The sequence below is a fragment of the Humulus lupulus genome, chromosome 4 (genome assembly GCF_963169125.1).
Source record: "Humulus lupulus chromosome 4, drHumLupu1.1, whole genome shotgun sequence".
Lineage (NCBI taxonomy): Eukaryota > Viridiplantae > Streptophyta > Magnoliopsida > Rosales > Cannabaceae > Humulus > Humulus lupulus.
Genome location: NC_084796.1, coordinates 14,353,876 through 14,425,964, shown reverse-complemented (window position 1 = coordinate 14,425,964; position 72,089 = coordinate 14,353,876).

Below are 72,089 nucleotides of genomic sequence, written 5' to 3'. Positions count from 1 at the left end.
CCAGTATATGTCAGGGGTCTGCAAAAGTACTCTTGCCTTGGTACCGTGTCGTACCTCCACTGCTTGTCGGGAACGAGCGTCATAGGCGTGCTTGGGGAGTCCTTACTATGTACCATTCTAGTACTGCCACTACTTGTTTGGGGTGGACATTGTGTCCATAGTCCAACTCCTCTTGGTTTGTAAGTGCATTCCGTACCTCTTCTGACTTCATATCAAATCATTGTGAGGTCTTCCTTAACCTTCCTCAAATGCATGTTCAAGAGGTCCTTGACTCTGCATCTTGTGAGACCCACAGGGAAAGAGGTACCTCGTTGGTGGCGCATATCTCAAGGAGAGAGATAAGGCCTCTTCAACGAGGCCTACTGCGCATGCGATGAGACATGATGCCCATGTGTACACCTTTCTAGGCACGAGGTGCCTTCTTGGTGCGAGGCACCCACCAGGCATGAGACACCCTTCCAGGCGCAAGACCCTGCTGGCGCGAGGCGTGTAACGTCCCAAATTTCCTAATAAGGCTTAGGGCCATGATTAGGGGTCCCGGATGGAAAATCTTGGAATTATTTGATTATGTGATATTTTTGTGTATCATTATGTGAATATGTGAGTTATATTATAATATGACTAGATACGCATGTGTTAGGTGTATTAAACATGCATGTACACCCATTTCTATTTAATTGGGCAATTTTCATAATTTGGCCCGTTTTGGGTATATTTGGCATATATGTGGTATGTGTGTGGTGCTTCATTATTATTTGGTTATGCTAAGGTTACTCAGCACGAGACGAACCTAGAAGGCAAGCTAGTGGGAAAGTCACAACGAGATTCATACTAGACTCGGAGTGAGTCAATGGGTATTTAGTACATTACCGGGATATTGGGTAATGGGAATAAATATTTGATGATAAATTGGGAGTTAGTGAGACCAGAGGGAAATTCTGGGAATTTTGACTATTTTACCCCCGGGGGCGTTTTCGGGACCCTGAGCATTAGGATTTGCTTGAGGTTACTTAAGCTTGAAGTAACCTGTCAGAAACATAAAAATAACGTTCAGAACATTTCTTCTCTCTCTCCCGTTCCATTTTTGACACCATTAGCATTTTCGAAGGAAACTTGAGTCTTAGGACTCGGATTCAGGCAAGGATCGAGGCATAGCGTTGTAACGACCCAAAAATCACTAATAAGGCTTAAGGGCCTTGATTAGTGTGCCGGAAGGGCACGATTGGTTTATGTGTGAATTAAGTAGTTTAATGCATGATTTTGTGTTAAGCATGCTTGTATGATTATATGAATATATGAAATGCATGTGGGCCCCATTTGGTTGCTAGGGGCATATTTGTAATTTTAGCCCGTTGAGGGCATAAATGTGATATTTGTATATACTGTGATTAATACCACGTGTGAGTGGTGATATAATTGTGATGCACGACTCAGGACGGTCCTAGGGAGCTGTTTAGCTAGAAAGTCACAACGAGGTCAAATACCCGGCTCGAGAAGAGCTTAGGGGTATTTTGGGAATATTATAATGTGTTCGGGAATTATTGAGTAGCGGTTAGTAATTTAGTAATGGTTTAGAAATGTCGTGGATTTTTAGGAATACTTGAGGACTTAGCGGCATTTGGGTGAAATGACTAAATTGCCATTGGAGGCACTTAAGGATTTAAATAAGCTAAAGGGTATTTTGGACCTTTTGTATAGAAGGGGATTTTGATCAATAATGTAGCTGATTATAGGGGCATGTGGAAGGGAATTAGAAAAAAAAAAAACTCTCAGTTTTTTTTCTCTCTTCCTCTCCCAATCAATTTTCTCTCTCCCTCTCTAAGGTGTTGGTTTTGGAGGATCTTAAAGTAGAAACTCAGGAGCACAAAGGGCTTAGCTAGGATCAAGGGTAAGTTTTAATTCAAATCTTGATGAATTCTTGCTGGAAGTGTTGAATTAGTGAGCTGAGTTGTGTTTTATTTTTTGGGTCATTGGAGTGAAGACTTGGCAAGGTTCAACTTGGGATTAGTGGATTAAAGTTTAGAATTTGATTGGGAAGTAGCTCAAGGTCGAAATTCTACTTGAGGTAAGAGTTCCATGCATCTCTTAATTTTAATTTCTAGTGTGGTTTAAATATTCTGAAGGGTGGTTTAAGTTTTGGGAATTTTGAGTCACTAGGTGATTCTTGGGTTTGACTGTGTGTTTGGGTTTGTTGCTGTAATTTTTGAGTTGCCATACTGTTTATATGGGGTTTTAGGTTGAATTGCGACTTGGGTATACCTTGGCTATGGATTCGAAAGAGTTTTGGCTCGGGAAAAATGCTGGGAAAAAACCCAATTTTCTGGGTTCGCGTATGAGCGCCACAGCCCTGTTCTTCTGTGTCGCGACGCTAGTTTGAATCAGGAGGAGGGAACCACTCTGGGCGCCGCAGTACTAGGCTAATTTCAGGAAAGGGGAAATTGAGTTTTTAGGGTTTTGGCTCAGGGGCTTGAGGGACGCTTCCACTACCTTGTGAGGGGAAACAGGAGGTCCCGAGAGCACGGGATTGGTTCCGGGAGATGATTATGAATTGGTTAGTAATGAGAGCGCTATGTATGTGTTGTGACTAGGTTTTCAGCAAGGCTCGGGTTAGAGGAATGTGCTCAGGATTTCAGTGCTCAAGAAGCTCAGGACACAGGTAAGAGAACTGCACCTGGTTGTGAATTTATGATGGGACTAAGGGTTTCCTATTCTTGTATGCATTATGAAAGTTGGTATTATGCCATGAGAATATTAAACCAACGGCCTAAGAGTGCCAGAGGTTACATTGGCGCACAGGGCACGGCTCAGCCACTAGTAGCTGAGGACAACTTAATATTCACTGAGCTCGGTTTAAGCGGACCGAAGTCAGTGGGGGTAAACAGAGGGTGCGACCTAAGGGCGTCGACGCTGATTATTGTGTGATCTGGTTATCATTGTTAACTGTTGAATATGACGTGTTGAATAGCTGAGTGTTAGCTTATGGATTCATTGTTGTGTCCTTGAGTTATGTGATTATTATGGATTGCTAAGTGTATGAATATGCTTTAAGAGTTATATGATTATTATCAATGTTTGTGCTTGATGTTATGTTTTCTTGCTGGGCCTTGGCTCACGGGTGCTACGTGGTGCAGGTAAAGGCAAGGGTAAGCTTGATCAGCCCTAATTCGGAGAGCTCTGAAAGCAAAATGTACATGACTAGCTGCTCGGCCGCCACGGTTGAGGGAGAGATAGGAACAAGAGGACCATAAATGTCTGTTTTGCCCTTAGAGTGGTTAGTAGTTGTTTATACCATGAAATTTTGTAAACAGACTTTCAAACGTTGTTTCTTTTGCGATCCCTTGTACAAAATGTTTAATTATATGAAATGTATCTTTTATGACCAAAACCTTTTTAACCCTAGTTCATTACTGTTTTAGTGACATGTTTCCAACTAAAAGACTTGATTAGCCAGTCCTACACCTTTATAAATACACAGTGTAACGGTCTTGGCTACCCAGGGTGTTACATAGCGATTCTAGGGAAGATTAGAAGCTTTTTAGCTGGAGAATTTAGCTAGAAATGACATAATCAGAGGTAATTTAAGCTTTGAATTCTTGAGTTCTTACTCTGTTCTTGGTGTTCTTGAGTTTTACAAACTCAAGACTTGGATTATGAATTCCTATGGGCATTTTGGGTATTTGTAGTTGCTATAATGTTGCTAAGCCATTGGATAAACTGTTTGGAGGATTAAAATGTTGATTTGAGGGGCTAAGGACCCACTGGGGTCGGAATTGGAGCTTTGAATCTCGAAGAACATGAGTTGAGAACCTAGAATTCTGGTTTGGGCGATGTAGCTTGGTTTGTAGTGCAACAACATTGGGTGCTTTGTTTGGGGGATGATGTTCTGCCTGTAGCACCCAATAGGTAGCGCTATAGCGCTACACAGTCTTCAGAATGTGTTTTTTTTGTGTACTTTTTGGGGTTTTGACCCTAGGGCTCAGGGAATGATTCCACCACCCTGTTTGGTGGGATTGGAGGTCCCGAGAGCCTGGGATTGGTCCCGAGATTGTGTTTTGGGACGCGAACTCATTGAAACACTATTTATGGTTTTGACTAGGTTATCACTAGGGTCTTGGAAACAGGATCGTGCTCGAGGGTCGTCCATTGGTAACCTATGCTTGGACCAAAGGTAAGAAAACTGCACCCAATATGTGATGCATGTGATGCATAAGATACATGTGATTAGGGCATGGCATGAATGTTGAATATGGAATTGGTCAGAGCTTGAGTCTCTGTAATTGTGCATGATTATGATTATCCTTATGCTTATCGATTAAGCATGTTGAATGCCTTATATCTGGATGTTTGAAGGTGCATGGTTATAATTATGCTGGTAATTGTTGATGAGGCATGTTGAGTGCTCTATATATATACATTGATTGCATAGTAAATGCATAGCAGCTATGCTTATCTGTGTGTGGTACTAACTTATTAGTCAGATAACGACAATGGTGTCAGTATTGATTGTGAAGGTGTGACTTATTAGTCAAGTTCGGCAGTGGTACTGGGCACTGGTCGTATGGTATTGGCTTATGAGTCAAGAACAGTATTAGCGTGTTTAACACAAGTCGAAAAGATTTGATCTAATCGACTTAAGCATTATCAACATAAGTATGAAATGCTTGACCGACCCTAAGTTCAATGAAAACTAAAGCGCTTGTCTAGTCTAAAGGCTAGTTACATAGAGCCAGAGCTATAAGCTCAAGTGACTAATACGTCACATGGCTAGGAGGGTGTGGGACCTTAGAGATAGACTTATTAGTCATCTATATAGAGATAGACTTATTAGTCATCTATATAGAGATGGACTTATAAGTCATCTACACAGAGATAGACTTATCAGTCAACTATGTAGAGATGGACTTATCATTCATCTACACAGTGATAGACTTATCAGTCATCTATATAGAGATGGACTTATCAGTCATCTATTCAGAGAGAGACTTATTAGTCGTCTACCATAGAGAAACTTATTAGTCATCTACCTCAGAGCGAGAGACTTATTAGTCATCTACTCAGAGCGCAGGACTCCACAAACATTTATTTGTCTTTCTTGCATGCATGAGTAGGGTTATTACTGCTAGGCATGCCTATTGTGATTTGGTGACATGTTATTATTTGTTAATGAGCATATTGAGTTTTCTTGTTGAGCTTCGACTCACGGGTGCTATGTGGTGCAGGTAAAGGAAAAAGAAAGCTAGACCATCCTTGAGTTGGAGAGCTCAGGTGGCGATGTGTAAATATGCGGCTACTCGACCACCATGGCCGAGGGTTTAAAGAGGAACTAGGGTTAAACCCTATTTTGCCGCATAGGTCGGCTGGTTGTAAATATTTTATTGTAATTAACCTTTAAAATATATTTTGGGATCCCAATGTATACAGTAAATGTTTTAGTGAAACGTTGTATCTTTGACCAAAATTTTTAACCCTAAATCGTTAATCATACTTAGTTACACGATTATGGCCAAATGGCTTGGTTAGCGAGTTTATCACTGTTTAAAATGCACAACGTAACGGTCCCTGGGTAGTAGGGCGTTACAAACTTGGTATCTGAGAGAGCCAAGGTTAAGGGTTCTTGTGACAAGCTAGGCATGTACACTCATCACTAAAGACAAGATTCACTAAGTGTATGGTAACTATTTATGTGGTTATGTGCTTAACTTCTTAAATAAAATGTAAATGGTTTACCTGCATATTGTATTAGGGAGCATGAGATTCTGATAAAGCCTGGCTCTTGATTATTGATATGATTATATGATTACCTGCTCAGTGAATATATAAATGTGATATTTGCATGCTGGGATTGAGAGCATGGTGTGTATGTTTGAAGAGCAGGGATTATGAATTGATGAACAAATGCTCTAGGCGTGTTTTTAGCACTACAATGGTTTGTGAATGTAGTGTGGTATGATTATTCCTGTGGGGAAGGCTTTTGAATATGCTCTTCTTGTTTAATGGATCAGGTTATTGACTGCAGATTCGATCAGCAGGTATGTATCCAAGGCAAATAAAGAGGCCTGGTAGTGGTTATATCGAGGCTGGGAATTACAGCCAGGGATTGAGTTCTTCACCTACCCCTCACAATTTCCAGCAAGTGTTTACATATGTGCAATTAAGATTGCAGAGGCAAGAGGAAGAGATTAGGCATTTGAAACAGCAGCAGGTTCTGTCAGGGAACACCTTTTCCTTTGCTATGCCAGGAGTGGCACCAGTATTGGCTCAGCCTAGGGTTGAGAACAGATGGGAATTCCTTTGTGGAAGATTCTATGACTATTACCCTCCAGTCTTTGAGAGAGGCCTAGATCCATTCAGAATTGAGCAATATATGGGCACGATCAATTCCATCCTCGACAGTATGGGGGTGATAGGTCATGATAGGGTGATCTGTGCTACATTTGTATTGTGGGATGATGCTCAGACATGGTGGGAAGTGGTATACCAAACACGAGATACAGTTGTGATGAACTGGAAAGAATTTAGGCAACTGTTTAATGAAAGATATTACTGTGATGCAGTCAAGACTACTAAGATGAATGAGTTTCTGAACCTTGTTCAAGGAAACACAATAGTAACCGAGTATGTTAACATATTCAATGGGTTGGCCAAGTTTTCTTTTGATATGGTACCCATAGATGTAGCTCGGAAGGAAAGGTTTATCCAGAGATTGAATTCCATAATAGCTAATGGCATTAGAGTTGCCCCTGTGCATGAAATCTCTACCTACGATCAGGTGATAGGGAAGGCTCTTGCCGTTGAGAGCATAGGAAATCAGATTGAGAAGAAGAGTGCCGAAAAGCACAGAGCTCAGACAGTGGTACCTCCATTTATTGGTTCGAGAAAGAATAAGAACTGGAGGACTTATCCAAAATGTGCTCAATGTAAGAGGTGTCATCTGGAAGAATTTCTATATGTGGAATGGTTGGGAATTTCAAGAAGATTTGCCCAAGACAAAGGACAGATGAGAAAAAGGGGGTGGGCATCTCAACTCCAGCTCGAGTGTTCGCTCTGATGCAGTTAGAGTTGGAGACTGAGACTGAGGCTAAGGCTGGTTCCTTAGGGGTGGTAGGTCAGCTTTCTAGTTCTGATTCTTGTATTATGCTGACTGGTTTTGGTGTCATGTTGTTCTTTGTTTGTTGCACCTACAGATGCATAGATTTGTTATGCAAATTTCATGGTTATGTTGTGATGAGTTAGATTTATGGTGGAAAGGACTCATTAGTTGATTTGATAGAGTTGGTTATGGCTGACTTCGGTATGATCTTGGATATAGATTGGTTAACCAAATATGGGCCAATGATGGATTGCAAGGAAAGGATAATAACTCTTGAGCTTGAAAGTGAGAAACCCTTGTAATAGTTGGCACTGTGCATATGAGATCTGTATTTAGAGCTAGATATCTATTGCATGAGGATGCATATAACTCTTAGCTAGTGTGGTGGATATAACTTAGGTTGTGCTAGTGGGACCAAGATAGACTGGATTAGTTTGTGAGAATCTGAATGTGCTTCCAGGAGATTTGTCAGGATTACTTTCATATAAAGAGATAAAATGGTGATTAGATTGGTGCCAGAGAAGGAATTAGGTCTAGGGTACTGTATTGAACGGCTTCAGCAAAGCTGTAAGAACTAAAGACTCAGTTATTGGGTAAGATGATATTCTTTAAGGTGGATCTTTGATCTGGTTATTACTAGCTAAAGATCAGCAAAGTTGAGTTATGCTTTGGTGGATTTGATTAATGCCAAGTTGTTTTGATGAATTATATGGACTAAGTATTCAAGGATTATCTGAATTGGATTAGTGATCGTCTTAATCGACGGTGTTGTGGTATATTATTTGCGGAGATTTGCCAATGTCAAGGAACGCCTTAGGGGCAGGAGTTTCCTTGGACGGGCAGGATATTATATGTGCTTTGGGAAAGAGTTATGAGTCTTCTTACAGATTAGAACCAGTTAGTAGGTTCTTATGACACCTCAGTGATATGGAAAAGGTGATTGCCTAAGCAACATGTTAGTTAAAGGATATGACCAGAACTAGAGCAGAGTTACTGGTGGACCAGGTGGCCAGCTTTACACTTGAGGTTACTATTTCAGAGAGGATCAAAGGAAAAACAGTTAAGTGACCCATAGATGGGAAGAAGTGAGGGGAAAGTATTAGTTGTATTAGCTAAGTACTATACAGTGTCAGGTATGAGTTTATTGTGGTATAGAGATCGGACTTGGGATTCAATAGACACTAGGATTAAACGAGGGATTCTGGATGAATCTTATACTACCATTTTATTCTCTTCATCTAGGCATCATGAGGATGTAACAGAGTCTGAAAGCTTTTTAGTGATGGCCTGAGATGGAGAGAGACGTAACAGAATACGTGACAAAGTTCTTAACCTGTTAGTAGGTTAAAGTAGAGTATCAGAAACCAGTAGGGCCATTACAACCTTTGTGTATTCCATAGTGGAAGTAAGGAAACATCGCGATAGGTTTCGCGGTAGGGCTGCCCAAGATAATGGGCCAGTGTGATTTTGTTTGGGTCATTATGGACCAGTATTTAAATTGAGCTCACTTCTATCAGTAAGGATGAGTAATACAGTTGATCAGTATACAGACCTCTATGTAAGAGAGGTAGTACGCCTTCATGGAATTCGAAGTCTATCTTATTAGATAAGGTCCCTGTTTTTACTTCCAAGTCTTGAGGAAGGTTGCAAAAGGCGATGAATATACAGTTGGAGTTTAGTAAAGTTTATTATCCTCAGACTGATGGTAAATCAGAGAGAGTTATCCAGTTATTGGAGAGGCACCTTAGGAGATTCTATATGATAGAGAATGTATATCACCCATTCATTGGAATGAGGTAGGTGAGATGTTATTTGGATCCTGAGGTAGTTCAGGGGACCATTGAGGTTATTGAAAAGATTAGAGATTGGATGCTCGCTTCTCAGAGTAAATGGGAAAGTTATATTGATTTGAAATGTAGGAATATGGAATTCCAAGTGGAAGACTGTATCTTCCTTAGAATATCACCATGGAAAGGGGTGAGGAAATAAGGGCAAGTTGAGCTCTAGATCAGTAAGGACCGTTTAAATCCTGGATAGGATCAGTCAGGTTGCCTTTGGGCTGACCTTAGTTTTGGCACTGTCGGTTGTATACAATGTATTTTATATTTCCATGTTGAGTACATGGGTTAGAAGAGACTCGTGTGTTGAGTTATGAGAATCTGGAGATTGAGACTAAGTTATCATGTGTGGAATAGTTAGTCCAGATATGAGACAGAAAGAACAGGATTATGAGGAACAAAGTTGTACCTTTGATTAAGGTATTATACATAAACAGTGAGGTCGAGGTAGTGACCTCGGAACTGGAATTAATTATGCAGAATTTGTATTCCGGGTTGTCCAGATAAATTTTGAGGATGAAATATCTGTAAGAAGGGGATAGTTGTAACGTCCCAAATTTCCTAATAAGGCTTAGGGTCTTGATTAGGGGGCCTGGATGGAAAATCTTGGAATTATATGATTATGTCATATTTCTATGTATCATTATGTGAATATGTGATTTATATTATAATATGACTAGATGTGCATGTTTAGGTGTATTAAATATGCATGTGGACCCATTTCTATTTAATTGGGAAATTTTCATAATTTGGCCTGTTTTGGGTATATTTGGCATATATGTGGTATGTGTGTTGTGCTTCATTATTATTTGTTTATGCTAGGGTTACTCAACACGAGACGATCCTAGGAGGCAAGCTAGTGGGAAAGTCACAACGAGATTCATACTTGACTCGAAGTGAGTCAAGGGGTATTTAGTACATTACCGGGATATTGGGTAATGGGAATAAATACTTGATGATAAATTGGGAGTTAGTGAGACCAGGGGGAAATTCTGGGAATTTTGACTATTTTTGTAATGCCTTGGATAACCAAAGTCGTTACACTGTGTATTTTAAATAGTGCAAGACTTGCTAACCAAATCATATAGTTGAAACCGTGATCCTATAATAATAAACAGGTTAAGTTTAAAAGATTTTGGTCATAAATAGATAATCTTTACTAAAATAATTATTTAGTACATGGGATCCCAAAAACAGGGTTTAAAAGTTGTGTTTACAAAAATTCCAAAAGTTATAAACAACCATGGCCACTCTAATGGAAAAATATACAATTTTAGGTTCCATCCTTGAAAAAACCCTTGACCGTGGCGGCCAAGCAGCTGACAATGTACCCCTCGCCCCCAGAGCTCTCCAACTCATGGTCGAACCACCAAATCTTTGCCTTTACCTGCACCATGAAGCACCCGTGAGCCGAGGCCCAGCAAGAAAACATAATATCATAGCATGATCAATTTCAATAGCCAAATATTCCACAAAGCATAACCAAGTATTCAGCAGTTCGTAACATTCACCTATCCAGTGATAACAATCAACAAGTTAACAATTTGTCATCCAGATAATCAAAATATCATATTCATCAGATTAACAACGATAATCACATTCATAATCAACAGTTATTGTAACCATTACACAATATTCAGGGTTGGCACCCTCTGTTTAACCCACTGTCTTCAAATCACTTAGGTCGCCCCCAGTGTTATACCCACTGACTCCGGCCAGCTTAACCGAGCTCAGTGATAAATAAGTTGTCCTCAGCTACTAGTGGCTGAGCCGCACACAGTGCGCAAATATTGATTCTGGCTCTTTTAGGTTGCTTATCACATGTCCCCATGGCATAATACCATCTCATGACATTATAAAAATATAGGGAGCTCTTAGTCAACATATTCACATGGTTTATCACAATCATATAACAGTGCATACAAATATAGGGAACACTTAGTTCCAACCTATCCACATAAACTAGTGCAGTTTTCTTACCTTTGATCCCAATAGCTTGACTAGTGAAATCAACCTTCAAGCACGATCCCATCCGGGCCCTAGCGTACACCTAGTCACAGCCATAAATTAGAACTATCACTAAACTTCAATTCCAAAACCTAACCTCGGGACCAATCCCGAGCCCTCGGGAAGCCATAATTCCACCAAACAGGGTGGTGGAATCAAACCCCGAGCCCCCGGGCAAAAACCCTAAGAAATAACTCAAAAACCATCTTCTGGAAATAGGGTAGCGCTATAGCTGTAGAGTCCTAGAATGTTTACTTAGTTAGCTAACTAGTAGTAGTTGTAGTATTTTAGATTTCGTGGATTTTGGTTCAAACCGGGACTTAGTTGGAAATTCCTAGCAATAGTTATGGATTTTATAAGTTTAACCTATAGTTTAAGAATATTAATTATAACATAAGGTTTGATTAATATTGTTGGTCCTAAATATATTTCTTATTATAACCTAAGGTTTATATAGAGCCAATAAGAACATGACACTTGTCATAAGCATGATTATTAAGGAATTATTATTTTAATGATAAAATAAGGAAATATAAGACTTAGTCTTCACCAGAAACTGTTAGGGTCGTAGTTTGACTCAGTCAAAGTAGTTAACCAACCTTAATTAAGCTGAAAAAGTGCAATTACGTGTTTAAAATATTCACGTATGCCAATATATCACAGATAGGAGCTAATATATCGCTTGAAGATGAATACGGAAAACACGTTGACGTTGCACGATCGTACGAACGGAGGCTCGGGAATAGGCAAAGCCGATATATCACCACTAAGGGGCGATATATCGCCCTAATTAATTTTTTTTATTAATTTTGTTTTTAATTTTTAAAAACCAACTTTGACTCTTTAGACCTACCTCTGATAGTTTTGATCGAGTCTTCAACCTCTGATTGACGAATATTCAAATATCTTCAATTAAATTCATTATTTTTATTCAAAGCCAAAAAGAAGATTTTCATTCCTAGAACTCTATAAATAGGACTTAGAACCCAGCCCTTTCACTTACTCTTCAGCTGTGATCAGACTCCAAGGTGCTAGTGAGACCATAAGAGTGATAAACACTTGGGTTGGGAAAAAGCTTTCCCATTCTTAAGCTTTATAAAACACTTTGGGAAGTGAGATTAGTGCATTTCGGTATTGGAGTTAGACCAATCCATAAGGTCAACAAAGGTACCCTTATTCTTAAGTTCAATCCTGTTTGATTCCTTAGTTTCTTTAGTTTTCATTCAGGTTCTAACTTTTGTTATGGTTTTGTGGTTAGGTTTTTAAGTTCTTTGAACTTAAGGTGTCTTTCGGTAAGTTTTCTCTTGGTGGTTTAGTTCTATTCTTTTCATCTCTTTCTTTTAAGAAATACTCACTATTCTTATTATTGGTTTAGGAGTGTTCCAAGTCCCGCATTTGTTCACATATCTTGGTTTTGGTAAGGAAAATAGAATAGATCTTGTATGTTTGTATGATATGTTATGCTTATATGTTATGTTTATGTATAATATGTTATGATAAGTTTATGTTTTAATATGTTATGTTATGATTCACCCTACCTCAAATATCAGACAGGGGACCTAGATGGGTTATCATACACTACATGTGATCTAACCTACCTCAAATATTAGACAGGGGACGTAGATGGTTTATCACATGTCATAATGGCTATTAATAGTATAGTCCTATATGGTATACGTTTTTATAGTCATATGTTTATAGTATATGTTATGATATGTTTATAGTATATATTTATGATATAATTTTATGTATATGATTTATGTTGTTAGTAGTTTTTCCTTGCTGGGCATTAGGCTCACTCCTTTTCTTTTAGTGTGATGCAGGAAAATAGATGCAAAGGCGGAAGGATTCTTGGAAGCTTGGTGTGTGTATGGAGGTGAATAGAGTGGATGGGCAACATGTCGATTTGAGGACAACACTTTTTTGTTTTAGTCTCTTTAAATTACATTTTTATGTATTTTTCCCCATTTAGCTTTGTAAAAAAATTTATTTAAGGTTATGTTTTATTTTAAAAACAATGAGCTCATTTATGTATTACAAATATTATTTTAAAGTTTTCAATAAAGTTATGAATTTTCTCATGTATGTTCTCTTCAAAGTTGTAGTTATGTCTAGTAGGTTTAATAACCTAAGTCTCATAGATAGTGTGGTCGTTACAATAGCGCCACTTTTCCTAGCGCTATAGCGCCCTAAGGCTAGCGCTACAGCGCTAGTCACAGCACACCCATTACTCTAGTTATCCTCTTCAATTTTCCTCGAGCCAAAACTCCTCCAAACCTCAACTACACACCAAATTGAGCCTACCATCACCTACATCTCACCCCACACAACCCAACAACACAAGACTTAATCACATGCATCATCAAACCAAGAAACACAAGCATTGAACTCAAGAACTCAACCAGAAACTTAGAAACTCAGAACTTCAAAGCCAGAATTTGTTACCTTCATTGGAGAATTTTGACCTTAGGTTATCTCTAGTATCCTTCCAACCTCAAGCCCTTCAACTCCTCAAGCTTATTTCCCTTAATTCCATCTAAAACTCAAGCTTAGAAATCACCTCAATAAAACCCAGAAAAACTCATCAGAAATCTTGAAACTTACCTCAGTTAAGCTTAATTTCAGTAGAACCTCCTAGCTTCACCAAGGATTCAAGTACTAAGCCTTGGCTTAATCCTCCCCTGAACCACAGCTCCAAAAGCCCCCAATAAATGGTGCAAAGAGAAGGAACCGAGTGAGAGAAAAAGAATTTAACTTAGGAGTTCTGTTTTTTTTTCTTTCTTTCCTTTTGTCTCTTTCCCTTTTTCTTTCAGTTTATACTACTTTCAAAACAATCCACTAGGTATATAAAGGCCGATTAATACGTATCTCTGTTTTAAATCAGATGACCATATTGCCCTCCCATTAAAATCTAAACCTTCAAACATTCTAAGGGAATTTTCGTTATTGCTCCCAATTCCTGCTAATTCCTCGAGTGTCTCTAATAATTATTGCTTAAACCTCGACACCTAAATAATCACCAATTATTTTCCTCAATATCAAATAGTCTCCAATATATATCCTAAATTGCCAGAAATACCCCCACGCTCACCCCGAGCCGGGTATAAATTCCCACTGTGACTTTTTCGCTAAACCGCTACTAGGATCGCCTCGAGCCACAAGCTGCAACTATATCCACATAATAATGTGGTCTCAACAATTTATCACAATTATTTACATTTATGCCCTCAACGGGCCAAAATTACAAACATGCCCTTAAGAACAAAACAAGGCCAACATGCATATTCAATATTCATAAACATGCATATAATCATATCTATATACTCATTTAATCATGCATGCCATACAATCATGCATTTAATCATTCATTCACATAAATACCAATTATGCCCTCCCGACACACTAATCAAGGCCCTTACACCCTAATAGAAATTTTTGGGTCGTTACAATTTTACCCCCGGGGGCATTTTCGGGACCCCGAGCATTAGGATTTTCTTGAGGTTAGTTAAGCTTGAAGTAACCTGTCAGAAACATAAAAAGAATGTTCAGAACATTTCTTATATCTCTCCCGTTCCATTTTTGACACCATTAGCATTTTCGAAGGAAACTTGAGTTTTAGGACTTGGATTCAGGCGAGGATCGAGGCATAGCGATTCTAGGGAAGATTAGAAGCTTTTTAGTCGAAGGATTTAGCAAGAAATGACATAATCAGAGGTAATTTAAGCTTTGAATTCCTGAGTTCTTACTATGTTCTTGGTGTTCTTGAGTTTTACAAACTCAAGACTTAGATTATGAGTTCATATGGGGATTTTGGGTGTTTGTAGTTGTTTTAATGTTGCCAAGCTATTGGGTAAACTGTTTGGAGGATTAAAATGTTGTTTTGAAGGGCTAGTGACCCATTGGGGTCAGATTTAGAGCTTTGAAGCTCGAAGAACACGAGTTGAGAACCCATAATTCTTGTTTGGGCGCTGTAGCGCTAGGTTAGTAGCGCTACAGTGCTGGGTGCTCTGTTTGGGGGATGATGTTCTGCCTATAGCATTATAGCGCCCAATAGGTAGCGCTGTAGTGCTACACAGTCTTCAGAATGTGATTTTTTTTTTTGTACTTTTCGGGGTTTTGACCTTAGGGCTCGGGGATGATTCCAATACCCTGTTTGGTGGGATTGGAGGTCCCGAGAGCCCGGGATTGGTCCCGGGATTGTGTTTTGGAACTCAAACTTATTATAACACCATATATGGTTGTGAGTAGGTTATCACTAGGGGCTTGGAAACAGGATCATGCTCGAGGGTCGTTCATTGGTAACCTGTGCTTAGACCAAAGGTAAGAAAACTGCACCCAATATGTGATGCATGTGAAGAATAAGATACATGTGATTAGGGCATGTCATGAATGTTAAATATGGAATTGATCAAAGCTTGAGTCTCTGTAACTGTGCATGATTATGATTATGCTTGTGGTTATCGATTCAGCATGTTGAATGCCTTATATCTAGATGTTTGAAGGTGCATGGTTATAATTATACTGGTAATTGTTGATGAGGCATGTTGAGTGCTCTATATGTGGACATTGATTGCATAGTAAATGCATAGCAGCTTTTCTTATCTGTGTCTGGTACTGACTTATTAGTCAGAGAATGACAATGGTGTCAGTATTGATTGTGAAGTTGTGACTTATTAGTCAAGTTCGGCAGTGGTACTGGGCACTGGTCGTATGGTATTGGCTTATGAGTAAAGAACGGTATTAGCGTGTTTAACGCAAGCCGAAAAGATTAGATCTAATCGACTTAAGCATTATCAACATAAGTATGAAATGCTTGACCGACCCTAAGTTCGATGAAACCTAAAGCGCTTGTCTAGTCTAAAGGCTAGTTACATAGAACCAAGGATATAAGCTCAGGTGACTGATACGTCACATGGCTAAGAGGGCGTGGGACCTCAGAGATAGACTTATCAATCATCTACACAGAGATAGACTTATTAGTCGTCTATATAGAGATGGAATTATTAGTCATCTATACAGAGATGGACTTATCAGTCATCTACACAGAGATAGACTTATGAGTCATCTATGCAGAGATGGACTTATCATTCATCTACACAGAGAAAGAATTATCAGTCATCTACAGAGAGATAGACTTATTAGTCATCTATGTAGAGATGGACTTATCATTCATCTACATAGAGATTGACTTATCAGTCATCTATATAGAGATGGACTTATCAGTCATCTATTCAGAGAGAGACTTATTAGTCGTCTACCTCATAGAGACTTATTAGTCATCTACCTCAGAGCAAGAGACTTATTTGCCAAATGGCTCGGTTAATGAGTTTATCATTGTTTAAAATGCACAACATTACGGTCCCTGGGTAGTAGGGTGTTACAAGGCGCCTTCTGGCGCAAGGCCCTCTTATAGGCGTGAGGCCCTTTGGCTGGATGTGGGGCGCCACCAAGACTCAAGGTGCTACCCAAGGCGTGAGATGGGGGTCTCACTAGGTGTGAGACACGGGCATGTTCAAGACCACCTTTGGAGTGTGTCACCTTGGGACTATAGGCTATGCGCTTTTGGCAATTTTCCTATATTCATACTTGGTGTGGAACTTTTGCATCAACAGCCTCTCGGTTGCACATAATAGCCTTTTTCCCCCAACATGTACTTGATGCTTTCAGTGACCCTTTGCCATTTATTTCAATAAGGGATCAGACCTTTTTTCCTTGACGGATTTTTGGTATCCACACTTTCCTCCCAGTCTATGAGGAGGTCTTTAGGCGTCCTTGTAGACTTATTATGATGCTACACTTACTATGCTCTGGTGGCACTGCTGTGTGATCTCTTGTAAACCAAGTTGTCGACGGTGAGAACTCATCAATAAAGTTCGTGATGCTAGTGACAATATTGGAATACTCTGGGCCGTCAAGGTCTCATGAGTTGAAAGACAACTAATCGATATTAATGGCATGGTGTTATTGTCTCGTGAGATCTCATGGGATGACTACGCATAGATGAATCGTATGGCACTCGAGAACACGCTTTGGATGGCATGATCAAGTGTTGGATGAAAAGAACTAAGCATGGACATGCGAAGCCACAAACAAAGTCATTCAGGAGCATCGGGTCGAGGGTGACCTTCCTTCGTGCCTCTGAGTCTTCAACCTTCACCTGTCAACACTTGAAGGCATTTGCTTGTCACCTTTTTCATGAATGCAATACTTGCATTATGCTTGGAGGCATATAAGGCAGCAAAAGATGTCATTTAGCACTATTGGTTGATGAAGACCTTGTTAGAGAATATATATTATACTCAATGGCAATATGGAAAAACCAAAATACAACTCTATGCAAAAAATACAATAGACAAGATAATATTGATTAAAGAAATATTACAACTCATCAATTGCTCAAAATACAAGTAAATAGAAAGATGTAGAAGAAGATGATTACAAACTCAAAACATTGATAATACAAGTAAATAAGAACAAGAAGAACAAAAGAATGAAAATATCAATGAAAGACACAAACTCTCACACAACCATAGTGTAGAGTAGTGGGGATCACTAACTTGAACAAGGTTCAAAACCTTTGTCCAAAAGCTTATTTCCCCCTATTCTCTAAGCACTAAGGGATCTTTCTATGAAATAGCTCTCTAAAATTATCAAGCCTCTATGGTGTATTTTCTAGCAAAGTGCTTTGTGGATGGAAAATTGTGTTTCTTACAAGTGAGCATTAGGCTCCTATTTATAGAGTTCGAGATACCCTTTGAATTTCATATTCCACCAACCCCCATGGTTGTTACCAATGTTTAATGGGATGTTTATGAAATTAAAAAGGAGTTTGAGGAGTTACTTGGGGTATTAGAACCGTTTAAAGTGGAGAAAAGGGTTGAAAATTGGCTGAACACTTCTCTAGCTGCAGCCACTAGCATGCATGGCCGCGGTCGTGGCTCGCTGTCCCCCAGGCCATGGCCACCAATGCTCCTGGCTGCGGCCATTGGCCATTTTCAGCTCAAAATTGTCATTTTCCAAAACGTCCCAAATCATTTCCCACATGATTTTGTAACCTCCAAACATCTAATGGGAGTTAAAAACATGTCTCCAACAGCCATATTTTATAATGGCTCTGTGAAATCCAATCTTAAATGTGTAGAACAGGGTCATATTTGAAAGTTACAAATTTGTAACTGATTTTGTAACTCCAAAATATGTCACATTTGGGTACACACATGCGTCCAATTTTGTGACTCTCAATAATATGTTACAAGGTGTGAAAAATCACATTTTGTCACATTATTCTATCTAACATTATATTATATGAAATAATATAACATTCCCCCACTAGATTAATGTAGAGTCCAAGAACTTTACTTAGCTAATTGTTTAGTAGTATTATAGTATGTTTAGTATTATCTTTGTAACTGTGGATTTTTGGTTCAGACCGGAAATTATTTGGACACTCATAGTAGTACTTATAGATTTTCTAAGTTTAACCTATAGTTTAAGAATATTAAGTATAACCTAAGGTTTGATTATATGACTGATAATTAAGGATTATATTTATTATACTATAAGGTTTAGATATCAACCAATAGGATTTTAAGCACATGTTATGAATGGGTAATTAAGGATTAAGTATTTTTTAGGATTAAATTAAATAAGGGTAAAGTTTGAATGTTATAGGGTCAGTCAGCAGCTTTGAATACGCTGAAGGCTTAGTCAAGGCTGTTTACTCCATTCAAACTTAGTTAAAAATGTGTAATTTCGTGTTTAATTATTCAGCGTGTGCCGATATATCACAGCTATAGGGGGCGATATATCGCAGCACGTAGATACGGAAAACACGAGACGATGCACGGTCGCCTCGGGCATACTGGCCCAGGCGATATATCGCCTCCTCCAGCATAAATTCAAACACTTTTGAATTCTTTTCCTTTCAGCCATTCAAACTCCTCCATAAGTCCAGCATCTTTTGAACGAGTCTTCAGCCTCTGCTGAACGATTATTCAAATGATTTTCACCTAAAAAGCCATTATTTTTATTCAAGTAAAATCAAGATACTTTCATTCCCAAACTCTATAAATAGAACCTAGTACCCAGCCATTATTCACCTTTTGCTCTAAGTTCAGAAGCTGCTAGTGTTAAGTGAGTGTGAGAGTGCAAACACCTGGTTTGGGAAAATCATAAGCTTAAACATCATAAGCTTATCAAACACTTTGGGAAGTGAGGTTCTATAGTATTTCAGTTGAGGAGTAGATTGGTCTTTCAAGTCTTTGAGGTAACCAAAACTCTAGTTCATTTCTGTATTATGTTATTTTCTTTCTCATAGTCTTCTACTCAATCTCTAACCTTAATCTTCATTTTGGTTAGGGAATCTAAGTTCTTGAGCACTTAAGTTTCGGTAAGCATGTTTCTCAAATGGTTTAGTCTTTCCATCCCTTTCATTTCATCTCCTTTCTTCTTTAGACTCACTCTTTCTTATGGTTTTAGGAGTGTTCCAAAAAGTCCCAACTCAGTCCACACATCCCAGTAACTTTGGTAAGGAAAATAGGCTAGAATCAATATGTTATATGCTTATGTTATCTTATGTTTTATGTTATTAAATGTGTTATGAATATGTATGTTTGTAGGCTTGGGCTTATGCCCTATTTGGCTAACAAGACCCCAAAAAGATTATGGGCATATGCCTACTTAGCTAGTAGGACCCCACTAATCTCATGGGCATAAGCTTGTTTAGTCTATGGGACCCCAAGTAATAATGGCCATTATAATAAGTGTATGTATTATGTGTTATGATATGTCTTTACGTTTATTATGAAGTTTATGTTTATGACTATGTGTTAGATTTTCCTTGCTGGGCATTAGGCTCATTCCTTTCTGTTTTATGTGCAGGAAAATAAGCTTTAGAGGCGGTAAGATTCGTGACGCTTAGAGGATGTGTATCGATGGTGAATGGAGTCAAGGGGCCGAGCGTTATTCGATTCGAGGATGTAGTCTTGTTTATGTTTTTTTATGGTTTTAAATGTATTTTCCGCATTTTCTATGTAACTCTTTTTACTTTAAGTTATTTTTGTTTTAAAGACAATGGGTACCCATATCCTACTTATTTTTATGAAAGTAACATTTGTTTCTACAAGTTTATAATAAATTATGGTATTTTCGCAAATGTATGTTTTAGTAAGAATTTGTATGTATAGTTCGATAATGGTCCAAGAGTCTAGATTATTGGGTAATTACAATTAAATAATCACTTTTTGTAACACTTATTTAATCAATCAAACTTTATATTAAAATATAATAATCCCCCACTTGATTAAATAATCACTCTCTATAGAAACCTTTGCATTGGTGCATAAAGTAAAATGTCTATCGACTTGAATTTTACCTTAGTGTAATTATCACAAATTTTGTTGAAATTTTGGTTGCCGAAGCATTGAACCATTATCCCTTGATAACAAACTAGTAATAACACACATACATTTGCTATGATCACTTGAGACCTCAATGTCTCGATTTTGCACCGTTAATAGCCATGTGCACATTCTATTCATAGACTTTTCTTGAGGATGACTCCCAATTCTCATGAGGGGCGACACCACCCCTAGGTCTATATAGGTAGAACTCTTACAATATTTTGTGAGCCTAAAATACTTGTCTTTTCATGACCGAGTTCTATTAAAAAAATCTTTCGGTTTTAACTCTCATTTTGGTAACATACTAGTACTCATATCTCAGATGGGACAAAATTTGAGTACTACTACTATTCACTTGATTGACTTGTTATTACCTATTGAACCTAATACTAGTTTGGTTGCTAGTATGAAGGTAGGGTACCATCAATCGTGAATCTCTTGAGGGAGTCTAAGTCCCACCCCTAGAGATGTAGAAATGATTCCATTTGAGTCATTTCTTACTCTTATATGCATACTTAAACACTCTCATTATTTTATTCAAACTTTGTTGCTAGTCATAGTTTAATTAAAATAGTTACCCCTTTAATTAAAATAATGATTTTGACCATAGTCAACACCACCACTATTTTATAGTTCAATATCCAAGATAAACGTTTGAATATTAATTCTAGAAACCTCTTTGTTTCTATAATTCTCCTTTGCGTTTTAAATTGATTCCTTCTTGAATCAAAATATTACAAACAATAACTTTAGACACCAAGCATGTCTATATTTATCCATTTCATACACATATAGCCAAAATGATTTTGAATGTGAAATTCCAAATCACTTATTTGATATAATAACCAAATTAATCAATTATTATCAACAAAATAAATTGATTAACTTTAGAGCATCACCCCCACATTTCTCACATAGTGATAATCACTTTAAAATAGAAATCTCTTCAATTCTATTAAGTTTTTTATCCTCTAAGATAAATCTAGACTTATAATTCTCAAAGTTCATCATGTGTCCTCTAAGCCACATGATAAACTCCCACTAGATTAAGATAAAAACCTCAATGTTTATCTTGATTTATTTACTTGCTAAAGCAAGACACACTTCTTTGAAAGCAACTTTCACTAAGTTTCTTTCTTTTTATATATTTCACAAAATAAAATATGTGAACACAAATGTCATGTGAAAATTTCTCAAACAAATAATCACTCATTTTTACTTTTAGTTGTCTAAATAATCTCAAAACCACTTAAACAACTCTTGTGTATTTTCTAAGAGTCTTTTAGATTTATTTGAAAATACCAATTTGACATCCATTGATTTTCTCATCAAAATCAATTTTATGATGTCAATTTTTAAACGCTTTAAATAAAAAATAAATAAACACTCATTGATTTATTTAAACACTTTAATTTCTTATGTCTTAGTTTAAAATTATCTCCTCATTGAGATTAATTTAAACATATCACCATCTTTAACCAAAATGAATAAAGTTCTCTTTAATCTATTCACTATTGGGGTAAAGATTCAAAATTGCTTCTCCAATTTTGAAATGTCTTCTCATTGAATATTTAAGAATTATTGTCACTAAATAATTCTCAAATATATTTCATTTGACCACACTCTAGACTAAGTCTATTGAGTCAATATGTCATCCCACAATTTTTGAATCCACCTTGATCCATTTTTCTTGCAATGGCAAGACACTTCTAATAAAAGATGTAACCCCCTTAGGTTCATCTTTTCTTATCTCATAAAATTAGATGCTCATCTTTTAAGTGAGAAAATTTTAAATTCTCAAATAATTCTTTTATTCAAAAATCACATACCAACAATAATATAGGATAAAACCTATTAACATCTCACAAATATTTGAATGATTATATTTCAATATAATTTCACATTTCTATTGATTCACAAAATCAATATATTTATACATGTCATATAAAACTCATAAAATTTGCATTCTAATAATTTATCATTATCACATAATAAGACAATTCTATAACATGATAGCATATTACCCAATAATCTAGTAGATTATTTACACAATATGTTAAATAATCACACATAGCAAAAACTCAAGATGTTGAATTATCTTCTAATCTAACCACTATATTTGAAAAAAAAAAAAAAAACAAACGAGATTAGAAAACAATGAACCTCATTTATAAAATTTTCTTCTTCTCATTTCTATCACTATATGAAAACCATTAGATCTTCTAAGAAAACCAAAGAAGAACATTACCTTATCTTAACATCTTTTCAAAGTTGGATCCTCACAAGATCTCTATGGTTTCTCCTTCCATTGAAAAAGAATATAAGCTTTTGATTGTTAGAGAATATATATTATGAACAATGGAAATATGGAAAAATCAAAATACAACTCTATGCAAAATATACACTAGACAAGATAATATTGATTAAAGAAATATTACAACTCAATTGCTCAAAATACAAGTAAATAGAAGGATGTAGAAGAAGAGGATTACAAACTCAAAACAATAATAATACAAGTAAATAAGAACAAGAAAAACAAAAGAAAGAAAATATCAATGAAAGACACAAACTCTCACACAACCAAAGTGTAGAGTAGTGGGGATCACTAACTTGAACAAGGTTCAAAACCTTTGTCCAAAAGCTTATTCCCCCTATTCTCTAAGCACTAAGGGATCTCTCTATGAAATAGCTCTCTGGATTTATCAAGCCTCTATGGTGTATTTTCCAGCCAAGTGCTTTGTGGATGGAAAATTATGTTTCTTATAAGAGAGCATTAGGCTCCTATTTATAGAGTTTGAGATACTCTTTGAATTTCATATTCCACCAACCCCCATGGCTGTTACCAATTTGTAATTTGATGTTTATGGAATTAAAAAGGATTTTTAGGAGTTACTTGGGGTGTTAGAACCGTTTAAAGTGGAAAAAAGGGTTGAAAATTGGTTGAACACTTCTCTGACCGCGACCACTAGCATGCCTGGCCGCGACCATGGCTCGCTGTCCCCCAGGCCGCGGCCGTGGCTCGCTGTCCCCTATGCTGCGGCTACCAATGCTCTTGGCCGCGACCACATGCCATTTTTTGCTCCAAATTTTCATTTTCTAAAACGTTCCAAAACGTCCCAAATCATTTCCCACATGATTTTGTAACCTCCAAACATCTAATGGGAGTTAAAAACATGTCTCCAACAGCCATATTTTATAATGACTTTGTTAAATCCAATCTCAAATTTGTAACATACAATCTACACATTACTAGGTATTATTTGGGAGTTACAAATTTGTAACTGATTTTGTAACTCCAAAATATATCACGTTTGGGTACACACATGTGTCCAATTTTATGACTCTCAATAATATGTTACACTGTGTGACAAATCACATTTTGTCACATTAATTAATCTAACATTATATTATATGAAATAATATAACATTCTCCCACTAGATTAAATAATCACTTTTTGTAACACTTATTTAATAAATCCAACATTATATTAAAATATAATATTCCCCCACTTTATTAAATAATCACTCTCTATTGAAACATTTGCATTGGTGCATAAAGTAAAATGTATTTCGACTTGAATTTTACCTTAGTGTAATTATCACAAAGTTTTTTGAAATTTTGGTTGCCGAAGCATTGAACCATTATCCCTTGATAACAAACCGGTGATAACACACACACCTTTGCTATGTTCACTTGATACGTCAATGTCTCACTTTTGCACCGTTAATGACCATGTGCACATTCCATCCATAGACTTTTCTTGAGAATGACTCCCAATTCTCATGAGGGGCTACACCACCCCTAGGTCTATATAGGTAGAACTCTTACAGTATTTTGTTACCCTAAAATACTTAACTTTTCAAGGCCGGGTTCTATTAAAAAAACCTTTCAGTTTTAACCCTCATTTTGGTAACATACTAGTACTCATATCTCAGATGGGACAAAATTTGAGTACTACTACTATTCACTTAATTGACTTGTTATTACCTATTGAACCTAATACTAGTTTGGTTATTAGTATTAAGATAGGTTACCATCAATCGTGAATCTCTTGAGCGAGTCTTAGTCCCACCCATTGAGATGTAGAAATGATTCCATTTGAGTCGTTTCTTACTCATGTATGCATACTTAAACACTCTCATTATTTTATTCAAACTTTGTTGCTACCCCTTTAAAATAGTGATTTTGACCATAGTCAACACCACCACTATTTTATAGTTCAATATCTAAGATAAACGTTTGAATATTAATTCTAGAAACCTCTTTGTTTCTATAATTCTTCTGTATGTTTTAAATTGATTCCTTCTTGAATGAAAATATTACAAACAATAACTTTAGGCAGATTCGTTGTCTCTGGACAGATCCGTCGCACCTCCATTCATCAGCGGCAGAGGATTCCTCTTGGACGCCTTTAGCTTGCTTCCGTCTAGGTGAACCTTCGCTTCTTGGTGGTCTTGTAGGCATTTTGAACACCTTGGCATGCTTTCTTACTGAAATTTATGGAGCAACTACTCTTTGTTAGTTGTTCTTCCCACAGACGGCACCAAACTGTTGACAGTGAGAACTCGTCAGCTATGTTAGGTCAGAAAACTTAAAGTTTAGTAAGAGAATAACTAAGTAAGAATTTTGAATAGATTTGAGGAAAGATAAATGCAGATCAACAATGGAGTAAAAACTTGTATATTGCTTAATAGCTTGAGTATACAATGAATTTTCCAACCCCTTTCAATGATATGTCAGGGGTCTGCAAAAGTACTCCTGCCTTGGTACCGTGTCGTACCTCCACTACTTGTTGGGTACGAATGTCATAGGCGTGCTTTGGGTGTCCTTACTATGTACCATTCTAGTACTGCCACTACTTATCTATCGTGGGCATTGTGTCCGTACTCTAACTCCTCTTAGTTTGTAAGTGAATTACGTACATCTTCTGACTTCATATCGAATCGTTGTGAGGTCTTCCCTAACCTTCCTCAAACTCTTGTTCAAGATGTCATTGAATCTGCATCTCGTGAGACCCACAGGGAAAGAGGTACCCCATTGGTGGCACTTATCTCAGGGAGAGAGACAAGGCCTTTTCAACGAGGCTTATTGCACATGCGATGAAACATGATGCCCATGTGTACACCCTTCGAGGCACCTTCTTGGTGCAAGGCACCCACCAGGCGCGAGACACCCTTCCAGACGCGAGGCACCTTCCTAGTGTGAGGCACTTTCCAGGCACGAAGCATCCTCCTGGCGCGAGGCCCTCCTGGCATGAAGCCCTCCTAGCGCAAGACCCTCCTGACGCGAGACCCTCTTATAGGCGGAAGGCCCTTAGGCCGACTTTGAGGCGCCACCGAGACTCAAGGTTGTACCCAAGGTGTGAGATGAGGAACAAAATCTGGAGTAAGAATGCGGTTAGGAGAGACACTTGGAGGACGGGACCTCCTTTTATAGATTCTGGTAGGGTCAAAGGTCCTAGTGACTAGAAAACGAAAGCTCCAAATACATTTTCAGCTTCGGGCCCCGATAGGAGGCCACGGGGAGTACAGATAGGCAGCCAGGGTGACAGTGAGGTCTGGAGGACTTACCCAGAGTGCGATAGATGTAAGAGGTGCCACATGGGAGAATTTCGGGCAAAGGCCTGCTTTGTATGCGAGATAGTGGGGAATTTAAAGAAAGATTGCCTGAAAACAAAGAAAGAGGAGCCCAGGAAGGCAGACAGCCTGATGCCAGCTCGGGTGTTTGCTTTGACACAGGCAGAGCTCGAGGCTAGTCCCTTGGTAGTGACAGGTCAGCTTTCTAGTGCTAGAACCCTTTATACTATTTTAATTGATTCTAGTGCTACACACTCATTTATTTCTAGTAGGGTGATTGATAGACTGTGTAGGCCTTATGATTATTACACTATGGGTTTGGGACATTATTACCTACTGGGGAGTTAGTAGTCTCTAGGAGATGGGTTAGATCATTACCAGTGACAGTGGATGGCAGAGAGCTGTCAGTAGATTTGATTGAGTTAGCTATGGGTGATTTTGATATTATTTTGGGTATGGACTGACTGGTTAGATATGGGGCAACCATAGATTGCAAAAAAAAGATGGTAACCTTTGAGCCTGAAGGTGAGGACCCCTTTGTATTTGTTGGTAGTGTGCATGGACCTCGTGTACCTATAATATCGACATTAAGAACTAGAGACCTATTGCGAGGTGGTTGCATACGATTCCTAGCTAGCGTGGTGGATACCACTCAGGTCGTTTCAGTGAGACCAGAAGAGACTAGACTATTCTGTGAGTTTTTGGAAGTATTTCTAGAGGATTTACCAGGGTTGCCCCCACATGGAGAAATAGAATTTGTTATAGAGTTGGCACCAGGGATAGGGACGGTGTCAAGAGCATCGTATAGGATGGCTCTGGCAGAGTTGAAAGAGCTGAAAGTGCAATTGCAAGAGTCGTTAGACTTGGGTTTTATTAGACCCAGTTTCTCGCCATGGCACGCACCTGTTTTATTTGTAAAGAAGAAGGATGGTTCTCTGAGGATGTGTATCGATAATAGAGAATTGAGCAAGTTGACTATTAAGAACAAGTATCCTTTGTCAAGGATAGACGACCTGTTTGATCAGCTATAGGGTAAGATAGTGTTCTCAAAGATTGATCTTCGATCTGTTTATCACCAGCTAAGGATGAAAGAGGAAGACATACCGAAGACAGCTTTCCAGACCAGATATGGGCATTATGAGCTTTTGGTTATGTCATTTGGTTTGACTAATGCCCCAGAGGCTTTAATGGATTTGATGAACCGTGTGTTCAAATATTATTTGGATTGGTTTGTGATCGTCTTTATTGATGATATTCTAGTGTATTCTCAGTCGGAGGCAACACACGAGCAACACCTCTGATTGGTCTTACAGAGGCTGAGAGAGCACAGACTGTATGTGAAGTTTAAGAAGTGTGAGTTTTGGTTGCCTCAGGTGACTTTCTCATTCATATTGTCAGCAAGGACGGGATTAAGGTTGACCCGACTAAGATTGATGCAATCAGAGATTGGTCCAGATCGAGGAATGATCCAGAGATCAGAAGCTTTCTCAGATTGCTTCTCCACTAACAGAGTTGATGCGTAAGAATCAAAAGTTTGTATGGTTAGATAGGTGCGAGAGAAGCTTCCAGGAATTGAAGCGACGTTTGATTACAGCTCCAGTATTGAGTCTCCCATCGTATCAGGAGAAATTTGTGGTGTATTGTGATGCGTCTAGGCAAGGGTTAGACTGTGTTCTTATGCAAGCTAGAAGGGTGATTGCCTATGCATCACGCCAGTTGAAGGATTATGAATAGTGGTACCCTACGCATGATCTAGAGCTAGCGGTAGTGGTCTATGCATTAAAGGTAAGGTGGCACTACCTTTATGGAAAGAAGTGTGAGTTATACACTGACCATAGGAGCCTGAATTATTTCTTTACCTAGAAGGATCTGAACATGAGACAGAGGCATTGGGTGGAGTTAGTGAAGGGTTACGATTGTGAGATCCCGTATCACCCTGGGAAAGCCAACGTGGTAGCAGATGCCTTCAGTCGGAGAGGTCCATGACAGATGTTCAGCTCGAGGCAGATATCCAGGGAATTGGTAGAGGATTTGACTAGAGCATGTATAGAGTTAGTGGTGGGCCAGTTGGCCAACACAACACTGCAATCTACTATTTTGGAGAGAATAAAGGAAAGTTAGCTAAAACATCCATAGTTGATGAGGTTTAGAGGGGACGTCCTAGCTGAAGTGGCTAAGGATTCTACATTGTCTGACATGATTTTGCTAAGATACAAAGGTCAAATCTATGTTTCGGTGGGTGTTGTTATCAGACAGGAGATTCTGGATTAATCTCATACTGCCCCTTATTCTTTGCATCTAGGCACCACGAAGATGTATTAAGATCTGAAGACTTTATACTTGTAATGCCCTAAAATCCCTAATGCGGTTTAATGGCTGGATTAGTAGGCCGGGAGGGCCATAACTGTTTAATTATGCCATTAAATGATTATATGCATGTGTTATGTGAATTATATTATAATATGATGTTATATGCATGCATGTGGATCCACATTTGATTATTAGGGTGTTTTGGTAATTTGACCCGTTGAGAGCATATTTGTGTATTTTGGTGCATAATGTGAGTTATGGATGAGATCCCATTATTATGGAGATATATTCGAGCTATTCGAGATGAGACGGTCTTATTTTATGAGTTTGCTGTTTTGTCAGAACGGGGTCTTTTATTGGGATATTGAGTAATGAGAATGTTTATTTGATGATAAATTGGGAATTATTGAGAACAGGAGGAAATTATGGGAGTTTTGACTATAATGTCCCCAGGGGTGTTTTCGGGACGCCGAGCACTAGGTTTTATTTGAGGTTAATTAAGCTTTAAGTAGCTTTTCAGATAGAACCGTACGTTAGAAAAACACTTTCTCTCTTCCCGTTAGTTCATTTTACCGTTCGAGGCATTTTCGAAGAAATCTTGAGTACTAGGAGTCGGAATCAAGCGAGGATCGAGGCATAGCGATCCTAGGAAAGATTAGAAGCTTCTTGACCGAAGGATTTGACGAGAAACAATCCATTCAAAGGTAATCTATGTTTTAAGATTTGAGTTTTTAGAGTTTCTATGCTTCAAATTGGATTTTGTGAATTGTTGAGATTTTGGTTTGTTTGAGCATCGGGATTTGATGGTTTTGGATCATTGGGAAGTTTGGGAACTTTGATTTTTTGGATTTGGAAGTGTTTAGGTGTGTTTTGGAGTGTTTGGGATGATGGAAACCGAGTTTATGGCTGGTTCTAGGTTGGGGGCCACGGCCCTAGCTCGAAGTAGCAGGTGGAGTATTTTGGCCTTGCTGGGCACCACAGCGCTAGGTGTGGGGTGCCGCGGCCCTTGCTCCTGGTGTGGCTGGGGGCCGCGGCTCAAGGTGCTAGGGTCGTAGCTCTTGGGTAGTTTTGAGCCGTTTGAGTGTTTTGACCTCGGGAACTTGGTTTTAGGCCCCAGGATTGTTCCTACTACCCGGATTAGTGGGAATTGATGTCCCGGAGGCTAGATCTTGGTTTGGGAACCCTTGTTGTTCATTTTATTGATTGTGTCCCATATTTGGTTATGACTAGGTGACCGCTAAAGGACTAAAAGTCAGATCATTCTCAAGGGTCGTTCTTTTATTCATTCTCGCTCGAATCAGAGGTAAGAAAACTGCACCCCATATGTGACATGTATGATTGTTGTTAAGGCATGTTGGTTGATAAATGTGGACATTGATTGCATATCAAATGCTTAGCAGAGCTTGCTTACTTGTGTATGGCACTGATTAGTCAGGGACGACACTGTTCTCATATTACTGACCTGAGAGTCAGAAACGGCATTGTAACGACCCAACTATTCTAAACTTGGACCATTAGAAACTACTATACTAATCTTAAGAAAACGTACATATGAAAACACCATCACTTTATTTTAAACTGTAAAGTAAAGGTTTTAACACATAAAAATCTCACTTAGGATATGGGATCCCATTGTTTTGAAAATAAAACAAAACATAGCTTAAATAAATTGGTTACATAATTAAGTGCGGAAAAATAATACATAGAAATTAGAACTAAAAGACTTTAAAACTCCATCCTCGAATTGAACTCTCAATCCATCATTTCCATCCTGCCTCAATACACATCCCCAAGCGTCCAAGAACCTTTTCCGCCGCCAAACTATTTTCCTGCACACATAAACATAAAGGAGTGAGCCTAATGCCCAGCAAGGAAAATCTACTACAAGCATGAAACATAATATTACACAAACTATAAGCTATAAACATATATCTATAAAGACATACATCATATAAGACTATACTATTAATGGCCATTAAAACATGTGATAAACCATCTACTTCCCCTTTCCAATATCTAAGGTAGGTTAGATCACATGATAGATTTATGATAACCCATCTACGTCCCCTGTCTAATATTTGAGGTAGGGTAAATCATAACCATGAACATAAGAAAACATAACATAACATATTATAGCATAACTTATCATAACATATCAACATAACATATAAGCATATAAGACTATCCTATTTTCCTTACCAATATACCGAGATGATGAGAACAAAGTCGGGATTTTGGAACACTCCTAAATACCATAATAAAGAGGTGAGTATACTAAGGAATAGAGATGAAAAGAATAACTACACCATCGAAATGATACTTACCAACAAGAATCTTACGTTCAAGATCTTAGATGCCTAACCAAGAATAGAGAATACGAGTTAGGATTTGTGTAGAAAAACTATAAGATCTTAAGGAAACAATACATAAATGAACTAGAATTTGAAATACCTTGAATGCTTCTATGACCGAACTACACCTTGAACCGAAATATACTATAAACCTTACTTCCCAAGTGTTTATTAAGCTTATAATGATTAAGCTTATAACCCCAACCCAAGTGTTTAACACTCTAAAGTACTCCTAGCAGCTTGTAGGCTCTGAACTCAACTTGATGAATGATGAAATGGCTGGGTACTAGGTCCTATTTATAGAGTTCAAGAATGAAAAGATCTTCATTTAACTTGAATAAAATAATGGCTTTTTAATTGAAAAACATTTGAATAATTGTTCAGCAAAGGCTGAAGACTCGGTCAAAAAGATGCTGGACTTATCAAGAGGTTAAGGATTGAAATGAGCTCGGTTTCAAAATCATTCAAATTTTATGCCCATGGGCCGATATATTTCCCACAATAGGCGATATATCGTCTGGCTTCATATGCCCGAGGCTCGTCGAGGTTGTCGTGTGAAGCTATGTGTTTTTCTTATCCCCGTATGGAAATATATCGCCCCCTAGAGCTGCGATATATCGGCATACGCTGAAATATTATACACGTAATTACACTTTTTCAGCCTAATTTGAATTGAGTAAACAACCTTGACTAAGTCCTTTAATGATTTCAAAGCTGTTGGCAGAGTCTAGGATGTTCAAATATTACTCTTAATAAACTTATTCCTCAAAAATTCTTAATTTCTTCATTAAACATACTTATGACAAGTGTTAATATCTTATTGGGTTTATCTAAACCTTATAGTATAATAAATATCCTCTTCATAATCAGTCATATTAATTAAACCTTAGGTTATAATTAATATTCTTAAATTATAGGTTAAACTTATAAAATCTACAAGTGTTACTACGAGTGTCCAACTAAGTCCCGGCTTGAACCAAAATCCACAGTCATAAACATACAACAACTATTACTAGATATTACTATTACTATCTAACTAGCTAAGTAAAGTTCTTGGATTCTACAGGCATAAACGTCCTGCACGCAGGGCCGATGAAAAGATTAGATCTAATCGATATCAGTGTTGAATGACTCTAGGGCATTAATGCTGGACCGACCCTAAGGTCGATGAAACTTACAAGCGCTTGACTAGTCTAAGCTAGTTACTCAGAGTCAGGGCCTAAGGCCTAGGTGACTGCTTGTCACATGGCTAAGGAGCGGAATCCCACGGTTATGACTCTATGGTCATGCGATAGGTTATATTGGTGACCAGTTCATCGAGCACCTATCTTGATAAGCTAGTGAAAGGATCACTTATTTGTAAAGCCTCGGTGACCCTATCATCACATGGCTAAAGGGAACGGAACCCACCTTAGTGACTTTTCGACTGTCACTCATCTATTTTGGACTGAAAGTCCTGAATGATTATTATGATCATTGTTGATACTATATTCATGGTATATTGTGTTTTCTTGCTGGGCCTTGCCTCATGGGTGCTATGTGGTGCAGGTAAAGGGAAAGAGAAGTTCACCCAGCCTTGAGTGGAGAGCTTAGGTGGTGCTGTGTACATATGCGGTTGCTTGACCACCATGGCCAAGGAGTTCTCAGAGGAACTAGGGGGTTTACCCTATTTTTGCCGCTTAGGTCAGCGGGTTTGTAAATTTGAAATAGTAATGACCATTTTGAATTGTAAATAACTTGTAAAAGTTTTTGATGGGCCCATGAACATTTTTATGTATTAAATAAAATATATCCTTTCCTTTTTATTGGTTTTCCACCTTAGCATGTTAATAACACTTAGAAGCACGTTTTTAACCAAAGGACTCGGGTAGAGAGTTAAATTTCTGGTTCACCGTAACTGTTCTAGGGTAACCAGGGCGTTACAATACTGGTGGCCTGGGATGAAGAAAGATGTGAGCGAGTATGTGGCTAAGTGCCTAACGTACCAGCTGGTAAAGGCTGAGCACCAGAGACCAGCAGGGCTATTACAGCCTTTGGGTATCCTGGAATGGAAGTGGGAGGACATTACCATGGATTTTGTGGTTGGATTGCCCAGGACACTGGGTTAGCATGACTCAGTGTGGGTTATAGTGGATTGGTACACTAAATCATCTCACTTTTTACCAGTGAGGACAACCTATACGATTGATCAATATGTAGATCTCTATGTGAGAGAGATAGTACGCCTTCATGGGGCTCTGAAGTCTATAGTGTCGGATCGGGACCCAACATTTACTTCTAAGTTCTGGGGAAGTTTGTAGAAAGTTATGGGCACACAGTTAAAATTTAGTATGACTTATCATCCTCAGACAGACGGTCAATTCAAGAGGATGATTCAGATACTGGAAGACATGCTTCGGGCATGCGTTCTGGACTTTGAAGGGTCCTGGAGTAAGTATTTGCCTCTGATAGAATTTTCCTACAATAACATCTATCAGTTGACTATTGGAGTGGCTCCTTATGAGATGTTGTATGGTAGGAAGTGTAGATCATCCATTCACTGGGAAGAGGTGGGTGAAAGAAAATACTTGGGTCCTAAAGCAGTTCAGAGGACTAATGAGGCTATTGAGAAGATTAGAGCTTGGATTCTCACGTCACAAAGTAGACAGAAAAGTTATTCGGATCTGAAGTGCAGGAACGTGGAGTTCCTAGTGGGAGAGTATATCTTCCTTAGAATTTCACCATGGAAAGGGGTGAAGAGATTTGGGAAGAAGTGAAAGTTGAGCCATAGGTTTGTAGGACATTTTGAGATCCTAGAAAGGATTGGCCAGGTGGCCTATAGATTGGCCTTGCCTTCGGCGTTATCGGGAGTGCATAATGTGTTTTATATTTTGATGTTTCGGAAGTACGTATCAGACGAGACTCGTGTGTTGAGTTATGAAGATCTGGAGCTGCAGACATAGTTGTCTTATGAGGAACAACCAGTCCAAATATTAGACAGGAAGGACAAGGTCCTGAGAAACAAAACCATAAATTTGGTTAAGATATTATAGAGGAATAACATGGTTGAGGAGGCGACCTGAGAATTAGAGTCATACATGCGGGATCAATATCTCGAGCTGTTTAGGTAAAATTTTGAGGACGAAATTCCTATAAGGAGGGGATAGTTGTGACGTCCCAAATTTTCTGAAAAGGCTTAGTGCCTTGATTAGGGGGTCAGGAGGGAATTATTTGGTTAATATGTGTTTATAAGTGTATGATTATGTGATTATGTGAATCGCATGAGTGATATAATTATATGACTATTATTGCATGTTTAACTGTATTAAATATGCTTGTAGGCCTGTTTCTTATCATAAGGGCATTTTCGTAATTTTGATCCATTAAGGGTATATTTGTTTATATTTGTGATATGTGATTGAAACCACATTGTTATGTAGATATGTTTGGGTTACTTGGCACGAGGCGATCCTAGTGAGCAAGTTAACGGTTTAGTCACAACGGGGTTAAATACCCAGCTCAAGGTGAGCCTAGGGGTATTTTAGTAATTTAGTACATTATTGGGGTTTATCTATTAATGGGAATATATATTTGGAGATATCAGTGTTAATTGGGAATATTGGTGTTATTTGAGGATTAGTGAGAACTCGGGGAAAATGGCGGTTTTTCCCTTGGGGGCATTAAAGGGATATGACTTTGGGCAGAGACATTTTGGTCTTTTCACGCCCCTAGACTGACTTAGTCTACTAGAGACCTTTAGAACTAAGGAAAGAAACACAACTCTCAGCTCACTTTCCCTCTCTCATTTTCTCTCTTTCCTTGAAGCACTTCGGGAAGTTCTTGATTTTTAAGTTAAATTGTTGGGAATTGAAGGAATCTGGAGCTAGAATCCAGTTAAGGGGCAGCCTAGGATCATTTATAGCAAATGAGGTAACGTTCTTAACCTCTTGTTCTCTAAGTTTTAGGGGATTCTTTGGTGTTCTTGAGTTGTGAAACTCAAGATTCAAACTTTGTTCGAATTTTGATAAAGTTTGTGGGTTTAATTTGACGTTTTTGGGACTTAATTTTGAGCTTGGTTATTGTTTGGGATGAATTCTATGCGTTTTGGTTCGAAGAAAAATGTTGGAAAATGCAGTTTTTCTGGGTTCGTGGGGTCGCGCCGCGACCCGTGTGAACCCAAAGGGACAAGGAGGTCCCTGGAACTACTTTAGCGCCACGACGCTAGGTAGGTTGAGCCGCAGCGCGTGCCCAGTGAGGAGAACTTTGGAGCTCTCTGACTTGTGGCGCGCCGCAGCCCTATGGGTCTCGAACTGCGACTCTAATTGGGGAAATAGCCAAAACAAGTCTTGAGTTGCGGGAACTCAACCCTAAGGGCTCGGAAATGATCCTACTACTTGGTTTAGTTGAATTCAAGGTCCCGGAGGTTAGGACTTGGTCCGGAAGCCTTTATTTACTCGATATTGATGGATATCCTTGATTATGGTTGTGACTAGGTTATTGCTAGGGCTTGGAACTTGATTGTGCTCGAGGGTCGTTCTTGTTTGCCCAGCGCAAGACCAAAGGTAAGAAAATTGCACCCATTACGTGATATATGTTATTAGGACTTAGCCTGTGGTTAGGACTTAGTCTGTAGCTAGGGTTTAAGCCCGATCATTGAACTGGGTTATAACTCTGATTGAGATGTTTTATTAAACATGTATGATTTCATTGAGCATGTCTGTGATTGTTTGACTAAGCATGCTTGAATGCTCTGTATATGGATAAATGTTATACTAATTATGCTTGTCTGCTTTATCTGATTGAAAGGCTCGACTTATAAGTCGAGGGTGAAAATAGCATGCTGAACGCAGGCCGATAAGGCTTAACTTATGAGTCAAGGGCAGCAATAGCGCTCTGAGTGCTGGCCGATATGGTTAGGCCTAACCAAGAGCGTGATATACGCTTGAACGACCCTATGGTTGCTTGAAAAATACAGCGCCAAGTACGCTAGGCTAGCCCTATGGCTAATTATTTGGTAATTAGGGCTATGGTCCTCAGTGTGACTCTATGCTCACTTATTCAAGGCTACGAACTCGGGTGTGACTCTACGGTTACTTAGTTGGATAGAATGCATGCATGAGTAGAGTTATTACTGCTAGGCATGCTAGATAAGATTTTATAATATGTAATTAACTGCTTATGAGCAAGTTTAAGTTTTCTTGTTGGGCCTTGGCTCACGGGTGCTATGTGGTGCAGGTAGGAAAGTTGGACCAACCATGAGTTGGAGAGCTTCGGTGGCGGAGTGTACATATGCAGCTTTCTCAACCGCCACGACCGAGGATTCTCAGGGGAACTAGGGTTAAACCCTAATTTTTCTGCTTGGACCGACCAATTATACTTTTTGAATTGTAATAACTATTTATGTTATATTATTTTATAATATAATGTTTTAGCTTAAATAAATGTGACAAAGATTGTCACATATTGTAACATATAATAGAGAGTTACAATATTTAGATATATGTGAATATCCAAATATGTAACATATTTGGTGTTAGAAATTCAATTACAAATTTGTAACTTCCAAATATTGCCCATTATTGTGTAGATTTGTTGTAACACAATATTGAGATGAATTTCTTAAAGCCATATGTGAAATGGTTGTTAGAGTTATGATTTTAACCCCAATAATATGTTTTGGGGGTTACAAAATCAATTGGGAGTGATTTGCAACCATTTGGAAAAACAGCACAATTTGGTGTATTGAAATTGGACAGTGGTCGCGGCCAGGAGCACTGGTGGCCACGACTTGGGGGATAGAGAGCCACGGCCACGACCAACAATGATCGTGGTCGCAGCCACAGATGCTAACTGACCAAATTTCAGTTTTTTCCAACTCTTTTGAACGGCTTCAAAAACACAAATAATTCCCAAATCTCATTTTTAATTCCATAAACATCCAATTAATCATTGGTAATAGCCATGAGGGTTGGTGGAATTTGAAATTCAAAGGGTGTCTCTAAACTCTTTAAATAAGAGCCTATTGCTCACTTGTAAGACACAACTTTTCTATCCATTAGAGCACTTGGCTAGAAAACACCTAGAGGCTTGATTATTCCAGAAAGCAATTTACAAATCTGTGAGAGATCCCTTAGTGCTTGAGTTAGGGGGAAATAAGCTTTGGACAAAGGTTTCAAACCTTGTTCAAGTTGGTGATCCCCAACACTCTTCACTTTGGTAGTGTGAGTGAGAGTTGTTTGTTCTTCGTTTCTTGTTCTTACATTTTCTACTATTTCTTTTCATCTTCTTATTTTTCTTTTCCATTTACTTATATTTTTTATTAGAGTTGTATTCCTTTCTTTCCTTTTATTACAAACACTTTTACTTTATTTGTTTCTTTTGTTTAGAGTTGTATTTCTCCATTCTCTTCTTCTAATTCTTCTCTTAACAATGATTTAATTAATCTTGTTTATTTGCATTATTTTGTCTAGAGTTGTAATATTTCTTACCATTTCCATTGAAATAACATATATTTTCCAAACATTCAAAAGCTTAACCCTTTGTTTGTTTCAATGGAATGTGAGACTATCAAGATCATGAATCAAGACCTAGTGAGGTTGGATATGTTTGATGGGTACAATTTCACTACATGGCAAGACAAGGTGAGATTTCTCTTGACCACTCTCAAGATCGCCTACATCCTAGAGTCCACCCTAGAACCTCTCCTAACACCATTCGACAAGGACACTCCCGAGGTAGTGGAGAAAAGAAGGAAGAGGGAGGAGGACAATCTCTTTTGTAGGGGTCATATCTTCAACGCCTTTTTCGATAGGACGACCCTCCTCCGATAATAGGGGGATATATAGCCACCATTTCAGGAGGAACTCATCTAGCAAGCACAAGCAAAGGGGCCCAAAAGAGGTACATTAATGAACTGAAATCCCATAACAGAGTGGAGTTCATTCCGGAACAGCGATTATCAAAACAACAACGATTGGAAAAACAACCAATCATTTTTACAGAAGAGTATGCTAGCCACGTTCAATTCCCACATAACGATCCCTTGGTCATAACCAGAGGTTCTGGGGGACACTAGTAGATAATGGGAGTTTTGTGAATCTACTTTTTAGGTCCACCTTGGAAAAAATGGGGTTGTCTGTAATAGAATTGAAGGTGACCTCAATGACTCTGTACGAATTTTCTGGTGAAAGGTCATCAGCCATCGGGACGATCGAATTAGTGGTAACATTGGGAGATGGTTCATGAACTGTCTCCAAGCTACTTGAGTTCATGGTAATCGATTGTCCGACTGCATACAATGCGATTTTGGGCCGACCTGCGTTGATGGAATTTGAAGCCATAACCTCTATCTACCACCTAGCAATAAAATTCCCCTCAGCTGCAGGAATATGTACCATCAGAGGTGCTCAGCTCGCTACCAGAGAATTCTATATCATTTCTAAGAAGGGAAAATCACAACCCAGGCAGCAAGCTATGGTCATAAATGACGGAGGCGAGGATCCCGGGAAGTAGAAGTTACTTGCGCAAGCAAAATTCAAATGCTGACGCCTTGGCACGACTTGCCACCATAAAAGAAGCTGAGACATTGAATGTAGTGCCAGTGGAGTTCTTGGAGATCCGAGTGTAACAGAAATGATAGAAGTCGAAATGATCGACACAAGACCGACCTGGATGACTCCCATAATGGAATACCTCACAACAGGATGGCTACCTGACGGTAAAAAGGATGCAAGAAAAATACTTTATCAAGCTCCGCGGTATGTGATAGTGGATGGGACGTTATACTGACGTGGTCATTCGTTGCCTTTCCTACGATGTGTTCTGCCCGAGGAAGCTAAAACCATTTTGAAAGAAGTGCAAGAAGACTTTTGTGGAGATCATGCTGGGGGCAAAACCTAGCACTGAAAATACTGAGGCAAGGCTATTTTTGGTCCACTCTAACAAAAGACTCAATCTCGTATGTTCAGAAGTACGACAAATGCCAGCATTTTGCTATAGTTGCCCGAGCTGCTCCAGTTGAGCAAAAGATGACCTCATCCCCATGGCCATTCGCACTATGTGGAATCGACCTAATAGGGTCCCTACCTATGGGAAAGGGAAAAGTTTTTTACGCAGTGGTGGTGATCGACTATTTCACGAAGTGGGTAAAAATCGAACCTCTGGAAACCATCACTTCAAAGAGAGTCCTGGTCTTCGTGGTGAAGATTATTATATGTCGATTTGGGCTTCCTAAAATGATCATGTAAAACAATGGGACACAGTTCGACAGTGATCTCTTCACTGACTTCTGTGAAAAATACGGCATTATTAAGAGTTTCTCCTTAGTAGCATATCCGCAAGCCAATGGGCAGGTTGAGGCTGTGAACAAAACCCTAAAGGTGAGCCTTAAGAAGAGGTTAGACGAAGCCAAAGAAATATGGCCTGAATAACTCCCGCAAGTACTTTGGGCCTACTGAACTTCTCACAGAACCTACACGGGACATACTCCTTTTTCCTTAACTTTTGGAATCGAGGTCGTCCTTCTAGTCAAAGCCATGGTAGCCACTCACAGGAAAAGGACATTAAACTAAGAGCAGAATGATGGACTACTTAACACATCCCTGAATCTTATTGAAGAAAAACAAGAAGAGTTGCAGTTACAGCTCGCCCATTATCAACAAAAAATCACTCGCTATTTTAATTCTAAAGTTAAGACGCATAGATTTGGATTGGGCGATCTGGTTCTCCGAAGGGTGTTTCTAGCAAATAAGGATCCCAAGGATGGTGTTTTAGGCCCGAATTGGGAGAGACCATATCAGGTCGTTGAGGTTTTGCGTGAAGGAATTTTCAAGATAGCTCGGTTGAATGGGGAAGTAGTCCCACGGACTTGGAACGCCCTACATTTGAAAAAATATTATCAGTAGCACCACCATCAATGTAATGCTTACTTATAAAAGCCATTTTATTAAATAATAGGTGGATTTTTAAATAATTTTTAAGATTGTATGAGTTCATGCTCTAGTGTTTGTAAAAGCAACCAAGATGTTTCTACATTCTGGTTACTTGAGGGGCATATATATAACCCGAGGCTGGCAAAATCAAGCTTGCTTGATAAGATTACAAACTTAGAGCTTGGAAAAATTGATTATTCAACGGCTTTTTAAGAGCTCGAGTTTTCAATAAACTTAGCACGAACTAAGTGAAAATCATTTAAAATCCTAGATGTAACCAGGTCCGAAATTTAGAAGCTTGGAAATATTGATTATTCAATGGCTTTTTAAATGTTCAAATTTTCAATAAACCTAGCGCAAACTAAATTTAAAATCATTTAAAATTCTAGACGTAACCAGGTCCAAAACTTAGAAGTTTAGAAAAATTGATTATTCAACAGCTTCTTAAAGCTCAAGTATCAATCAACCTAACGCAAACTAAGTTTAAAACATTAAAAACCCTAGATATGACCAGGTTTAAGGCCCAATTCTTAACAAATAGTGTACAAATAACCAAACAAAACTTGGATATAACCAAGCTCGATAAATTATATCCCGATCTAAAAATTGATTCCTAAAATCTTGAATGTAAAAGTCTAAGGATTCTGTAATGACCCAACTAATTCTAAGACTTTGGACCATTAAAACTGTTGGAAAAACTTATTGCAGGATCTTTATTTATTTTCATGCAATTTACATATTATCAAACAAACATGCAAATTCTTAGAACATGCTCTTATGAAATTGATACAAATACAGAGTAAAGTAAAAACTTACATTATGCAGCGGAACTGGAACAACTCCATCATTCAATCTCTCTAACCCTTGATTCCTTTCTGTAGCGGAGTATTATCAAGAGATTGAATAAGATCAGCAACAAAGTCTTCCTCACCAAGCCTTTGATTAACCTAGAACTAGTGTGGGCTGGTTCTCAACACATGAGATAGAGATCTTGAAGAGAAGAAGAAGAGAGAGTGACCAAGAAAGGTTAGACTGTCTAGGTTTTCACTTACCAATCAACTGAAACTCACTTGCTTATGAAAACCCTAGATATCATATTCCTTATATAGGCAACTTAATGAGATTTATTTAAATTTAAATTAATTAAAAATAATAAACAAAAATAAAAGCCTTGGGCTGCCATAAATGGACTTGGGCTCAATCTCTTTGTTTTGAATTTAAATCCAAACTGGGCCTAAATTCAAAACCTTTTTTTTAATTAATTAATTAAATCCTTATTCAAATTAACTAATTATAATTTGAAATTTGATTTAATATTATTTATTTATATTGATACCAATTTATCAATATTAATAAATTTACCCAAAAATTCTCTTTTATTCTCTAAATCTCATATCTCTATGAATTTTCCAAAATTGACCTAGTCAACTTTAAAAATCCTAATTGATAATTAAATCAATTAATTGAGACATTCTAGATGATTTACTCAAAGGTGATGCGGGGACCATGGATCCATGAAATCAAGCTCCAACAAGTTACCATGAATTTATTTACGAATAATTTCACTACCTTATTAATTCCTCGTGACTCCACTATAGACTCGGCATTGAACTCTTGAATTCATAGAACGTATTTTCAAAACCATAAATACGTTATTCATTGTTATAACTATTACAATCAGTCAATCCTCTATCGATGACTTACTAACGAGCTGGGTGCAAATTACCGTTTTACCCCTCATCAGTATTTTATCCTTAACTCCCACTAAGTTCCTTATAAATGATATTTCCGTGAACTTAATCACAGAAATGAGATCTCAATCATTTAACCTTTTGAACAAAGCAATTAAGGAAATCATCTTTTCACTTCTCATAAAGAAGTTATAGATTTCGTATCTATGAATAATACTCCCACTCAATTACACTAATAAATCTCCAAGATGTAAGTATGGGCTAGAACATAGGGTAAGCTGGTAACGAATAAGTCAAAAGATTTAAATAATATAATTAGCAGAATATTATCACTCAGAATTAAGATCGACTTAATATATGGTCAACGTTGTGACATTGATTAGATTTGATAACAACGATACTTATTTATCAATCAATAATCAATATCGGTCCTAGTCCGATGTAACTAAATACATTCGATCTTATCTACTTGGTCGAAGCCTTGGACAAGACATCACACCCTGAATGTGTAAGTAGATCATATCGTAGATTGCCTAATCAATGAAAATCCAATGCACTGATCTAATCTTAGGACTCGTTCTTTTGAACATATAATTACAACTATAATCTACTGTGACCTAGTCACTATAATTGTAACTATCCATATGTTCAGGATTTTATAAATGTTTGTATTATTTCAATAATCATGTAATAAAACAAGCAAGCAACACAGTTGTCAAACTAAATGATTTCTACTACTTTTATTGATAATATGAAATCATGCTACATGTCCGACATGGTTTTATAAGGGCATAAAACCCAACAAAAACTACTATACATAGACATTATTCTTAAGAAAACAGACATATGAAACATTCATAACTTTATTAAAAACAATAAAGTAAATGTTAAAATATATATAAATGCAGGTATCGGATCCCATTGTTTGAAAAATAAAACATAACTTTAACTTAAATAAATTTGTTACAAAATCAAGTGCGGAAAATATATAGAAAACATAATTAAAAGACTGAAAATAAATTCATCCTCGAATCGTTCACGCAGTCCACCGAATCCATTCTTCCTTAATACACAACCCCAAGCTACCAAGAATCTTTCCACCGCCATAACTATTTTCCTGCATACATAAAAATAAAGGAATGAGCCTAATGCCTAGCAAGGAAAATCTACTAAAAGTATAAAACATAAACATATAACTATAAAGACGTATACCATATAGAACTACAATATTAATGGCCATTATGACATGTGATAAACCATCTACGTCCCCTGTCTAATATCTGAGGTAGGTTAGATCACATGATAGTATATGATAACCCATCTAGGTCCTCTGTCTAATATCTGAGGTAGGGTAAATCATAACTCTAAACATAAAAATGATAAACACTAGGGCTTGCTAACTAAGCAACTGTGAGCCCTAGATAAAAACATAACATAATGTATAATAGCATAAACATATTATACATAAACATAACACATAAGCATATAGAAACTATCCTATTTTCCTTACCAATACCAGGATGTAAGAACAAGGACGGGATTTCGAAACACTCCTAAAACCAACAAGAAAAAGGTGAGTATTTCTAAAAGAAAAGAGATGAAAAGAAATGAACTAAACCACCGAGAAGATACTTACCGACAAGAAATCTTAAGTTCAAAGAACTTAAATACCTAACCAAGAATGGAAAATAGTGAGTTAGGATTTGAGTAGAGAAAACTATAAGAAGTTAATGAAACATACAGAAATGAACTAGGAATAGGAATACCTTTGAATGCACTATAACCGAACTACACCTCGATATCAAAAAACACATTATTAACCTTACTTCCCAAGTGTTTAATAAGCTTAAGATGATAAAGCTTATAACCCAAACCCAAGTGTTTAACACTCTAAATTAAACGTAGTAGCTTGAAGGCTCTGAACTCAGCTTGAAGAATGAAAGAAATGGCTGGGTACTAGGTCCTATTTATAGAGTTCAAAAATGAAAAGATCTTCTTTTAGCTTAAATAAAAATAATGAATATTTAATTGAAAACATTTGAATATTCGTTTAGCAGAGGCTTAAGACTCGGTCAAAAGATTCAGAGGCTTGCTAAGAGGTTAAGGATTAAAATGAGCTCGGTTTCAAAAATGTTTGAAAATCTTGCCCTAGAGCCGATATATCACCCATGGTAGGCGATATATCGCCTGGGCTTATATTCCCGAGGCTTGACAAAGCGTTCGTGCGAAGTTACGTGTTTTTCGTATTCCCCATGTGGCGATATATCTCCCCTAGAGCTGCGATATATCGGCATACGCTGAAATATTATACACGTAATTGCATTTTTTCAGCCTAATTTGAATTGAGTAAACAACTTTGACTGAGTCATATAACGATTTTAAAGTTGCTAGCAGATTCTGGGGTTTTCAAATATTCCTCTTATAAAACTATTCCTCAAAAATACTTAATTTCTCAATAAACATGCACATGACAAGTGTCATGATCTTATTAGTTCTTATCTAAACCTTATAGTATAATAAATATTATCTTCATAATCAGCTATATTAATCAAACCTTATCTTATAATTAATATTCTTAAACTATAGGTTAAACTAATAAAATCTATAAGTGTTGTTACGAGTGTTCAACTAAGTCCCAGCTGGAACCAAAATCCACAGTAATAAACATATTATAACTATTACTAGTTATTACTACTACTACTACTACTACTACTACTACTACTACTACTACTACTACTACTACTACTACTATCTAACTAGCTAAGTAAAATTCTTGGACTCTGCAGATTCATAAACATGAGAGATTAAAAAGGAAGGATAAATGGATCAAAAAGATGTATATTGAAATAAAGCAAGAAAATTATCCCAAGGAGAAAAACCTCGAACTTAGCCTGAAGGCAATTGTTTAATAAAAAAATTGTTAAACAAATACAAAAGAGGTATCATTGAGCTCCATCAGCTCGCCCCAAAGATGTGACCTCCTCGTCATCCCCCTTAGCTGCTCCGGAAGCCTCCCAAGTCTCTGACGGTTCTTGCAAGAGTCGAGCCTGCAATTTTGCAAGGTACGGATCCCACAGCCCGGGTCCCATGAAAGAGAAGTTCCCATCTGGATTGAAGGCCCAGTAATGATACAGCATCTCTTCCATGGCCAACGATGAGGCCACCTTTTCTTCTTTGAAAGTGGCCTCAGCCTCGAGAAGTTTTGCTTTGGCTTCATCAACCTCAGCCTGAAGTTGTGCAGTTTGAGATTGGGAGGCATACAATGCAGTCTTTGCAGCTTGTTTTCTTTCTTTGGACAAGGCGAGAGCAGCCTTGGCATCAAGCTCATTCTTTGGAGCAGCCGCCAAGGCAGCTTTGGCGGCCTACTCGCCTTCTTGAGCTGCAGTCATGGCGATTTGGGCATCGTTCAGTTTAGCCTGGAGCTCATCATTTCTAGCCCTATCATGGGCTACCTTGGGATATTGGGCCAGGGCAGACTGCAAAATAACAAAACAATTCAGAGATATACCTTTGGTCACAATAAAAATAAAATTTTCACCCAGGAAAGATAACTTACAGTGAGGTTCATCCCCATAGCTGACTCCATGACATTCTCTGGGCTACGCTCCTCGATGGTCTTCAGATCCCTCGAGCTGGCCTTATAGGCGTGCCCCACCATATGGCTCACAGTCTCATAGACGATACACTAAAAGGCTATAGGGATCTTCTCCAGGTCTTGAGGATCTACTGGTATTCGGACGGTGGAAGCTAGGATGGTGGGAGCAGGGCGCTCAGCTTGTATCACTTGAGCCTGGGGAGGCACAAATTAAGGTGGAGGAGGAGGAGGGGGAACCTTAGCAGCAATAGAAGTCACCAGAACTGGTTCCCGAGTTGAGCTCGTATATTTCCCCTTAGTAGGGGATTTTGAGGTGTTTCCTGCTGCAGGGGATCTTCTTCATAATCCTAGGCCTCTTCACAACGTGGCCCGAGCTGGCCTTCCTAGCTTGGAAAGCAGTTCGGAGGTCAGGAGCTCCGGGTTGTTCCATCTCTTCGCCTGAAAAGAACAAAAAGGAATTAGTTCACAAATAAAGTTGTCAGAAATATATATAAAGAAAGAAAATAAACAAAGATCCTACCATCCAGGATGGAGGAGGAGTCTATTATCATGACCTCTGACCTTGGTACTAATGGAGGAGAGGGGGATTCTACAACTAATATTTATGGGATCCTAAGGGGTTTGGTTCAGGTCCTTCCTTGGGGCTGGATTCCTCTACATACTGTCTAAATCCAGGGGCAAATGCACCCTGGAGCAGAGAAGGCCAAGTCCTACGGTTAGTCTCATACTCTTCAAAAATGGCGGATCTAAAGTTTAAAGTGTTATCTACTACGAATGTGCCCTTAGGATAACTACTGTCATGACATACCACTAGGTGGTCTACGCACTGCAGCATGTTCATATTTCGATCCAGGTTATAGGGATGACGATGGACGAGCTTGTTTGGATTAAAACGAACTAACCTAAAATCTGCAACAACCCTATCTAATTCCCTAAAAGGGTATGGGTTACCTTGGCCGGAGGGGCCGACTACTACCCCTAATGCAACTGGTTCTAGATCAGGTTCCCGGACAACCTCAGGAGCCCGCCTTTTTTTCACTAGAGGCACCTCTTCCTCTTCATCCTCCTCGTCCTCAATGGCTGACAAGGCCTCTTGAGAGGATGGGAGCTTGGGGATCACCAGAAGGGCAGCCCGAGTCCTCAAGGCCAGAGTTTTGGCCTTTGCCGATCAACTTGCAAGCCAACATCGTGATGTCATTCATGACCTGACGGTAATCCTTCTCACTGGGGGGAAGCCCAAACAACTTCTCGTACTAACCCCCGAGAGTCACGAACTTTCCCGTCCTCGCAAATATGGCTGCATAAGAAACAAATTCAGTTAAGACCAAAAAATATATATATCTTAAATGAAAATTCACGAGCTGAGGTCACAAGGATGGAAGACTTACGAGGTCAGTTGAAGTAGTGATGTTCGCAATTTTTGAATCCATTCGACATAAAGAACAAGTCTTTATAGTCGTTTGGATGACTAGGAAGCTCGATGACGGAGGCCGAGTTAGGGAATCGTGTAAGGTAGTAGAATTTTTCACCACGTCATCTCTGGTTGAGTCTTGCCTTGAGGCAAAAAAAATAAATAATGTTTGCCGGAGTGGGGACCTCCCACTCGTGTTTCAGGAAAAAATACTTCAGCCCCGCCAAAATTCTATTCGAATTTGGGGGGAGCTGAAATGGAGCCAGCTTCACGTAATTTAAAAAATCCGCAAAGTATTGGTCCAAGGGGAGGAAGGCCCCAACCTTCAAGTGTTCATCACTCCAAGCTGCGAAGTCGTCTTGGAGAGGGGAGCAACTCTGTTCCCCTCGAACACAGGTCGGACTAAAAGAGTTCCAGTTCCAACCTTTATGTTGTGGCTCAACATATTTTGTTCACCCTCCCCTGAGTCGTGATCTTGGAAATGATACGCTCAGCCTCAAAGCATGTCTTCAGGTCGACCATGATCTCCCTTTCCACCAACAGACCGAAGTGCAGGATGGGAGATTCTGGGGTGATCTGCTTCCCTTTGTTCTTTTGTTGGGAGGACGAGCTCGAAGCATTCTTCTTTTGAGGAGCCATCAAATTGCCTAACGACAGAACAACCTAGTTAGAAGGCGACCTAGTAGGATATAAAACTGTGACGCGAGAGTACGAAGAGGGAAACTGTTTACTTTTGTTATACGAGCTAAGGTTAGCCTCAGCCCCATCGCGTTATGCCACGCGATATTCTAAGCTATGCGCCTTGGTTTCCTAACAAACCCCTGATATTTAAGGATCCGTGTGTCAGAATGCCAGACCACTGCTTTCCTTGGGAGGCGGTTTAGTGCAAAACCACCCAAGAAACGTAATCTCTAAGCTATCTGGTTCTAAAACTAAAAACCCTTCATTTCCTTTATTCCCAAATGGGTATTCTTTAAATTAATGCATCATTAGGATTACCCAGATTTACCCAGAAATTTCCCAGTTTTATGAACGTCTTATTTCTAAAACATTTTTGGATTCACCCGTCGAACCTAAGTCAAAACCTATTCCCCAAGAACATTTAGAAGTAGCCTAACAGTAACTACAATGAGTGTTGTGGATGAGCTTGGTGAAGAACATAAATTCCATTGGATAAAAAAAACTCTGAGATACTTACAGTGTGTTCTTCGATGGTAAGATATAGACTTGGCGACGGGAAGCTCCTGGAAAGCTTCTGAGTGACTGGGTATGATGAACGGTTTTTGGGATTTTTGGGAAAGAAGAGAGGCTTGGAAGTGCAGAAAAGGAAAAATTTTAAATGAAAGGTGGTGAAGTTTGAAATTTGGCCATCCTATTTATACGTAAATTGTGTAAATTAATCTGGGCCATCCAATTGGGTTAGTTCAAGATCCAAAGGCCAAGGTTAAATAGACCAAATGGCAGCAAAAAGGTGACAAGACAGTTATTGCAGTCCTCGAAACTCGAACATGCCCCAATTGTGGTACACCACGTGTCCAGTACTCAAGTAGTGGGCAGGCGTGGTTTTGTGTAACAGAAGTCTAAAAGTCCCTACTATGTAGGTCAGAAAATGATGACTGTTAGAGAATATATATATTACTGCTCAATGAAATATGGAAAAATCAATATACAACTCTATGCAAAAAATACAATAGACAAGGTAATTGATTAAATAAATATTACAACTCAATTGCTCAAAATACAAGTAAATGGAAATAAGAGAAGGAAGATAATTATAAGAATTAAAACCCTAAAACAAAAGACACCAATAAATATGTAAATAGAAATAGAAGAAGTGGATTACAAACTCAATACAATAATAATACAAGAAGAACAACAGAATGAAAAGATCAATGAAAAAAAAAAACTCCCACACAACCAAAGTGTAGAGTAGTGGGAATCACCAACTTGAACAAGGTTCAAAACCTTTGTCCAAAAGCTTATCCCCCTATTCTCTAAGCACTAAGGGATATCTCTAGGAAATAGCTCTCTGGAATTATCAAGCCTCTATAGTGTATTTTCCAGCCAAATGCTTTGTGGATGGAAAATGGTGTGTCTTACAAGTGAGCATTAGGCTCCTATTTATAGAGTTTGAGATACCCCTTTGAATTTCAAATTCCACCAACCCCCATGGCTGTTACCAATGTTTAATTGGATGTTTATGGAATTAAAATGGAGATTTGGGAGTTATTTGGGATGTTAGGACCGTTCAATTTGGAAAAAAACTGAAAATTCACATAGGTTGTCAGCCTCACTGGCCGCGGCCAGGATCATCAGTGGCCGCGGCCACTAGCCTCTGTCCCCCAGGCCGCAGCCAGGGAAAGATAGTGACCGCGGCCACAACCTAGTTTCAGCACAAAATTTGTCATTTTCCAAATCATTCCAAAATGTCCCAAGTCCTTTCCCACATGATTTTGTAACCTCCAAACACTTATTGGGAGTTAAAAACATGTCTCCAACAGCCATATTTCATTATGGCTTTATGAAATCCAATCTCAAATGTGTAACATATAATATACACATTATTTGGTAATATTTGGGAATTACAAATTTGTAACTGATTTTGTAACGCCAAAATATGTCACATTTGGGCACACACATGTGTCCAACTTTGTGACTCTCAATAATATGTTACAAGGTGTGACAAATCACATTTTGTCACATTATTTAATCTAATATTATATTATATGAAATAATATAACATTCCCCCACTAGATTAAATAATCATTTTTTGTAACACTTATTTAATCAATCAAACATATATTAAAATATAATATTCCCCCACTTGATCATTGGTGCATAAAGTAAAATGTCTTTCAACTTGAATTTTACCTTAGTGTAATTATCACAAAGTTTGTTGAAATTTTGGTTGCCGAAGCATTGAACCACTATCCCTTGATAACAAACCGGTGATAACACACACACCTTTGCTATGTTCACTTGAGACCTCAATGCCTCGTTTTTGCACCGTTAATGGCCATGTGCACATTCCATTCATAGACTTTTCTTGAGAATGATTCCCAATTCTCATGAGGGGCGGCACCATCCCAAGGTCTATATAGGTAGAACTCTTACAGTATTTTGTTACCCTAAAATACTTGTCTTCTCAAGACCAAGTTCTATTAAAAAACCTTTCGATTTTAACCCTCATTTTGGTATCACACTAGTACTCATGTCTCAGATGGGACAAAATTTGAGTACTACTACTATTCTCTTGATTAACTTGTTATTACCTATTGAACCTAATACTAGTTTGGTGACTAGTATTAAGATAGGTTACCATCAACCGTGAATCTCATTAGGGAGTTTAAGTCCCACCCCTTGAGATGTAGAAATGATTCCATTTGAATCATTTCTTTTCTCATGTATGCATACTTTAAACACTCTCTTTATTTTATTCAAACTTTGTTGCTAGCCATAGTTTGATTAAAATAGTTACCCCTTTAAAATAGTGATTTTGACCATAGTCAACACCCCCACTATTTTATAGTTTTATATCCAAGATAAACATTTTCCTTGAATATTAATTTTAGAAACATCTTTGTTTCTAAAATTCTCCTTTATGTTTTAAATTGATGCCTTCTTGAATCAAAATATTACAAACAATGACTTTAGACACCAAACATGTCTAGATTTGTTCATTTTATACATATATAGCCAATGTGATTTAGAATGTGGAATTCCAAATCCCCTATTTGATAGAATGACCAAATTAATCAATTAATTAACAACAAAATAAATTGATTAACTTTGGAGCATCACCCCCACATTTCTCACATAGTGACAATAAAATATCACTTTAAAATAGAAATCTCTTCATTTCTAATAAGTCATTTATCCTCCAATATAAATCTAGACCTATGATTCTCAAAGTTCATCATGAGTCCTTAAGCTACATGATAAACACTCAATAGATCAAGATAAAAAACCTCAATATTTTTCTTGATTCATTTACTTGCTAAAGCAAGACACACTTCTTTCAAAGAAACTTTTACTTAGTCTCTTTCTTTTATGTATTTCGCAAAATAAAAATGTGAACACAAATATAATGTGAGAATTTCTCAAACAAATAATCACATTATGAAATAATAGGTCTACACTCTTACCTATTATTTTAACATGTTCATTTTGAAACTTTGTTAATGTCTCTCACAAAGGTCTCATAGCAAAATAAAGAATTATCATAGGATAATACTTTAATTTTATTGATAGCTTTCAAGAGTACAAGCTTTATTACAAAATAAAATTTTCCCAACAAGGCACATAAACATGGTAATCATGCTAGGATCTCTTCTTCCTTTTCTATAACATTTACCTCATTCTTATGTGGGTCCTTTCAGTACCTACATACTCTAGCATAATGCCCGAGTTTTCCACAAACAAAACAATGACCTCTCACGTCTTTGAATTGTCCATGATCTTTCTGTAATGTCCCAACTATTCTAGACTCTTGGACCATTAACGAAACTATACATACAAATTCTTACTAAAACTTACATTTGCGAAAATACCATAACTTTATTGGAAAACTTATAGAAATAAGAGTTACTTACATAAATACCAAAAAGGATATGGGATCCCATTGTTTGAAAAACAAAACATAACATGATTTATAAAATAAAGGGATTACATAGTAAGTGCGGAAAATACATATAAAGACCATAAACAAATGACTACATCCTCGAAATCAAACTCTCGACTCCTTGACTCCATTCATCATCGATACACAATCCCAAGCATCCATGAACCTTACCGCCACTAAAGCTATTTTCCTGCACATAAAACAAAAAGGAATGAGCCTAATGCCCAGCAAGGAAAAATCTAACGCATACATCATGTACATAAATTTCATAATAAACATAAAGAAATAACATAACACTTATTACATACACATACTATAACGGCCATTATTACTTAGGGTCCCATAGACTAAACAAGTCATATGCCCATGAGATTAGTGGGGTCCTACTAGCTAAGTAGGTCATATGCCCATAATCTATTTGGGGTCTTGTTAGTCATATGGGTCATATGCCCAAGCCTACAAACATACATATCATAACACTTATCATAACATAAGAAACATAAGATAACATATAGAACATATAACATATGCATTTCTATTTTATTTTCCTTACCAAAGTTACCGGGATAGGAGGACAGCGTTGGGACTTTTGGAACACTCCTAAAACCATATATAACAGGGTGAGAAGATTGAAGAAAATGAAAAGAATAGAAGGAATGGAATGACTAAACCTTTGAGAAATATACTTACCAAAAACTTATGTGTAACTTCTTAGATTTCCTAACCAAAATAAGAATAAGGTTAGAAGACTGAGTAGAAGACTATGAGAAAGAAAATAACATAATACCAATGAACTAGGGTATAGAAATACCTTGAAGACTTGTAGACCAATCTAAACCTCGAACCGAAATACTATGAAATCTTACTTCCCAAAGTGTTTGATAAGCTTATGATGATCAAGCTTATGATTCCCCAACCCAGGTGTTTACACTCTCACACTCACTTAGCACTTGCAGCCTCTGAACTTAGAGCAAAAGATGAAAAATGGCTGGGTACTAGGTCCTATTTATAGAGTTTAGGAATGAAAAGATCTAAATTTTACTTGAATAAAAATAATAGCTTTTTAGGTGAAAATAATTTGAATAATCGTTCAGCAGAGGCTGAAGACTCGTTCAAAAAGATGTTGGACTTATCAAGAGGTTGAATGGCTGAAAGGAAAAAGAATTCAAAAACTTTTGAAATATGCTGAAGGAGGCGATATATCGCCCCCTGTAGGCGATATATCGCCTGGGCCAGTATGCCCGAGGCTGTCGTGCATCGTCTCGTGTTTTCCGTATCTACGTGCTGCGATATATCAGCACACGCTGATTAATTAAACACGAAATTACACATTTTTAGCTAAGTTTGAATGGAGTAAACAGCCTTGACTAAGCCCTCAACGTATTCAAAGCTGCTGACTGACCTTATAGCATTCAAACTTTACTCCTTATTAAATTAAATCCTCAAAATACTTAATCCTTAATCACCCATTCATAACATGTGCTTAAAACCCTATTGGTCCTTATCTAAACCTTATAGTATAATAAATACTATCCTTAATATCAGTCATATAATCAAACCTTAGGTTAACATTAATATTCTTAAACTATAGGTTAAACTTAGAAAATCTACAAGTACTACTATGAGTGTCCAAATAATTCCCGGTCTGAACCAAAAATCCACAGTCATAAAGATAATGCTATAAATACTATAATACTACTATCTAACTAGCTAAGTAAAGTTCTTGGACTCTACACTTTCTTTGGACCTAAAGGGTTCCCACTACCCTTTTTGTTGTTGTTGTTGTTGTTGCCCTTAGGATGCTTGTGTGAAACCGCATTGGCCTTGGAAGTCTCATCTTTAGACTCATTCACACCATTGTCTCTTATTCTCGATTCCTCTTCAATTCTAATGTGTTTTTGGATCTCTTCCAAAGTGTAATCCTCATTCTTATGGAGGATTCTTTTCCTATAACTCCTCCAAGTTTGTGGTAATTTGTCCACTATTGCACCAACTTGGAAGGCCTCAGGAAGCTCAATCTTGAGAACTTTCAACTTGTTCACAATCACTTGTAACTCATGAATTTGAGGTAAAATAGTTTTCCCATTAATGAAAGAAAATTCAAAATATTGAGAAATTAATTTCTTGTACCTTCTTCCTCAGCTTTGTACTTACTCTCCAAGGCATCCCAAATCTCCTTCGCAGATTTGGTATTGGTGTAGAGGTCATATAGCCTATCGGATAGGGCATTAAGGATATGACCCCTACAAAGAAGGTCGTCCTCTTCTCTCTTCCTTCTTTTCTCCACCTCCTCGGGAGTGTCTTTGTCGGATGGCTCGGCTAGAGGTGCCAAGGATGACTCAAGGATATAGGCTATCTTGAGTGTTGTCAAAAGGAATTTCACCTTGTCTTGCCACCAAGTGAAATTGGATCCATCAAACCTATCCAACCTCACTAGGTCTTGGTTCATGATCTTAATGGTCTCCCCTTCCATTGAAACAAAGAGGGTTAAGCTTTTGATTGTTAGAGAATATATATATTATTGCTCAATGAAATATGGAAAAACCAATACACAACTCTATGCAAAAAATACAATAGACAAGGTAATTGATTAAATAAATATTACAACTCAATTGCTCAAAATACAAGTAAATAGAAATAAGAGAAGGAAGATAATTATAAGAACTAAAACTCTAAAACAAAAGACACCAATAAATATGTAAATAGAAATAGAAGAAGTGGATTACAAACTCAATACAATAATAATACAAGAAGAACAACATAATGAAAAGATCAATGAAAAAACAAACTCCCACACAACCAAAGTGTAGAGTAGTGGGGATCACCAACTTGAACAAGGTTCAAAACCTTTGTCCAAAAGCTTATTTCCCCCTATTCTCTAAGCACTAAGGGATCTCTCTAGGAAATAACTCTCTGGAATTATCAAGCCTCTATGGTGTATTTTCCAACCAAGTTCTTTGTGGATGGAAAATGGTATGTCTTACAAGTGAGCATTAGGCTCCTATTTATAGAGTTTGAGATACCCCTTTGAATTTCAAATTCCACCAACCCCCATGGCTGTTACCAATGTTTAATTAGATGTTTATGGAATTAAAATGGAGATTTGGGAGTTATTTGGGATGTTAGGACCGTTCAATTTGGAAAAAAACTGAAAATTCACATAGGCTGTCAGCCTCACTGGCCACGGCCAGGATCATCAGTGGCCACGGCCAGGGAAAGACAGTGGCCGCGGCCACAGCCTAGTTTCAGCACAAAAATTATCATTTTCCAAATCGTTCCAAAACGTCCCAAATCATTTCCCACATGATTTTGTAACCTCCAAACACCTATTGGGAATTAAAAACATGTCTCCAACAGCCATATTTCATTATGACTTTATGAAATCCAATCTCAAATGTGTAACATATAATATACACATTATTGGGTAATATTTGGGAGTTACAAATTTGTAACTGATTTTGTAACTCCAAAATATGTCACATTTGGGCACACACATGTGTCCAACTTTGTGACTCTCAATAATATGTTACAAGGTGTGACAAATCACATTTTGTCACATTATTTAATCTAATATTATATTATATGAAATAATATAACATTCCCCCATTAGATTAAATAATCACTTTTTGTAACACTTATTTAATCAATCAAACATTATATTAAAATATAATAACGACGTCATACACGAGCAGGAGCTTGGGGCAAATGTTGTACCCTAATTTTAGTCCGAGTTCATTCACTCAGCTCGGGCACATCTGGCAAATAAATATACGGAGAAATAACCAAAGGAATGAAATCTGCTTATTATCCACGTGGACAACTCCAGTTTCATGTGGTCACGCGTGGTGTTAGGTGTCCTGGGTTTAACCCGATCTACGGACAAGAAGTTTGTGAAGCACGAGCTCAGAATATTAAAACAGTTGTTGAAGCACGAGCTTGGAGGGGATATCCAGCTCGTGGTAGTTCTAGTATATTGCATATCCGCAGATCCCCAGAGACTCGAGATCCCTTTATACGTATATTTATGACCAAGCTGTCATATTTAATATCTCGGATATTATGAGTACATTTACCTTATGATTAGATATTATCCCAATATAAATGGTAATTACCTATATTAAATGTAATAATTATGTAAATGCATGATTGACTCATGCGGTTACCCAAAAATGTCCATGAAATTCCCTTATAAATACTGGGAATATTGGACAGGAAAGAGGACCATTATTCTGTAATACCAAAACTCTGCCAAAATAGAGAGAGGAACATCAATAATATAGACTCATAGACTAGGTGGATTTTAACCACTGAACCACGTAAAAGTTCTGTGTTCTTGAGTGAAATCATTTATTTTTCATTACGGTTTATTAAGCACTAATCAACCTCATTATTTCTTAATACACTGCTGGTGAAAAATCGCGTCAACATATGGCTATACGACTTTTAAGAAGTTTTTTTTACCGGTTTTTGAGACATTTTGTTAAATGAAAACGTTTACATTTTCGCAGTATCGAGTCTTGAAAATCCATGACGTTACAGATGTAACTTTTAATGTTATCAATAAAAATGTTAATTCTGCCTATATAGTTGAGTATGATTCTTTATTTTTATGGCATCTTAGACTATCTCACATAGGTTTTTCAACCATGAAAAGAGTAGTAAATGTGGTATGATTGCATGCAATATTAAAAATTATGGTAAATGTGAAACATGTGTTAAGACAAAAGTGATTCAGAAACCATTTCCTAGTGTAGAAAGAACATCTAATTTACTATTTTTAATCCATAGTGATCTTTGTGAATTAAATTGTGTTTTAACTAGAGGTGGTAAAATGTATTTTCTTACTTTTATAGATTATTTTAGTAGATATACCTATGTGTTTCTTTTAAAGCATAAAGATGAAACTTTTGATGCTTTTAAAGTATATAAATTAGAAGTTGAAAATCAACTAAATAAAAAGATTAAGGTGCTAAGAAGTGATAGAGGAGGAGAGTACTTCTCTAATGAATTCAATACATTTTGTGAAGAAAATTGTATAATTCATGAGTACATCGCACCTTATACACAACAACACAATGGTGTTGTCGAAAGGAAAAATAGGACTTATCTAGAGATGATAAATTCTATGTTGGTGTTTTCTAAGTTGAACTTCAACTTATGGGGTGAAGCGTTGTTAACCGCTTGTCACATTCCTAATCGAATACCGATGAAGAAAAATGAGATATCTCCATATGAGTTATGGAAAGGAAGAAAACCCAACATAGGATACTTCAAAGTGTGGGGGTGTCTTGCATATTGCAAGAAAAACGAATCTAATAGAACAAAGTTAGGTTCAAGAGCCACAAAGTGTGCTTTTTTTGGTTATAACAACAAAACTAAAGCTTATAGGCTATTATACTTAGAGTATAATGTTGTGATTGAATCTAGAGAAGTTGAATTCTTTGAGAACATGTTATGTGACAACAATTCTCAAGCTTCAACATCTCTAAAGGAGAATTTGTTATATGAGAACAATTCTCAAACATCTACATCCAAAAATGATTCTCAAGAGGAGAATTCTCAAAGGAATGTAAAGCAACCTATTAAACTTAGAATAAGTCAAAGGATTAGAAAGGAGAAAAGTCTAGTATTAGATAAGATAGATTCTCAACGAATTTCTTTCTACATGGTAGAAGGAAATGGAGAGGAAGTCATTAGGAAAATTCCTATTGTACTTCTTGTTGAGGATGATCCTAAGACTTATAGAGAAGCCATGCAATCAAGAGATAGTTCATTTTGAAAAGAAGCCATCAATGATGAGATGGATTCCATTCTTTAAAACTTGGGAATTGGTAGACCTCCCATCGGGGTCTAAGCCAATTGGGTGTAAGTGGGTATTTAGGAAAAAATACCACACTGACGGCATTATCCAAACCTTTAAACCTAGATTAGTGGCTAAATGGTTTAGACATTAAAAGGGTATTGATTATTTCGATACCTATGTGCCTATTGCAAGAACAACTTCTATAAGAATTTTGTTCGCTTTGGCTTCTATACACAACTTATATGTTCATCAAATGGATGTCAAAACAACATTCCTTAATGGTGACCTCAATGAGGAGGTCTATATGGAACAACCCGAAGGGTTTGTCCTACCAAGATATGAACATAAAGTGTGTAGACTTGTAAAATCCTTATATGGGTTGAAACAAGCTCCTAAGCAATGGCATGAGAAATTTGATCAAGCCATCATGTCTTCTGGGTTTAGACATAACAATGGAGACAAGTTTTTGTATTCCAAAACTTGTAAGGGATATGTGATCATTGTTTGCTTATATGTGGATGACATGTTCATTCTAAGTGATAACATGAAAGAGATAGAAGAAATGAAGAGGTTTCTATCATCAAAATTCAAGATGAAAGATCTTATAGAAGTTGACACCATACTTGGTAGCAAAGTGAAGAAACTTAGTGGGGGTTTTGCATTAGGGCAAGCCCACTATGTTGAAAAAGTATTGAACAAATTTAACCATATCAAGGTTAAAGATGTCAATACTCCATTCGATCATAGTGTAAAACTAGAGAAGAATGAAGGAAGAGCGGTGGCTCAATTGGAGTACGCTAGTGCTATAGGGAGTCTTATGTACACTGCCCAATGTACTAGACCTGATATAGCATTTGCGGTAAGTAAACTTAGTAGGTTTACAAGTAATCCAAGTGTGGATCACCGGAAGGCTATTGGGTCTTATGTTATCTCAAAAAAAAACCAAAGGACTAAGCCTTCACTACTCCAAATTTCCTTCAATCTTAGAAGGATATATAGATGCAAGCTGGATATCCAATCTTGGTGACAACTTGTCCACAACTGGTTGGGTATTTACACTTGGTGGGGGTGCAATTTCTTGGGGTTCCATGAAACAAACATGTATATCTCATTCCACTATGGAATCAGAGTTTATAGCTCTAGCCGCCACCGACAAAGAGGTTGAATGGTTAAGGGATCTATTGATAGAGATACCCCTAATCAAAGAGAATGTATCCACTATATCGATACATTGTGATAGCCAAGCAACATTGGCTAGAGCATACAACGAAGTGTATAATGGGAAGTCTAAACACATTAGTCTAAGACATGGATATGTAAGATAATTGATTCAAAGATGAGTCATCTCAATATCCTAGGTGAGAACAAGTGAAAACCTAGTGAATCCTTTCACTAAGCCACTAACGAGAGATTTAGTGGCTACATTATCTCGAGGGATGAGACTTAAGCTCCCTAAAGAGATTCATGATTACTGGTAACATATCTTAACACTAGTTATTGAACTAGTGTTAGGCTCAATAGGTAACAACAAGTCAATCAAGTGAATATTAGTTGTACTCAAAACAAGTCTCATCTGAGATGTTGAGTACTTGTGAGTTACCAAGTTGAGGGTTAAAATCGAGAGGTTTTTTAAAAGAATTCAGTCTTGTGAAGACAAGTATTTTTGGTAACAAAATACTGTAAGAGTTCTACCTATATGGACCTAGGGTGGTGCCGCCTCTCATGAGAATTGGGAGTATTCTCAAGAACGTCCATGAATGGAAAGTGCACATGGTCATTAACGGTGCAAAGCGAGACATAGAGGTCTCAAGTGAACATGGCAAAGGTTTGTGTGTTATCATCGATTTTTTATCATGAAAAGATGGTTCAATGCCTAGTGCAACCAAATTTTCAACAAATTTTGTAATAATTACACTATAATAAAGTTCAAGTTGAAAAACACTTTATTTTATGCACCAATGCAATGACTCCTATAAGAGAGAGTTATTATTTAATCAAGTGGGGGATATGTTATATTTTAAAATATAATGTTGATTGATTAAATAATTGTTACAATAGATAACTATTTAATCTAGTGGGGGAATGTTATATTATTTTATAATATAATATAATGTAATATTATATTATTTTATAATATAATGTTTTAGATTAAATAAATGTGACAAAGAGTGTCACATATTGTAACATATAATAGAGAATTACAATATTTAGATATATGTGAATATCCAAATATGTAACATATTTTGTGTTACAAATTCAGTGACTAATTTGTAACTTCTAAATATTGCTCATTATTGTGTATATTTGTTGTTACACAATATTGAAATGAATTTCTTAAATTCATATGTGAAATGGATGTTAGAGATATGATTTTAACCCCAATAATATGTTTTGGGGGTTACAAAATCAATTGAGAGTGATTTGGAACCATTTGGAAAAACAGCACAATTTGGTGTAATGAAATTGGGCAGTGGCCGCGGTCAGGAACACTGGTGGTCGTGGCCTGGGGGACAGAGAGTCGCGGCCAGCAATGCCCGTGGTCGCGGCCACAGATGCTGACTGACCAAATTTCAATTTTTTCCAACTCCTTTAAACGGCTCAAAAAACACAAATAACTCTCAAATCTCATTTTTAATTCCATAAACATCCAATTAATCATTGGTAACTTCCATGGGGGTTGGTGGAATTTGAAATTTAAAGAGTGTCTCTAAACTCTTTAAATAGGAGCCTATTGCTCATTTGTAAGACACAACTTTTCTGTCCATTAGAGCACTTGGCTAGAAAATACCTAGAGACTTGATTATTCCAGAAAGCAATTTCCAAATCTATGAGAGATCCCTTAATGCTTGAGTTAGGGGGAAATAAGCTTTTGGACAAAGGTTTCAAACCTTGTTCAAGTTGGTGATCCCCAACACTCTTCACTTTAGTAGTGTGAGTGAAAGTTGTTTGTTCTTTGTTTCTTGTTCTTACATTTTCTACTATTTCTTTTCATTTTCTTATTTTTCTATTCCATTTACTTGTATTTTTGTTTAGAGTTGTATTCCTTTCTTTTCTTTTATTACAAACACTTTTACTTTATTTGTATCTTTTGTTTAGAGTTGTATTTCTCCATTCTCTTCTTCTAATTCTTCTCTTATTTATGTGTATTTTCAGTCATAGAGTTGTAACAATCATTTAATCAATCTTGTTTATTTATATTATTTTGTCTAGAGTTGTAATATTTCTTACCATTTCCATTGAAATAACATATATTTTCCTAACACTTTAAACGTTTATTTTAGGATCCCATGTATGAACTGAAACTTTTTAATAAATGTATATATTCTTTTGACCAAAGCTTTTAACCATAATCCGTTAATTAACCTTAGCTATACGTTTACGTCCAAATGACTTGATTAGCAAGTCCAACACTATTTAAAGTACACAATATAACGGACTTGGCTATCCAGAGCGTTACAGCGACAACCGATACTGACTTGGTGTAATGACCCACTACTCTAGACTTTTTTGGACCATTAACGAAACTATACATAAAACTTACATTTTTGCGAAAATACCATAATCTATCAGAAACTTGTAGAAACAAAGTTTACTTTCATAAAATAAGTAGGATATGGGTACCCATTGTCTTTAAAAAAAAAAATAATAACTTAAAGTAAAAAAAGAGTTACATAGAAAATGCGGAAAATACATTTAAAACCATAAGAACATAAACAAGACTACATCCTCGAATCGAATAACGCCCGGCCCCTTGACTCCATTCACCATCGATACACATCCTCTAAGCGTCACGAATCTTTCCGCCTCTAAAGCTTATTTCCTGCAAATAAACAGAAAGGAATGAGCCTAATGCCCAGCAAGGAAAAATCTAACACATATTCATACACATCAATTTCATAATAACGTAAAGACATATCATAACACATAATACACTTATTATAATGGCCATTATTACTTGGGGTCCCATAGACTAAACAAGCTTATGCCCATGAGATTAGTGGGGTCCTACCAGCTAAATAGGCATATGCCCACAATCTTTTTGGGGTCTTGTTAGTCAAATAGGGCATAAGCCCAAGCCTACAACAAACACATGCATAACAAATTCATAACACATTCATAACATTTCATAACATAACACATAAGATAACATAAACATAAACATATAGATTCTAGCCTATTTTCCTTACCAAAGTTACCGGGATATAATGGACTGAGTTGGGACTTTTTGGAACACTCCTAAAACCATAAGAAAGAGTGAGTCTAAAGAAAGGAGATGAAATGAAAGAGATGGAAAGACTAAACTATTTGAGAAACATGCTTACCGAACTTAGGTGCTCAAGAACTTAGATTCCCTAACCAAAATGAAGATTAAGGTTAGAGATTGAGTAGAAGACTATGAGAAAGAAAATAACATAATACAGAAAGGAACTAGAGTTTTGGTTACCTCAAAGACTTGAAAGACCAATCTACACCTCCATCGAAATACTATAGAACTCACTTCCCAAAGTGTTTGATAAGCTTATGATGTTTAAGCTTATAGTTTTTCCCAAACCAGGTGTTTACACTCTCACACTCACTTAACACTAGCAGCTTCTGAACTTAGAGCAAAAGGTGAATAATGGCTGGGTACTAGGTCCTATTTATAGAGTTTGGAGATGAAAAGATCTTGATTTTACTTGAATAAAAATAATGGCTTTTTAGGTGAAAATCATTTGAATAATCGTTCAGCAGAGGCTGAAGACTCGTTCAAAAGATGCTGGACTGTTGAAGGAGTTTGAATGGCTGAAAGGAAATGAATTCAAAAGAGTTTGAATTTATGCTGAAGGAGGCGATATATCGCCCCCTGTAGGCGATATATCGCCTGGGCCAGTATGCCCGAGGCGACCGTGCATCATTTCGTGTTTTCCGTATCTACGTGCTGCGATATATCGCCCCCTATAGCTGTGATATATCGGCACACGCTGAATATTTAAACACGAAATTACACATTTTTAGCTAAGTTTGAATGGAGTAAACAGCCTTGACTAAGCCCTCAACGTACTCAAAGCTGCTGACTGACCCTATAACATTCAAACTTTACTCCTTATTAGATTTAATCCTAAAAAATACTTAATCCTTAATCACCATTCATAACATGTGCTTAAAATCCTATTGGTTGATATCTAAACCTTATAGTATAATAAATATAATCCTTAATATCAGTCACATTAATCAAACCTTAGGTTAACTTAATATTCTTAAACTATAGATTAAACTTAGAAAATCTATAAGTACTACTATGAGTGTCCAAATAATTCCCGGTTTGAACCAAAAATCCATAGTAACAAAGATAATGCTATAAATACTATCATACTATTATCTATCTTAGCTAAGTAAAGTTCTTGGACTCTACACTTGGATACCCAGTAGGGTACGAGTTATTTTCCATTTGTAGTGGCTATTCATGAAACTTGGCTCGCTTATTAGGGACAACCAAGATTTGCATACACACTTGAACCGTCTCAGAGATTTTGCATCTAATCTTAAGAGTATATATTCAATTATATCCATTGGTAATTTGCAGCAGCCACCGCAACAAGACCCAATTTTTAATTTTGAATTATAGACCACAATCGCCATCCACCACAACAAAATCAAACCAAACCAAACCAAACCCTAGCTACTTTTACTACCAATGCAAATTTTGGGTCTTAAAGCCTTTCCATGGTACCACTTCTCATTCTCTCTCTTTATTTATGTTCAAATTCCAAATGTAAACATTTTTATTAATTATATCACTTGGCTCCCAAGTTTTTTTAATCTAATTTTTCTATTTCTTTTTTAGTAAAACCTTGGCCTCATTAAAACCCTTCAGAAGCAAACCCACTGGGAAAATCTCAAGAAGGAAAAAAAGAGTACCAAGGGGTTCTCATTGATCAATGACCTCTACTTGAATAGCAGACAAAATACAAGATGGGTGGCCACCATACATAGTGCTCTTCCGTGGTCATTGCCAACTTTGTCAAAGCATGGGCTACACTATTGGCAACTCGGGGGCAATGTTGGAAGGAAATACAAATAAAATCATTACAATGAGCAAGAATATCACTAACAATGCAACCTAAATAAGATAAAGCCAAAGATTTCCTCTTAATAACTTTTATAAGGATTAGGCTATCAGATTCAATGACAACCTTCAAGAACCCCAGTTGCTTACAAAGCTTCAAACTAGAGAGTACCGCCATACCTTCTTCCACTTTTGGTCTAAATGTCGCATGATGATTCCATGTGCCCGATGCACTAACATGCCCAAGGGACGTCTTAGCAACCATACCAAGGCCAACCTTACAATTCTGAATATTACATGAGGCATCGGTATTAATTTTGAGAATTTCAGGTGGCGACATAGCCCATCTAGCAGCAGGGCCAACGTTCATAGCATCTACCATGCGTGAGTTATTGACAGAGTATTTATTAGATTCCCAATATCTCATCAAGTAGTCCATCGCCGCATTTACTGTGAGTTCATCATTCAACAAGATCTTCTCGTTGACAAACTTGTTCCTTCTGAACCAAATGCGCCAGAAAACCATCGAAATCTAATTTTTCTATTAATGGCAACAAAATAGCACACAAAAAGGGAGACATTTGTTAGTGAAATCTTATTTTTGTTTTGTTAATGTTTAATGAATATTTTTGTTTGGATGAGATATTTCATTTTACTATTATATTATTATTTAACAATAATAGGCATAAAATAAAAGCATTTATAATTTTTTTAAGAGGAATAAATTGATATATGATGGTTCTTATTATATAGGCTTCTTAGTCCTTCACATTTGCTTACCCTGTAATATGTTTATATGATTAGGCCCATAGCTCCTCCTCTCTTGGGAATATAAATTGTTTTGTTTTGTTTTTTTATTCAGGGGAAAGACATTACAAGAAACTATGGGAAGGCCAACTAATGGCAGCAGAGACAACTAGAGGAAATCCTCCATCCCAAAATTAGAAGCTTTAACATCTAAAGCATTCGTAGCAATACAATGAGCCACTATATTGGCTTGATGAGAAGAAAAACAGACATCATTTCCTTCACCTTTATCCACAGCCCCCATTTGATCTCTTTCAACACTAACTCAAAATCAGAAACACTTTTATCCAAACCATTCAACATCTTCACAGCAGAGAGACCGTCATAATGGATAAAGAAATTACTTATCATAGCCTTTATAGCACCAAGAACTCCATCCCATATTGCTCGAATTTCAGCACTAATAGGAGAAAAGTGGCGACGATAAAAAGAACCAAAGGAGCAAAAAACCTCTCCTTTCCAATTCCGGACCACTCCACCCATGCTACAAGTTTTGTTCTGGTTGTTAAGAGCGGCATCAACATTGACAAACACTTTGCCTTCTGTTGGTGGAGACCATTTGACATTAGAGGTTTTGTAAACCAGAAACTGTATACTCGTTAACATGTTCACTCCAAGATGTGGTGTGGTGGCCTCATGGGCTTAAAAGATGCTGAAGGAGTACAAGAAACAGGAGGGTGGAGGAATAGATGGGAAAATGAATATGAATTGTTAAGATTGTTTTTTAACATTTATTTAACAGTAGTTGGATCAACTTAATTTAACAATATTTTTTTTTTAGTGTAGAATATGTGTCACTAAATTTGTTTTTATATATTTTATCAAAAAAATATATGTTTTTATATATTCTTTGCTGAAATATTGTTCCTTCCAAATAGGATTAGTTGACATTTCAAATAAATAAATGAGAATTTAATCATTTGGTTTCTTATATTTTTGCAAAGGACCATTTTGCTACTTTTTTTTTTCCAATAATTCTTATATAATACATTGTATTTTAAAATCATACATATTTGGTACCATATAATCATATTTTATTAATAAAATTGAGGTTTTTTTTCTTCATAAATACACATTTTCTTCATAAATAATGATGTACTGTAACGTCCCGATTTTCCTAATAAGGCTTAGCGCCTTGATTAACGGGCGAGGAGGGCAATTAAGAAAATTAATTGTGAATTATATGATTATGTGATATATATATGTATATCATTATGTGACTATATGAGTTATATTATTATATGACTAATATTGCATGTTTAAATGTATTAAATATGTGTGAGTCGTTTCTTATTAGAATGGCATTTTCATAATTTTGACATGTTAGTGGTATATTTGAATATATGATTATATATTTTTGATATATGATGAGACCACATTATTATGTGGATATGGTTGGGTTATTCGACACGAGGCGATCCTAGGGAGCAATTTAGAAGAAAAATCACAACGGGAACAAATACCTAGCTCAGGATGAGTCTAGGGGTATTTTGGTAATTTAGTACATTACCGGGGTATCAGGTAATGGAAATATATGTTCGGTGATATATTTGGAAATAGGTGAGACTTATTTAAACAAATGGTGAAAGGTGGTGGTAAAAGACCAAAAATGCCCTTGAGGACATTAAGTGGCAAGTTAGGGGCTTAAGGGCAATATGGGCATTTTCCTTATATATTCATAAAATCTTTTTGAGGCTAAGGCAAAACACCCATTCTATCTCCCTCTCTCTCTCTCTCTCTCTCTCTCTCTCTCTCTCATAAAGGACTTGGAATTTTTGCCATTTTGAGAAGCTTGAGCTTAGAATTTGGAAGCTCGAGACTAGGAATTGGTATAGTAGCAACCTAAGGTCGTTCATAGCAACAGAGGTATCGATTTTAACCTTTGAATCTTTGATTTTTTCTGTGTTCTTGGTATGTTCTTGAGTTTTGAAACTCAATTGTGAGTTTCTTTGGAGATTTTATTTATGATGTGGTGTTATAGTGTTGTTTTGGGTTGACTACTGAGCTTTTAGAAATTTAATCTGGGTTTGATGACCGTTAGGGGTCGGATTTAAGGTTTGAAATTCGAACACAAAGAGAAAACCCCAGATTTTGGGTATGCAAGATTTGGCGTCGCGGTGCTGTGGTGGTTTAGGGCATGAGCCCTTCTCTGCTCGTCGTGGCACCCGAATGGCAACGCCGCGGCGCCGGGCCCTTTTCAGGGCATAAAACCTCTAAAATCTGGGTGTTGGCCCAGGGGCTCGGGGGACGATTTCACCTCCCTGTTTGGTGGAATTGGAGGTCCCGAGAGTATGGGATTAGTCCCGGGGTTCGATTATTGAATCGAATGTTGATGAAAATATTATTTATAGGTTGTGACTAGGTGATCGTTGGGACTAAGGACAGGATCGTGCTCAGGGGTCGCTTTTATTTAGTGCTTGGACCCAATGTAAGAAAACTGCACCCAGTACGTGCTAAATGTGATTATTTTTTTTGTTTAGGGCTCGGCCCCGTCAAGGAACATGGTTATTACTGTGTTTGTACTTGATTGATTGAAATATGATTATGTATGTATACATGTGTTATCTGGAGTATGCTTATCTATATCTGGTTAAATGTTTATTTGATTATCTCATTATCTGGTTAAGGCATTGACTTATTAGTCAAAGACGACAATAGTGCGCAAAGCACTGGTCATTATGGCTGGGCCACTAAGGAGTGTACTAATACGCTTGACCGACCCTAAGGTCGTTGGGAAATAGAGTGTCAGGCCCGCTTGACTAGCTCTATGGCTAGTTATACTGAGCTAGGGCAACAGGCCCCAAGTGACTCTATGGTCACGTAGCTAGGGCATTGCAACTCTGAGTGACTCTATGTAATTACATTGATCACCATTGCTGCCATAGCCCACAAGATTAGTTGAACATCTCTTTCGGACAATAATGTTGCCATGTGATTATTCTTATTGGTCAACAACATGAAAATGAGGTTGAGGACTGCAATACTAGACAACACAAAGGCTATCATGTCTGTTATCACAAATGCTTGAAATGATTTATTTTTTCATAGAATTGCAGTGCCCTGTAATGGGCCATTGTCACTCACAAAACAACCAGGCAAGGTGAATCCTGCCGTGAAAGTTACTGTTGCAATGAGCGTTCCCACGATCAGAGAACCTTCAATAGCTTTATCTTTTCTAGAAGCATTGAGGCCAATTTTCTTGCTCTGATCATTATCTAATATCTCACCATCCTTGCTAGGATTTAATATTATTCGGCAAGAAGACCTTAAGCCTACCTTACATAACCGCCATCGGAATATGCTCTGCAATAATGAAGCCATCAATTTAGTATAGTGAACAAGTTGGTGCCTAAGTTAATTATGTTGTAGAGAAATAACATGTAGTACTGTAAATAGAAAGACAAAGCACATATTGTGACAAAATATATTTGGACAATATAAATAATTCTCTATAAAAAAAAATGCATATAAGCCTTGGTTGGCTAAGCTTTTACTTTTGACTTTAACTTTTAAAAAGCACTTTTGGAGGAAGCTACAAATCTTAACTTATTAGGGAATATATTTTTAAACTAAAAAGCTAAAGTGCCTAGAATAAATCCAAATGTTTAACCCAATTTTGGACTCGGTAACAAGGCATTTAAAAAAGAGACACGTGGTAATAGTTAATATTTAATTTAGAAAGTTGGTCGAAAATAGTAGATGCTCAGAGAGAATTATAAAAAATTAAAGGTAGATGATCCGATAAAATGTAAGTAACCTGCTCAAAAAGAAGCAATCTAGTGCCCATCTTTGTAGCTTCTCGAGGATAGACCTGCTTGGCATACGAGATATTTTCCCTTGAAGATCTGAATTTCATGAGATACTACAGAATATCCCAAGATATTAATATAACTGATATTTGAATTGTATTATTTCCGTGATTCATGTGTTATTTGAATTTGTAACCTATTGTACCAATCCCACACTGCACGTGTAGGACCTAGATTAAATTGTACGGGCCCGCAACCCATTAAAACTCTCTATAAATAAAGAGTTCTCTTAGTCATTATCTCTAAGAAAAAAGTTCTCTAGGAAAAATTAGGGGCTAAATTTGTATGCAATTTACATACAAAACCCTACTGAATTTTATTATTTTTCTCAGGCTTAAGAAACTCAGTTAAACCATGCTTCTTCTTCTTCTTGAGTTTGAGACTCCCTTGATTAATAAAAGTTCAAGTGGATGTAGGTTATTATTAACTCTTGGGGCTGAACTACTATAAAATTCTTTGTGTCTTTTTCTTGATTTCACTTTGTATAATTCTTTTCTGTCATATAAATTGACTCAATATCGTTGACCAAAATGCAGATCAACACCAACCAACTACAAAAGAGTTTTAGATGTCAAAAGCCCACAAAAGAGCTTTTATAAGCGCAGCCAACCAGGCTATAATAACATATATTATATAAAAGTGTTTAAAGATAAATGAAGTCTTTTGTGTCATACAATTTCCTTAAATAATTATTCCTTCTTATAGGGTGCTTGAGGATTGTTATAGCATTTGTCTCTTAGGATAAATAATTTCAACGAACAATGGCTAAGCATCTTTACTACCACTCCCAATGAATTTCTTATAGTTGGTAGATAATAGAGGCTCTAAAAATCGAAGAAAGAACTAATGAAATGCATGAATTGATCACATCCTAAGCCACCTTCACGATCACTCAAAGTAAGAATATTGTTCAAATCACCATATATGAGTCATGGTCCAAGAAAGTGACTGCCTAAGAAGCATAAAGAATTTAAGAAGTCACACTTTGCAGCTAGATGAAGAGGACTATATACTCCCAGGAAAAAAAACAGCCAAGGGTAAGTGGGAGGATCTCAGTAGAAAGACCTTGATATACATGATTTGAATTTAAACTAATTGGCTTAAATGAAACTCCATTTTTTATGCTAAAATAGTTCTACATAAAAGTCCATTGGGGGTGAGGGGAGTGATAAGATTGTAAGTAATTCTCACAATTTTTGGATGGATTTTAATTCCATCAAGAAAGATGCAATTGAGGTTATTGGAATGCATCAAGCTCTTAAGTTGCCAAATGGTTGAAGTATAGTTAACCCTAGATAGTTCTGTCATAAACGCATCATGGCTCTTATGAAAGAGGAATAGATCCACGCTCCACATGGAGTGTTAATCAAGTTGATTGGGGTAATAATAAAGGTCAAGTTGAGTTTTTGGGAATTAGGAAGAACCAAAGGCGCAATTTTGGCCCAAGCTTTCTAGGAAGTGAGTCTAGTGTTTGCCCATTAAAAGCCAGAGTGAATGGGTGAATCTGGGTTATCTTTGAAAGAAGCATTTAAGAAAATGGACCATATTAGGATGTTATGCTTTGGAATCTTTGAAGGTCTATTATGGTTATGCAAAATATTGGGTAGAAATAAGACTTTTCTTTCATTTGGTAGTATAAAAATCGAATTTGAGGTATAACGAGGGCGGATAGGGGCAATTTAATTATCAATGGGATTCAATGGTCCAAAGAAATGGATTAGGCCCACAGAAGGGAGGACTTATCGCAATTAGGTGAACTTGCCATAATTAGGCCTTAATAGGTTTGTGAAGTGGATAAGGTCAAGTTGTCATGGGTAGGTCTGAAAGTTGGTGGACTTTTACCTGGCATATTTTGTAAAGGGCTTGAAATGGGAAGCATTAAGTGGACCTAGGCTTGGAGTGATGGGTTAAGGTTTGGAATGAGGTGTAATAAGTGGGCATAGGCTAGGGTTTAAATTTGTAACTAAATTAAATGGCAGTGAGTTTAAAATATGTAAAGTATTAGGAGGACTATTCATAATTAGGTTGGTAGGCCACGAGACCAAGCTCGATATAGGAAAGCTTACCCTTTAAGACAACAACTTCTTTGGTTGTCAAAAAAGATTCTTCAGATATTTTCCAATGGCGTTGGTGGATAGTTTGGTATGTATGGTTGTTATTGTTGGGTCAAACCAGCCTTATACCTGCTAGATAATACTATTATTACATATGTCAACTACTAAAATGTTGGAGGTTAGAAAAGACCTAAATTGAATTGGGCACACTCTAGGTGGTAAGAATTGGGCTGAAAGATAGGTTGCCAAGTTAGAAAATAACAATCCTCAAGTTCGAATTGTGGTCAGATCCATGGTCTATAAAGTGTTGTGCTTTGCCCAGATGGTGATATAATAGAGGTAGCCTCCAAGAATGGGTGTGATATACACTTGTAACCAATTATATCACAAGAGAAAAAAAATTCTCCTAGATGTTCCTACTTAATTTGGACCCAAATTGGAGTTTAACAAGATGCTTTAAAAAAAACTAGGATGAAACAACAAGACTGCTCTGTAGGAGCCTCCCCCAGTAAGAGGATTACAGTTAAGTCGTTGAAGGGTGTGTATCAAGTTCAGTTTGGGCAGGTGATTCTCATCTGCATTAGAACCATGGCGTCTAGAAGCCAAAGAATTTAGTTAACTAATCAAACGACGTACTCGACGAAAGATTTAACGGTGGACCTAGAGCCTTACAATTATGACCAAGATGCTAGATCAAGCAAAGTGCTGCTAGGAAAGATCGTATCGAAGACTAGGATCTCAAATAGCATTGTTACTGTGTCTTTGAGGATGGCTTGGAGTAGTTGGAGGGGCTGGAAATAAAGAGAACTTGACTTGGGGGTTCTAGAGTTCACATTCCAGTCTATTGAAGATGCAGATGGAGTGCTAGAACGAAGGCCTTGGTTCATGAGTGGTGCACTTCTCGTTGATATGCCTTGGCCATCTTGGCTTGCATATTCAGAAGTGAACTTTGACAAAAAAACCAATTTGGATCCAGGTTCCAAGCATTCCTCCAAGATTTTTGACTCCCAATAATCTGGAGAATATCGCGGCAAGGGCCTCAAAAATCTACGAACTGCCAAACGATGTGCACATAAATTTCAACTCTGGAACTCTCAGGTTCAGAGCTACCATCAACATCTATGAGTCCATATACTGTTGATTCTTCCTCCGAAGAGATGGAATAAGGGACTTATGGCTGCAATACAAATATGAAAAGTTTCCAAGAATTTGTTTCAAATGCGGGATGATTGGACGTGAGTAGAAGCTCTATTTCTATGACGCCCCACGTCACTGTGGCTGCTTTCTGGAATGACGACTGGCCCTACAAACCAACACGAGTCTTTTCAGCGTGCTTTGTCCTCACTCACATTCTTCCTAGGAAAACTTCCTAGGAGGTCACCCATCCCTAGATTACCCCAGGTCAAGCACGCTTAACTATGGAGTTCTCAAGTGATGGGCTACCGAAAAGAATATGCATCTTCTTTTCGATAACCCATCACTTGAGAACTCCAAAGTTAAGCGTGCTTGACCTGGGGTAATCTAGGGATGGGTGACCTCCTGGGAAGTTTTCCTAGGAAGCATGTGAGTGAGGACAAAGCACGCTGAAAAGACTTGTGTTGGTTTGAAGGGCCAGTCGTCATTCCAGAAAGCAGCCATAGTGACGTGGGGCGTCACAAATGGTATCAGAGCCTTGACCCAGCCGGAAGTGTGGTAGACGGGGACGTCGGGCCCGTAAGCGGGGGGTGATTGTGACAGTCAGAATCCCGTGATCCATAAGGGGAAAAACCGAGTAAGTTGTGCAATCCCACACCGCCTGGGGAAGGTCAAGCATGATGATTCTAAGGCTGTGTAGGTATGGGACTACACAGTTGAAGATGGCTTAAATGGATTGATGGGTACTGCCTATATCAAAAAGATGCATCTTCTATTTGGTAGCCCATCACTTGAGAACTCCAAAGTTAAGCGTGCTTGACCTGGGGTAATCTAGGGATGGGTGACCTCTTGGGAAGTTTTCCTAGGAAGCATGTGAGTGAGGACAAAGCACGCTGAAAAGACTCGTGTTGGTTTGTAGGGCCAGTCGTTATTCCAGAAAGCAACCATAGTGACATGGGGCGTCACAGTTTCAAAGATCCAGTCTTAGTAAAAGATGATGGGGGAAAGCTTTTTCCCGTGTTTGGAAGTTGGCTGAAAGCAGATATACCAGACCAATCCCCATTTACGACCCCGACTCCTGCATGGTTAAAAGATTGGAATGATCTGAACTAGGGGGCTGTGTAATGACCCGACTATTTCTAAGACTTCAGACCATTAAAATCTATTAAGACATAGCTACTAATTTGAATACATACATAAGAAATATCATATCTTTATTCAAAACTCAAAATATTGTGCAAAATACAAAGTATAGTATGGGTACCCATTGTTATAAAACATAAAACATAAAATTAAAATTAAAATTTTAAATACTAAGTGTGGAAATACATAAGAACATGATTTAAAATACTTTAAACAACGTCATCCTCGATCTTCCAGCAATCCATTTAGTCCATTCATCCTTAACACACATGCCAAGCTGCCACGAATCATTCTAGGCTTCCATGTTCATTTTTCTACATCATGCTAAAAAGAAAGGAATGAGCCTAATGCCTAGTAAGGAAAATCTACTAACAACATATATCATAAATCATAAACATAAGACTATATCATAAACATATACTATAAAACATATGACTATAAAAACGTATATCATATAGGACTAAAATAATAATGGTCATTAACTGATTTACA